General features: G+C 35.2%; 1 protein-coding gene, 1 long non-coding RNA gene, 1 other non-coding gene and 2 pseudogenes across 3 annotated transcripts; 3 read left to right on the top strand and 2 right to left on the bottom strand.

Annotated features, from left to right (window-relative positions):
- Nucleotides 1-10,299: 10,299 nt before the first annotated feature.
- LOC132612500 (small nucleolar RNA snoR97) lies at nucleotides 10,300-10,412 on the bottom strand. The gene has a single exon (XR_009571854.1). It is a non-coding gene; the product is annotated as a small nucleolar RNA snoR97 (small nucleolar RNA).
- A 2,071-nt stretch (nucleotides 10,413-12,483) lies between these two features.
- Nucleotides 12,484-14,585, top strand: LOC132609269 (AAA-ATPase ASD, mitochondrial-like; annotated as a pseudogene).
- A 20,377-nt stretch (nucleotides 14,586-34,962) lies between these two features.
- Nucleotides 34,963-36,857, top strand: LOC132611362 (AAA-ATPase At3g28580-like). Its single transcript, XM_060325796.1, has one exon. The coding sequence runs from the start codon at nucleotides 35,293-35,295 to the stop codon at nucleotides 36,526-36,528; it is 1,236 nt and encodes a 411-aa protein (XP_060181779.1). The 5' UTR covers nucleotides 34,963-35,292; the 3' UTR covers nucleotides 36,529-36,857.
- Nucleotides 36,858-51,154: 14,297 nt separating this feature from the next.
- On the bottom strand, nucleotides 51,155-54,274 carry LOC132609268 (uncharacterized). The gene is made up of 2 exons (XR_009570770.1): nucleotides 53,300-54,274; nucleotides 51,155-51,590 (listed from the first exon to the last, which is right to left on the bottom strand). It is a non-coding gene; the product is annotated as an uncharacterized LOC132609268 (long non-coding RNA).
- Nucleotides 54,275-69,370: 15,096 nt separating this feature from the next.
- The window catches only part of LOC132611361 (AAA-ATPase At3g28580-like), a 13,006-nt pseudogene continuing 10,287 nt past the window's right edge, over nucleotides 69,371-72,089 (top strand).

The following is a 72,089-nucleotide window of genomic DNA, read 5'->3' as shown; positions in this document are numbered from 1 at the left end:
GAGTGAGCGAAATTTCAACATATGCTCTTCTTTGTTCTAAAATAGGTGATATCTGGGCATCTTTCTTCATTTGATGCGACGCACTTGAGATTAGAAACTATTGTTAGTTCAATATTCAATAAGTAAATATGAGTACGGTTAAAGGTTGTTGAACTCATGTAATTATCTTAGTCTATTCCTCTCTACCGAAAGTTCTCATGATATTACTTAAAATATTTAGTCACTATATTTTATGGTTTTCTTTGCTCGAGGACGAGCAAATATTTAAGTGTGGGGGTATTTGATAAGACAAAAATCCATATATAAATTAAGCTGTTATTTAATTTTAAAGATTAATATGTCTATATTTTATTTGCAGGAAATATCATAATTTAATAAATAAATCAAGAGAGCAAAATGAAGAAGAAGATCCAAAAAAGGAAAAGCAAAAGAAAGAAAAAGGAAGTGCTCCAAAGATGAAAAAAATTGTGCAAATTTTCCTTAATGTGGGACCCATCAAAATTGAAACTAAGAAAGCTAAAGGAAGGGGAAGACAAACTTTATTCTCAATAAAAGAAAGGGAGCAGCAATGTATACTTACAAATTGGAAAAAAAGGTTCGTGAACACACCAATTTCTTAAATCAACACCCTATTGTTGATTGGCTAAATTGGAAGAAATATATTGCAAAAAGCTTGTGTGCACACGGGAAGATTTTGCTGAAGAAGGAAACTCTATAAATATCAACATTTGAAGCTGCTTAGAGGGACAAAAAAACATAGAGGAAGCAAAATAATACTTTGTTTCTATTCTAGAGCCTTTTCCTTATAGTTTCTTTGGTTATTTAATTTTAGGAAATTATTCTAGTTCCCTCTTTTAATTAAATAGAGGAATTATTCTTCTTGAATATTTCTTCTATTTTCTTATTAATGGATAAGAATATTTCCATAAGTTGTATTAACTCCAATATGGAGTAACTTTCTTTTGTGTTGGAAAAATGACGGATCTTGATATTTCTATATAATAGTAGATAATATTATTCCTCAATTTCACATGTTTGAGCGGAAGATTTCTATTTAACTTTTATATGTTTTATAGTTAGATGTTATTTTATTTGTTCACGTTTATCTAATTTATACTACCAATTAATTTGTTACTAATTCTGTAATCGAGAGAGGCGGAAGAAGTAACATAGTTAATTGTCGTATTGATAGATATTAACATTTATTTAGTGACATCTATCTCTTTTATGTCATAATTAATTTTACACTTATTTGTAATCGAGAGAGGCGGATAGTGTATTGATTAGTTATAGCAAGTAAGGTAATCGAAAGGGACTTACTATAAAGAGCATGTTTCAGTTCAAGCATATATTTCTGGTGCTTTATTATTACTATTTTGATAATTAATTTGTATAACCGAGAGGAGTGCGATTAATTCTTCAACTGAAGTAATAATATATAAATGTAATCGTGAGAGACATTTATACATTTATGAGAAATAGAAATTGAAGATTAAAGAATTTACTTTATAATAGAAATATCAAGTGAAGTTAGGATCCCAACACTTTTTATTACATTTGTGAAAAATTAAAATATTTCTCCATTGCTTTATTTACACATATTTAGTTAATTAACTCAACAATCAACTCTCTTATGATATTCTCAAATAGTAATTAAAATAAGAAACGTCTGTAGAATAGATAAACTAATCTCTGTGGGTTCGACATCTTTCTATACTATAATTTGACAGAGTACGAGTTAAAATATATATACGTCAGACACTCATCAATCGCCCCTCCTCCAGACATTACTAAATAAATATTAGCTCAATTATAGCGAAAACCTCTCCAAACATGACTTACATTTCACTTCCTTCATCGAACTTAGTTTCACATATTCATATGGCTTCAAAATCTTATGGCATGCACTTTAATCTATCTAATACTCTCCTTAATCTCGTAAGGACTTCGTATTCACCTTAAGCTCGCATAAGTCTACTCACAATGCAACAATCCGAAATCTCCGAGATGTAACATAATTACAGATGCATCTCCTTACTATTTTTTGGTGTAACATGGCTATTGCAAATGATATCGAGGTACAACATGGTTATTGCAATAACCCTTGCTTTTGTTTTTATTTCATAAATTCTTGTCTGTCTAAAATTTATCTATTGATTTTGGTCAAAGAACCCGAAATCGTTTGACCAAATCAGGTACGGATCCCTCACCCACACCCACACCCACATCGTGTTGACATGGGTGCGGCACTGAAAGTGAAGAGTCCGAGTAACTTAAGATACAATCACACCCTCAAATTTTCTGCAGTATTAGAAGGGCAATTTACACGATTGCCCTTATTCAGGGGTGGTCTTTAATTTTTGCCCTTCAAATTGGTCGTCTTTAATTTTTGTGCTTCGCTAAAAACCCCTTGGTTCCGGGTTCGAAACCCCGCTCAGTTAAAAATTTAAAAAAAAATCGCAAGGTAAAATTTGGATTCGCAAGACAAACTTTTGCTACCTTCAGATAGAGTTTCAAACTTTAACTTAAGGCAGAGTTTGATTGTAAACTCTACTTAAGGTAGAGTTTTGCCAGGCATAAAGCAAACTCTCCCTTAAGGCAAAACAGGTAGAATTTTACCTTCAGGCATAAGGCAAAACCCTACCTTAAGGTAGAGGTTTGCATTAACACTCTGCCTTAAGCACTACTAGAAAAGTGCGAATTACATGGGAATTTTTCTTCAGAATTAAAAAAAAAAAATCACAGGTAACCTGAATTACATGGGGATTTTCCTTCAGAATAAATAAGAAAATTCACAGGTAACTTAATTTCCTGCAGAATTTCCTACCATAAAAAAATTTGATGGAAAAACGTTCGTGGATAATTTTGTTTTTAGTTTTGATCTACTTAGTATCCATTAAGTCATTTTACTTAGTATTCATTAAGAGCCCGTCTGGATTGACTTATATAAGCTGTTTTCAACTTTTTTTAGTGTTTAGCTGACCAACTTAAAATCATTTTGTGCTTAAAATAAGTCCAAAAAAATTTTTTTTTTTTGGCTAACTCATTCTAATGACTACTATCAAGTGACTATGGTGACTGACTAATGACTAATGACTAACGATGGAAATACAGAAACGACCTCGGAATTGACTCCGGCTGCTAACTTTCACTAAAGGTATCAAGCGCCGTATAGCATTTGCTTCCTATAAAGCCCAAAAAGTAGCTATCAAATCCGATGTGGTACGACATACTAAATGGCTGCAATTTCTCCTAATCTTCCAATCCACTAAATCAAGCTGTAAATTTAATTATTTTCTTTATTTTTTTGTTTGAAAATGATTCAGTAAGTATTGGACCTGATTTTACCTACAATTAACTTTAATTTAATAAATATTTATGACATTATTATCAATAAATAAATAAATGAGTGAAAATCATTTGTATCTCCCAACTTTTAAAAATTCACCTATTTTGTTTTTTAATAATAGTCATTCTCCCCCCTTATCCAATGCATTGTCTATTTTACCTTTAACATTTTCAATCCTCCATCTATAATATCTTTTTTATATGATATAAAATATTTTATTTCTAGCCTACACATTTTACCTATAGTTTAGATAATTTTATATCTATTATAGATGTTTATTTAAGTTCATTAATTAACATTATAAATAAAATAATCCTTTCATAAAGTTGTTACAAAATCTACGCTATTTTTTATGATTGTTATATATGTGTGTGTGCGCGTGCGTGCATGTGTGTGTGTCTTTGGGTGCATGGGTGTGCGTACATTCATGTTGTTTTACTTCTCTCTTATTCTCTATTGTTTTTATGGATAAATGAATTTTAATTGTCTTTAGTAGAATATTTTGTAAACTATAATTTAAAATCTATTGGCAATATAATATTTAGGAATTTATTGTAAAATCTACATCTATTCTTATTAATATTTTTTTTTATATTGCATTGAAATATGTTTATAAATTGTCACTCTTTGTTATTTCACATATCTATATAGATATTAGAGTTTTGATTATTATTATTATTAAAATTAATTTTTCTTTTATGCTCATTTGTTTCATTATGGAACATCATTTATGGTTTGTTGTTGTAGATTTGTTACACAGATTTAAATATATATATATATATATATATATATATATATCATGATTTTAACAAAGTAAAAGAAAAGGGCAAAAGTTGATAATACAAATTAAAATAAGCATAAAGATAATTTAATTGATATATGAGGAGGAAAATGTGCTCAAAGTTGAGGGGAGAATTTAATTTTTAAAGTAAAGTTGAAAGTGTAAATGATTTTCACTCTAAATAAATTAACTAAATATGATGATGTTATTAATAAGTATGTCAAAATTACTGCTTTAAACCTTTTCTTTTCAAGACCATATTAGAGTGAAAGTGTATGTCCAAGAAAATATTAATACCAACCATAATATGCTTAATAGTTCAATCCAAACAAATTTCACGACATTGATTTTCATATGGAATCAACATTTTAACTAAATATGCGTATAAATAATCAATAAATATAAAATAGATAAAGTCAATATCGAAGGACATTGTTTGAATATTGACTTTTCTTATTTGGAGGTTAATTTTAAATTATTTAATTTGCATACAACCCCTAACTTTTGTAATCAGTAGAAATATATATAATTCCTTATATCTCTAATAAATAAATCCCAGATAAATTCACAGCAATAAAATCCCCAAATAATTCCCTAGGTAAATTCCCACAAAATAATTCCCAGCTAAATTCGCAGCAATATCCCCAAGCAATTCCCTAGGTAATAAAAAATTCAGGTAAATCCATAGATAATTCGCAGCAACAAAATCCCCAAGTAATGCCTTAGGTAATAAAATCTCCAGGTAAATCCTCAAGAAATAATCCCCGGGTAAATTCGCAGGAACAAAATTCCCAAGTAATTCCCTAGGTGATAAAATCTCCATGTAAATCCCCAAGAAATAATCCTCAGATAAATTCGCAGCCACGAAATCCGCAAATAATTTTTCAAATAATACAATTCTCAGATAAATCCACAAAAAATAATCCCTAGGTAAACCCACAAGTACCATTACATGGGAATTTTCCTACGAGTTCACAAAGGAAATAGTTTTCTTATATTTTTGGCTGTTTACTTGCAGAATTACCTACGAACATGATAGTTGGGGATTATTTTTCCAACTAAATCCGCAGGTAATAACTTAGCGATAAATGTCGCCAAATTTACTAGTGGAGTTACCTGGGGAAATAACATCCACGGGTAAATATTCTAAAAATTAGGAATTTTTACATTTTTGCATGAAAATCCGCAGGAATTACATGCGGAAAATATTCCCAGATAAAATCCCCATGTAAATTAAGTTTTTCTAGTAGTTAAGTCCTAACTTTTTCCGGATAGGCCTAATTTTGTCACGAAACTTTGCCTTGTGATTTTTTTTTTTACTGAGCCGGGTTCGAAACTCAAATCTCATAGTATTAGGCGAAAGACAAAAATTAAAAACCAGTATTTTGAGGGGCAAAAATTAAAGACCTGCGCCTTTTGAAGGGCAATCCGCACAAAAAACACATATTGGAAGTTAATGACTTCTCTTAGCAAATATGGCCCCACTTGAATTAGGCATTTTAGGCGCTGCATTTGCAGCAATTTTAAAACCATTAGTTTTCTATAAACAACGGCCCCATTGAATTTCACATTTCACTCATCTGTATTGGTTGCTTATTCAAGATCTTACAACTCTTTTCTTGTGTAGAAATTGAAAATGAATTGCTAAAGCATTAGCAAAAGAACCGATATGGTTGATGATGAGAAGAGTTCTACACTTCTATTGGATTTACAAGTTAGCAATACAATGGTAACAGAATCACCTTCATTGTTACACTAATTAGGAAAATACTGAATCCTTATTGATCGGAAATATTACCAAGGGATGGTGATTCATCTTCATCATAGAGATGACAACATTATATGCAGCTCCTGATGTTATCACAAAAGAAAAATCTTTTCCCAAACAATTATTAAATATTTAAAGAAAGGTAGAACATGCACGTGTTGGTAAAACTACTAAGACAACGTAAAAAGGCAAAAAAAAAAAAATAATAAAAAAAAATTCTAATAAAATTAACGCACGGAATAATATTGGTTTTCCTTATAGGCATGCAGAGAATACTTTTCTTTTGGGAAATATAGGTATTAGAAAACCACACATTAAAAGTAATTTTACCAAGAGAAATATATCATGTTTTCAATTATACATGAAAAATTAGTTTTGAAATAACATTTTTCACAATTTTTTAACTGTTAGACACCTAGTATAAGTCTTTGGCTCTCCTGAACTCAGTAAGATTGTAACAATATAATAGAGTTTTACTCCACTTTTTTAGAAAAGTATAACATAACTCCAACTAATTTTTCATAACTGACATGATGATATAAACCAAAAGTCCAAAAGGACACGCGCGAAAAGATAAAAATTAGTAATATAAGAGTATTAATTAATGTGCATTTTGTTTAGAAACATTTGAAAACATATAAAATAAAATAAAAATTGGAATCAGATAAAAGTTGAAGAAAACTAGCTTTTGGTCTATATACAAGAAATAAAAAAATAAAAATAAACTTTTGAACTTTCTTTAATGCGGAGAGCATTTAACTCTTTGGGAATTCATTTTGAGTTGAAAAGGAGCTTACGAAGAGTTTTAAGAAGATTCGAAAAACTGAATCAAAATACTTTAAAGTTAAATTTCAAGTAAGAAAAATTAAAAAAAATTAAAAAAAATGGCCCTGTAAATAGTTTCTCTTATCAGTATCCTTCGACTTTTAATCTTTTAGAATTCTTCGATTTTTAAATGCTCGATCAAGCATTTTTTTCCCTTAAGAAGATAATCTCATATATTAACTAACTGTTAGCACAAGATGTGACCTTTTTCCTGGTAGTTTGATTTGAAGGGTCATTAACATAATAGTCATATACAAATGAAGGCGGTATAGTAAAGTGTGACAGAACAGTATTAGCACTATTAGAACAGTCACATTTGGACAAAATATCAACTACAATATTGACTTATATGAATATATGTTGGATAGAAGGCCCTTCAAAATTGTCGAGTAGTAACCTGCATTTAGTAAGAATGCGTGAGTATTTATCATTTACTTCATTAAGCATAGGTCATAATACTTGGGGCTGGGAGTCAGACTCAATCTGCGAAGAATTTGTTTAAAAGACTTGGTTGGAATTTGCGTCAGTCTCCAATACGTAATCGCAATGACATAATAATAGATGATCTGTTTGAAAATGTTAGGATCCATCCAAATCATTACTGTAGTTGTTACTCGGAAGCAGGGGCGGAGCCACATTGGCTCCAGGGGGTTCATCCGAACCCCCTCGGCAAAAAATTACAGTGTATTTTCAAAGTTAAAATTATTTTGTTATGTATATATAGTAGATGTTGAACCCCCTGACTTCTTCGTGTATTTACCTTTTAGAATTTTTGAACCCCCTTGATGAAAATCCTGGCTCCGCCACTGCTCGGAAGGTCCCATAGCAAACTTTGAATAAATAATCTTAAATCAGATGACAAATTGACAACACAATGTACCAATATTGGTTCAATAGTTCTGATCAAGCTACTTGTATATGAATGACTAGATGCAAGGGTCCAACAATTTTGAGAGTCCGGAATCAAAATAACCCAAAAAAAAGAAGGTAGGAACCAAAATACCCCAGGAAAAAAAAGAGGTACAAAAGTACCTTTAACGCATGAAAATCATGCGTTAAAGGCATGCCTTATTAAATCATGCGTTAAAGGCATGTCTTATTTTATTTTTCTTTCATTCTTTCATTCTTTCTTTCTTTCTTCCTTCCTTCCTTTCTTTCACACTTTTTTTAGCCATAAATTAATCATGCTTCGAGACTTCAAAACTTGAATATTTTATATAGAACCCTATTTATTTTTGTGCGATTAATAAGATAGGCTCAACACATCGAGGATACACAAAACTTCGGATTGTCGTTTTAGTGGTTGAAAAGTACTCGAAGTCCATTTTTGTTTGAAGACTTATTGTCATTAGCTTTAAGTTATTTATGTTTTAGGGTTTCACGTTATTTTTATATTAATGTGTAACTTTATTTTTAGTGATTATAACTTTATTTTTATAATCAATTAACAAAATATCAATTCATGATCAATTATTTATGTGTAATTTTTTTTGCGTTATACCCTTCAACCCCCAACTAATTGGAGTCCGCAACTTAAATAACCCAAAAAGTGGATTTGGGTACCAAAATAACCCATTAAAAAACCTTTTGCGCACTAATTTATTTGTAAGTTGGTGAAATTTTAAATAGTCATAACTTTGCGCTCAGATGTCCATTTGATGCGATTTTTTTTTTATTTTGGGTATTTTTTTTAGATCTATGCGTCTAAACTACCGCAAGGCTGTTCGCCCGCCCCGAATTTTCCAAAAACGTCCGTTGTCCCATTCAATTTCAATTTTCCCCCAAATTCGTGCGCAATTTTCATTTATTTCTTTTTTAAATCTAATGGCGAAAAATATATTTAAATTCTATAATCCTGTGATAATGATGTTTTCAATGTCAATTTCAAGGTTCCAAATTCAATTTAAGAAAACAAGTTAGATAGCATTAGTGAACATACAAAATAATAAAAAGTGTCTACATTGTTACTTTAACCAATTTGGCTTGGTGGTAAAGCCTTTGGCTTTTGACTTTTTTTTATCTCATCCACCGGGGATCAAACCTCGGCGGGAGCGTTGAGAAGATATTATTAGTAAAAAAACGAACTAATTTATTTAACGATTAACATGCGATAATCAAGTAATTAACATGGGAAAAACAATTTCAGAAATAAATATATTAACAATGAAATAATTAACAAATATTAACAATGCCATAATAACAAATAATTAACGGAGATCCATGAAGGTGTCGTATTTGTAAATACTAAATTATTCATTATTCTTGAAATTAACTAAAAAAAAATCTCTAATTGGCACTTACTTAACTAGGATAAGTTATGGAGGATTTAATTAGTTATTTTGAATAATCCATGATATTGTATTGTTGATTATAATTTACTTAACTCATGTAGTTAAAGTAATAACGAACAAAATTTTATATTAACTAACTAATCCTTCGTCAAAAAATTATGTTAACTAACTAATCCTTTTCGGAAATTCTGTTAATGTTAGCTTATCGTTTGTTATTCAGGATTTAGTTTATCGTTCGTTATTCGGGATTTAGTTTATTATTCGTTATTCGGGATTTAGCTTATTGTTCGTTATTCGTTAATGGATTATTTTGGTACTCAAACCCACTTTTGAAGTTATTTAAGTTGCGGACTCCAATTAGTTGGGCGTTGAAGGGTATAACGCCAAAAAAAAATAAAAAAAATTACACAGAAATAATTGATTATGAATTAATATTTTGTTAATTGATTATGGATTATTAATTTATTAATTTTTTATTTATTGTTAATTTATTTATTTGTGAAATTGTCAAAATAAAGTTACGCATTAATATAAAAATAACACGAAACCCTAAAACATAAATAACTTAAAGCTAATGACAACAAGTCTTCAAACAAAAATGGACTTCGAGCACTTTTCAACCACTAAAACGACAATCCGAAGTTTTGTGTATCCTCGATGTGTTGAGCCTACCTTATTAATCGCACAAAAATAAATAGGGTTCTATATAAAATATTCAAGTTTTGGAGTCTCGAAGCATGATTAATCTATGGCTAAAGTATGTAAAAAAGTGTGAAAGAAAGGAAGGAAGGAAGAAAGAAAGATAGAAAGAAAGAAAGAATGAAAGAAAAAAAAAATAAGACATGCCTTGAACGCATGAAAATCATGCGTTAAAGGACCGTCTCCGTTAAGTCCTTTAACGCATGATTTTCATGCGTTAAAGGTACTTTTGTACCTCTTTTTTTTCCTGGGGTATTTTGGTTCATACCTTTTTTTTTTTGGGTTATTTTGATTCCGGACTCCAATTTTGACACTCAGCTTTTTTTCTTTTGATTTTTCACCCGATGTTTAATATCCGTTTTGGGATCCATTTAATCCGTATTCGTGTGAGAAAATCTCACTTTATGAGTTAAAGTGGTCTTTGCTATAGGGAATTTCATACCCAAAACTCAAACCTAAAACTTGTTATTAAGAATGAAGAATACTTGCTACTCCACGCAACCTTTAATGATTTTTGACAGATAGTGCTCTTTCTTTTTTTTAGTAAGTAATACACATTTCAAATGAAATTTTGCATAGCAGGTTAACATTTAGTGCTATGATTTTACTCCATCTCGTTGGATATTCAAGAGAAGAAGCTGATAAACAGCATAACTTTACTGGATACTGCTCTTTCTTCTCCTTATCTTTTAATGTTATTTTAGCATAGGTGAATTTCAAATGCATATAGTCCATTATCTGCTACAAGCAGGCTTCTCATCGTAAAATGATTAGGAATTATTTCATTTATATACAAGTTATACATAAATTAAATATAAAATTAAGAATTTGTTGATTAATACTCTTTACGTTATTGTATTTATTATCATTGTTGTTTGGTCTGAATAAAAGGTTCTATTAATTATAGTGTTCGTTTTATAATCATACACATGTGATCCACATAATTAGTATTAAATATTTAAATTCAATTTATAATTACTAGCTAATTTCTTTTATCACGAATAAAAAACAATTTTTAGCATAAGCTATATCAATCATGAATTTGTCTACCACACCAACGAAATTAAACTATGACAACATTAATGTGAAAGATTATTACCCTTGATGACAACGAAATACTCACAATATAATTAGTTTTGAAGTGTGACAGTACTAACTTATAGACCTTTACTCGATTTGTTTGTGATATTCTCTTATAGAAGCGATGTTAATAGTTTTCTATCATTTTAATTTACTGAGTATCATCGAATGATCATCTTCATGATTTAATTGCATGTTTATCGAAGTCAGAAGAATTATTCTGAATATTTGTGTGTACTTTCCTTTTTGATAACAAGGAAAGTCATAGACTTCTAATTTCCCCAAGTTCTTTTGTTATTCATTTTGGATTTTTATTTGCTAAAAATTAAACCCTTTACGGTTAACTAATTGTTAGACTGATGGGAGTTCTTTCTGTTAGGGTATACATTACCTTGGATTTATTGTTATAATATAAATAGTGTAATTCTTTGAAGTACAAAAATAAAAAAAAATAAAAAAAGTAAGGCATTTAAGAACAAAAATGAATTTTTGCAGAAAAAAATAAAATTGACTATGTATAAAATTTTCATTAAAACAATTCTGTTCATGTGTTAATCTTCTTTGGATTAACTTTTTTACAATTTTTTGATCAATTTTATTAAATTATAGATAAACGTTTCAAAAGATAACTTGATTTGGCTCAAACTCACGACTCCATATTAAATAAGTGAAGCTCCCTCACTCTCTAACTAGGTTCTTCTATCATGCGAGGAATTAAGTTTGAATATATAATCATAAACAAGGCTAAATATATCAAATAAATACATCACACATATAGAGTGTTATATTTAATCCCTCTAGTTCATATTATATGGTGGTTTTAGCCTTTTCATTTAGTTCAAAACAAATAAAATTTTACATAATCAAAAAGATATTAATCGTTCTCTTGCAAATTTACCCTTATATTTAGATAAATAAGTGAGTGTTTATAAATATGTACTATTTTATTAAGTACGATTTAGTGAAAGCAGCTCTTACTATATAGAGGTGGGTGAATTCTTAAGGAATATGGACCGAAGGTAGTATTGCTATATTCTACGTCAAAAGTTCATTATTCTATTATTAAGTGAAATCATTTTAAGTCAATTTTTTTATTTCCAAATATGCATATGTAGTAATAAGGTTTTACAAATTGTTTAATATATTTGCTGAATTTGGTTCTCTTATTAAATTTACATTATTTGTCATATAATTTATTCATACAATTATTCGAGTAAATAGTGAAATTATAGATTTCCAAAAATCTTGAGGTGAAAATATTTGAAAAATTACATACTACTAAAGCATTTTTTTAATTTGGGATATAATTGAGAGCGGGGGGGGGGGGGGGGGTAAAATTACCCCTAATAATGCAATAGACAAAACAAATTTAGCCACAAATAATGGCGTGTGAAAATGAAACCTTCTATCGACATGTCAGATATTAGTACTATGGCTGGACAAAAGTCAGCATTTACGACGACTGACAGGAATTAAAAGATGAAAGAAGATGCTGACACGTGTCTTTTTGTTGAAGCAACAAGCATGGCTTAGGATGAAATACAAATATTACCCTTGGTTGGCGACCTTTTCACATTTCTGTATAATAGAAAGAAGCCATCTCATAATTGGATGGTAGAAAAAGTGGTCCGACCTTTGTTTCTACTCCGCCGTTTCTTTCGGTGCTAAAAAATGAATAATTTGTGGAGGTTAAAAGTTGCAATTCGTGAAGATTTTAGGCTCTGCTAATTGTTTAAGGAGGTTAATACTCCTGCGAATTACAACTTTCAACCTCCACAAATTGTTTTTTTTTTTTTATAGTGTTTTGAATATATGGTCCTTACACCTTTTAAAAATGGAAAGCTCAAACTTGGTATTCTATATAAAGGCCATTATATCTAGTGAATAAACATTCACTTTTATTTATTATACTGCAAGTGAACAAAGAAAGTGAACATGATGATGATGATGGAACAAGTCTGGACTCAATTAGGTCCAGCTATTGCAACAATGGTGTTCGTCTGGACCATGTACCAGAACTATTTCCCTCACGAAATTCGTGGTCATATTAAGAGGTATACTGATAAAATTGTTAGCTATTTCTACCCTTATATGCAAATTATTTTTCACGAGTATGAAACTGATGGATGGTACGAGCGTAGCAAAGCTTATGTTGCAATTGAAAGGTACCTTAGCAAAAACTCGTCGACCCAAGCTAAGCGTCTCAAAGCCAACGTAGTGAAAGATGGCCAATCTGTCGTACTAACTATGGATGATCACGAGGAGGTAACCGATGAATATAAAGGCGAAAAGGTTTGGTGGACTTCTAGCCAACAAGTTGTTCATAGACCAAGGGAGGATGAGAAGAGGTATTTCAAGCTTAAGTTTCACGGGAAGAATAGGGAACTTATAACCAATTCATACTTGAAGTATGTGTTGGATGAAGGGAAGGCGATTTCTGTAAGAGAAAGGCAGAGGAAGTTGTACACAAACGACACGGGAGGTGGTGGCTACAGGAGCAGAATGTGGAGCCAAGTAGTGTTTGAGCATCCATCAACATTTGATACTTTAGCAATGGATCCAAACAAGAAGCAAGAGATTATGGATGATCTCGAAACATTTACCAAGTCGAAGGAATATTATGCAAAGATTGGTAAGGCGTGGAAGCGCGGTTATCTTCTATATGGTCCTCCTGGAACCGGTAAGTCCAGCATGATTGACACAACAAGTCTATTATTGTGATTGAAGACATCGATTGTTCCCTTGACCTTACAGGCCAAAGGGAGAAGAAGAAAGAAGAGAAAAAGGAAGTAAAAGACGAGAAAGATGCCATCAAGGAGGAGGTGAAGAAATTGGGACCGGAAAAGAAGCAAAGCGAGGTAACTTTATCTGGTTTATTGAATTTCATTGATGGGCTATGGTCAGCTATTGTTGGTGAAAGGCTAATTGTTTTCACCACAAACTTTGTGGAAAAGCTTGATCCTGCTCTAATTCGGAGGGGTAGGATGGATAAACACATTGAGTTACCATACTGTTGCTTTGAGTCCTTCAAGGTGCTTGCAAAGAATTATCTAGATGTTGAATCTCATGATCACTTTCCTGAGATTCGTCGTTTATTGGAGGAAACGAATATGACTCCCGCTGATGTTGCTGAGAATCTAATGGGAAAGTCTTCAAATGAAAATGTAGACACTTGCTTGGAGAGATTGATTAAAGCTCTTGAAACTACTAAGGAGGAAGCAAGATTGAAGGCTAAGGAAGAAAAGAGGGCAAAGGTTGAAAAGGAAAAGGGAGAGAAGGAGAAAGAGAAAGAAGCCAAGTATCCTGAACCAGTGGCAGATGAATTGAAAGAAAATGGCAAATTAGAGAGTAATGGTGTCAAGGAAGATGGGGATGCTAGTAAAGTTTGATTGGAGAACGTTTCATTAATTAAGCATCCACATAACTAGACTAGCTAGTTTAAATATTGAGCCAAAGGTCCATTGGAAAGTCTTTCTACCTCCACGAGATAAGGGTAAGGGCTACGTACACTATCCTCTATAGACTTCATCTATTAGAGTTGTTGTTGTTGTTGTATAATTAGACTACCTAGGACCCAACAATGCTGTTGTGTCCAACCAACAGTATCTCGGTGCACTAAACTCCTGTTTTGCGCGGAGTTCGGAAAAGGATCGGACCATAAGAATCTATTATACGTAGTCTTACCCTGCATTTTTGCAAGAAGTTGTTTCCCTCGTTATGTCCAACTATGGCACAAATCAGCTTCCTTTTCTATATGTTTTTAAAGTTCTTCCTCTATTGAATTTATCAACATCTTCAAATTCATCACCAACTAAAGTACCCAACTACCCATTCGTGTTAATTAAGGAGTGTAAAACACTCAAAATAGAAAATAAACAAATCAAATAATGAAGTACTATAACTAGGAAGGGATTGCCTAAAACACTTTGCCGGTAGGTGTCTTGGCCGTTTGGAGCAAAAAATAACAATTTGGAGCAAGGTCTGAATTCTGACATGTAGTTTCTCCTCTACTTTTTATTTCAACATTTTACAACGATAAAACATGACAGATAAAAGATAAATCTTAATAAGCGGAACCTTTTGTGTTGTCTGGTAAGTTCTTTCACAATTAAAAAAGTGAACCCACAACTCCACTTATCAAGCAAATAGAACGCCTCACATAACCTATGTTGTCATGTGAGTCACGAAATAATATTCTCATTATGACCCATTGTCAGAGCATATCCTAACACAAGGTAAGGTTTCCGTTACGTGTATTTAGTTTAAGAGTTTTAGCTTTATTTCCTCACAATTCATTTGTACTACAATTGTTCCTTAAAATATTACTCTCCCGTCCCAAGAAGGGTCAAACTAACTAATGTTTGGTGTGAATTTAGACATAGAATCATTAATTTTTTGAAATAAATTACATGTTTAGAAACTAAATAAAAAATATTACAAGTCACAATAGTTAACAAGTCAAAATATTTAGAAAGTATTTAAAAAAATTATGATCAAAGAAACTGTTCATTGACTGTCCAATAGTAACTACAACAATTTTTTTGGGACGGAGGGAGTAACATAAATCATTTACATAATAGATTGAAAACAAATCTTTTACATAGGCATCTTGCAGACACTTATGCCAAAATATTTCTATTTCATATCTAATTATTGATTATCCTTAACGTAGCTTCATTACATAAATTACTTAGAATGGTTGCATCAATTATGGTCACAATATTTTAACAACATATTTCTCAACTATTCCACCTCTTTTCAAGCATATGTATGCTAAGTATTTTTATTCCATTGTGAAATGCAAGTTTATTTTGATGCCTAAATAATAGTACCTTCACTCATGATACAAATCCAACCAGCTATGAATTTTTATCATTATCATATCAGTTGGTTCGCCATTTATAGACTAAAGTACTAATACACTCGTTCATGAACAGTTATTTCTATACAAAGAGTTATTATCCAACAGACCATTTTTTCATGAAAAGTCACAAGGGCAATTTGCACAATTGCCCTTCATACAGAGTGGTCTTTAATTTTTGCCCCTCAATTCACTGGTCTTTAATTTTTGCCCTTCGCTTACAGAGATGGCCGAAAATATTTAGAGGTTCTGGGTTCGAAACCAGGCAAAGTAAAAAATAATTATAATTTCACAAGGCATAGGTTTTTGTGAACCTATGCCTATTCGGGCGAAGTTACATAGAACCAGACTTTGCTTTATAGGGCAAAGTCTGGTTCTATGTAACTTCGCCGTAAGGCATACCTAAAAGTCTGTCGGAGACAGCAGACTTTGTCTTAAGACATAACTAAAAGTCTGTCGGAGATGGCAGACTTTTAGTTATGCCTTAAGGTAAAATCTGCCGCATAAGGCAGACTTTTGCAAAAATCTTGCCTTGTGAATTTTTTTTTTAATTTTTTTATTTTATTGAGAGTAATTTCAAATCTGAAATCTCAAAATATTTTCGACTACCTTTTTAAGCGAAAGACAATGAGGGGCCAAAAATTAAGTACCACCCAAAAGAAGGAAGTCACAAGACGGCATGGACTGAAATTTGTACTGTAGCCAATGTTGACTGTAAAACTATTTGTAGTTTCATATAATTTCAAGTTTATCCTGCACTCATTTATTTCATCATCTGTCCTCAAACTTTTTGGTAAATACAGTAAAATTTTGGAGCACTTTTAAATGCCTGAAAAACTCATGATCCCTTGCCACGTGCAAGAACCCACATCCACCAAATTGTTTGCCCACTAACTATTGTTATTTGAGGATGTGTATCAATTTGACATGTGGAACTATAGGGCCATAGTTCTGCACCCACTCTAATTCTTTTCCTGATTTTTTTTTCTTTTTTCATTTAAGTTAATATTCTTTCTTCAATTTCATGTTCTTCCAAAAGTATATTTGTAAATTATTTTTCTTTCTAGAAATTTAAGAAGTACATTTATAAAAATAAAATTAAACGCAAAGTGCAATATTTGTTATTTTACTTAATGGCATAAAGAAATAGGAGTACTTTTTTCCTCCATGAATACTCTTGCGATAAACTGCTATAAAGTCCTGAAAATACTAGATTTTGCAATTAGGTAATATTTCAACAAAACATATATCAGTACATAAAATAATAAAAGCAATTTCATCATGAGAATAAGAAACAAACATTAGTTAAAAGTTTAGACAGTATAAATTAGGCCTTACTTTTACAGTTTCCAGATCAAAAGTTGAAGAAATAGAAATAGAATTTGTAAAACAAAAATAGTAGGGAAAAGTCACTAGTTAATGCATGATACAATATAATTTCAGCTATCTTCGTTATTCTTTTAAGGATCTTTTAAGGATAAAACAAAAAAATTGAAGTAATACTTTTATGATCTAATCTTGGATCTGAACCACTTTTGGTTAATATTATGTCAGCTACATCGAATAAATTATTCGTTGCTAAGTTTTAATTTTTTTTAAACGGTCTAATCTGAATATATATTTGAATATTAAAATATTATCAATCTTTCTGTATTACTTAGATTACATTCTTAAAGAAACTTTCTAAGTTAAGTACTTTCTTTGGATCAAACGCTATAAAAAAAAATAACGTTTCATAAATTTAAATAAGAAGATTAATAAGTTAAAATATACATTATATATGGTTAAGATGTATTAATTCAAATACCAAACTTGAAAACAAACCATATTATTAATGATATTTGGACACGGGAGGTTTTTTTTTTTTTACATTAAAGCATCTTTAAGTTTAAAAAGTCTAAATCAGAATATATATTTGAATATTAAAATATTGTATTAAGATCTAAATACTAGATAATTAAGATCATTTATTTTCTCGCATCTAGATATATCAAGCTTGTCTTATTTTAAAAATTAATAAATATAGAATCCAATAAAGTACCAAAATATAATGCTCTATGAATAAAATATTTTAAAAAATTGAACGATAGTTGGTATAGATGACGACTATCATGGGCGGTTGTGGTGCTGATTGAAATGGTGTTGGCTGATGGTGCTGGTTGTAGATAGTAGCTAATGGTGACGGTGGTTTGATATGATAGTGGTAGCATCTAATAATTGAGTGGATGATAGTAAGAACTAACGGTAGTGATTAATGATGGCAATGGTTGGCGATATATAATGGCTGATGGTGTGTTATATCCCATTTTAACCGGGTCAAAGCGGGGTACAACATATTGGTGATTCCTAATTATTTAATATAAGGACACCTAATTATTAACTAAGTAAATGCTAAAAAATTAACTTCAATTAATGGTCTACTTAACTAACGTGATTCTAAGTAAGGATCCTAATTATTCTAAAGGGAAGGGGTTAAGCATCCTTTAATATCCGTTGACTACGGTTAACGAGCCAAACTTAAGTTGATTAATGTAAGATCTAAATATTTATAAAAATAACGTTTAAATACTCTAAGTAATAAGAAAAATAACTTATAATCGACAAGTGTAAAATATTATTACATGAATACTACTCGTCTTAAAATTACGCCAAAGATCAAAACATGAAAGAAAAGAAAAAAAAAATGGGGCAAAATTGAGAAAGTCACTTTTTCAAAGCAAAGCTAAAGGTCGAAACTCTAATAGACTAAATGAAGAATTGAAGACCAATTCGTGTATAGAGAAAATATTATTCAACGTGATTAATTTTTTTAAGAAATAAGGTTTATCAAGATCTGAAATTTATTTTAAAAAATCAACATTGCAGAAAAGATATAAGCTCTAGACAAAAAAATGAACCACTGACGCTAAAAAAAAAAAGATACTTCGTTTGATTGATTTTCTTGAAATCCAACATTGATCATGATAAACAAATGCTACCTCTTCAAGAAAATTGTTTGTTGAAGAAAATTTCGGTCGATACTTGCTTAGCAATCATTATCTCGAGATCTTTCACCATAAGGAAAATCAACTTTTATTAACTCAAAAGAAATGGTCCAGATTCTGAAAAAAAAAAAAAAAAAACAGATTGCAATAAGTTAAAAAAAAAAAGGATTAAATCATGTCTTCTTTTCACAAGATTACCAGTGAAACACAAAAAAAAGTTACTGCACAACAAAATCTGGTTTATTAATCCTTGAAAAACATTATAGGTATTATAAATACTACCAAATAAAAGGAGGGAAAAGGGGGGTTAACTGCTGGTTTAGGCCTAATTCTTCTAACAGAATCAAAATAAAAATTCAGCAAATTACTAACAAACAGCAAGATTGCAAAGAGACAAAGAGGAAAAAATTAAAAAAGTAGAAGTGATGAGAGCGACGAAGATGAATAATCGACACAAGATGTTGAGTTTTTATCTCGCCCCTCTTTCCTTCTGTTCAAATGTACAGCGGAAGGGTAAGACATGCTTGATGGGACGAAATGCAAGTTTCCTTGATCTAACGGGGTGATATCGAGTCTCACTTGAGACTCCTCGCAACTCCGGATGTCATGCAAAAAGAAGAAACCAGAAAAGAGATAATTAGAGCAACGACGTGATTTTATAATAGACAACAAACGTAAATAAAATACAGGATTAAACCATATTATGCAAAACAGAATCTCAAGCCAAAGTACTCCTATTTTTTAGAAAATAAGCTCTTCCTATTCGTTTTTTTTTTTTTTTTAGGCAGAGATGAACAAAATGATTACATGTCCAAACACCGCTTCTCTAAACCATAGAAAATTAAGAAATAAACTTTACGCCGTTTATAATATTTTTTTTTTAAAAAAAAGATTAACACACGAACTAGTCCAAGAACTTATACTCCAAAGTCGTTTTATTTAGTCAAAAGTATTACTGGTTCTAAAACAGAAATAGCAAAGAGGAGAAGAAAACAACTAATTTAAACTACATGCCATTTAAAACTCAATCAGCAAAGAAATGATAAAGCCAAGATCAAGATAAGGAAGAAAATTTTGAAATTGGACTGTCCAAACTGAGATTAACTAGGTGATCTAAGTGGTTCTATTATCTGATTTGAACGCATGAAAAATAACGGGCAATCATATCCAACGCAAAGTGATTATACAAAAATGATGAGCCTTCATAAAACAACTATAGCAAAATGAACTAAGGAACACCTACTGCACATTCTTGTTTAAATTAACCCAAGCTTAGTTGCTATTATCAAAATAAGACTAGATATTCATTTTGAAAGCAAAAATTATTCCTGCTTATACATTACTCAAACAAAAAAAGTATTTGTCGGTTAAATTTTCAACCTATTTGAGCCAAAAACAAAGCACATAAACTGTTACTTGAAGACTTAAGAATAAAGAGACAAAGGAGTGAAGCTTAAAGGTTATGCTTCTCTAAAATATTTCACTACATGGCATACTTCATTCTTAAAAGAAAGAGTAATGAATCATTTGGGTTAAGAACAGAATGGACGCACCTGAGACTTCATTTTACTGTAATCACATCAAAAGTTTGGTTTTTAACTCAACAATGTTTTAAGAAAGCAGAGTTTGGATATAAACTTTTAGAAAGGTAATGCTCTTATTTGGAAAGGAAATAGCGGGAAAAATATCAACTAATCTCCTAAAGCAGATCAATTGGCTAAGCATCTTAAACTACTTGAGCATCATGTTCAACTTTAACAAATTTGGAAAAACAATTGGACAAGCTTTAAGCATGATGAGAAAACCAACTATTTGTGCACTAAATCTAACTGAAGCAAGGAAACACCTAAAACGAGCAAACATAGAAATTATTGTAGCATAATAACTCAAAATTAACACATTGACATCGATAACTAACTAGAGCTCTAACACTCTTTTAAACACAACTAAAATAAAAGGAAAGCAAATAAAAATGCATAAAGGAAGAGACAGCCAAAATAAGTTGTTGTTATACCCCGTATATTTATATGTCGAAATATTTGCAAGCAAGTCGACTCAAATAAAAGACAGGATCATTTTCGGACACGAAATAGAAATCCTTAATTTTCAATTTTAATTAGAACATAAATTGTTTATAAATTTTACTCAGTGTAAAAATATTATTGGAGATTAGGGACTAATTAATTGGGATTAGATTATTAAGCAAGAATTAGTGATTAGTTAAATTAATTAAGATTAATTAATAAAGTGGGCCCCACCCGATTTTTAAATAAATAATAAAAAAAAAGATGACACATAAGGGGGGGGGGGGGGGGCACGTGTAGGGCTTGGGAGACTCACATATATGTATCATCAAATGACTCATTTAATCACCATTCATACCTTAGTTGAATCAAGAACAAAGAAAAAGAAAGAATTGGAAAAAAAAAAAAAAAAACTCTCGGCCATGGATGCTTTGGCCGAGCATTAAGAGAGTGAAGGAGAAAAATTAAGGTTTCAAGGTTTTATACACATTCAAGGATTGCAACGTGAATTGATCCTTGGAGTCAAGTTGATTAAGGTAAGATTTGATCTTTTTTTTTTTATACACGTTTTGGAGGTGATTTAAACTTGTACAAATTGGTAAATGTGTGATGAATGTAAGAAGTAGTATATGTTGATGTTGAAATGTAAATTGAGCCGTGTAGGGGGCTGCTTTAATTAGGCATGGTGAATTGATTTTTAAGGTTGTTGTTATCATAGATCATATAGTAAAAGAATGAAAGAATTAGATAGTTAAGATTAAAGTTGGGTTGTTATGAACATGTTTTTATCCTTGTCAAGTTAAAAGGATTGAAGATATGATTATGTCTATATGTTGTTGTTGGTATTTCTGTGTTAACAGGAGGGTAATTGTAAATTCGGGTTAGGCGAACATATAGGGAAAATGCTGCCCGATTTTCGTTAAATCTTTAACTAATGGAAAACCTTAAACGAGAATGTATAAACTAAAAGAAAAGTTCTATAAAGAAATGGGTTACGGATTTACGAACTGGAAAATATAGTTACTGACGATAACGTTACCTTTATATTAAATAGGCTAAAAGAGCGACAAGGCGAACGGGTTTGCAAATAGTCGCTAACAGGTATGTAAAGCTAACTCTTCTTTCTTTTGGCATGGCCTTTATGAAACAAATAGATGACGTATATATGACTCCAAAGAAGCTCCTATTCTTAGAGCCACTAGGATGGCTAATGTCCTTGCTTCTCAGAATTTACTTTATTATGTCTTGATACGTATCTATGATATTCTTAAGCCAAAAGCGGCTGCCCGAAGGGGCCACCCTAGCTAAGCCGGAAGCAGCTGCACGAAGGGGCCATCATGACTACGCCGGAAGCGGCCGTCCGAACGGACTATTGTGTTATTAGCCGGAAGCGGCTACGAGTAGAATTCTATATTTATGTTGTGTATGCTAGGATTTGTGTAAGGGACCACATGATATGGTTCAAAATGTTGTTCCAGGTTACTCCCGGGTTGCTTTCTAACCTTGCTTACTGTTGCGCTTTTCCTTGTTTTATGATTCAGTACTGCCTTACATATTCAGTACATATTCCGTACTGACCCCCTTTCTTCGGGGGGCTGCGTTTCATGCCCGCAGGTTCAGGGATGCGGTTCGACAGTCCAGCCACCTAGGAGGAGTCAGCATTGAGAGTCAGACAGCTCCACTTGCTTCGGAGACTGGTCCTGTTTTGGTATAATTTTGTGTGTATATATTATGGGCATGACGGGGCCCTGTCCCGTCACTTATGCACGGTCATACTCTTCTAGTAGTCTGCGAACAGCGTGGGTGTCATGGATACTGTTTGGCCTTGCCGGCCATTGTTTTGTTGTACAGAAGTATCGGCAGCCTCGTTGGCTTGCAGTGTGATACGTTACATATATATAAATATGTTTTGAGATGTTTTGGGTCACAGGTCGACTTTGGTATTCTATTTACAGCTTTCGAACTTAGTCAAATAAACCCTATTGAATGCCATGTTTGAGTACGGGTAACATAGGTTGGGTTATCAAGCAGGTTAAGCTCGGTCACTCGTCATGGCCCTAGGTTGGGTCGTGACAAAAGTGGTATCAGAGCAGTTCAGTCCTCGGCATGTTTTCAGACGGTGTCTAGTAGAGTCTTGTTTATCGGTGTGTTGTGCACCACATCTATAAATAGGAGGCTACGAGACATTAATAGGGTGTCATTCCTTCTTTCGTGTTGGAGATCGTGCGAATAGAGCTGTGTCATAAGTGAAGTCTTTAATCTAATAATCTTGTATGATTTCAGCGATGACTAGGAAGAGTAAAGCGACAGCAGCCCAGAAGGGCAAATCAGTTGAGGATGAGGCAGTTAGCCAAGCCCCCAGGTCTACCAGAGCTCAGACTTATGTTGGGATACACATTCAGTCCCAGAGTTCTCCTACTTCCCCACCTCCGGAGGAGCTCAGAGGGGCACCTGATCTAGCCCCAGCCCCAGCCCCAGCACCAGCACCAGTACCTCCAGTCCCTCAGCCGAATGCTCAGGGTCAGGAGATAATAGAGATGAGAGATGCTATACGTTTATTGACTCAGATACTTGCTACCCAGGCTGGACGACAAGATAGGGGTCATGAGTATCCAGATAGGGCTGCTAGTGCCAGGGCCCGAGATTTTCTTACATTAGATCCCCCAGAATTTAAGGGCACGGACTCTAATGCTGATCCTCAGGAGTTCATAGATAGTATGCAGCGTACCTTAAATGTGATGAAGGCGTCAGCTACAGAATCTGTTGAGTTAGTTGCTTATAGATTGCAGGGTATTGGAATTGGTTTCAGTCATGGAGATTATCGAGGGGTAGGGATGCTCTTCCGCCGACTTGGCAAGAATTCTCAGATGACTTCTTGCGCCATTATATGCCACCCGAGTTGAGGCGGGCAAGGGTTGATAGGTTCCTTAACCTGCAGCAGGGTAGCATGTCTGTTAGAGAGTATGGTGTGGAGTTTGATTCTTTGGCCAGATATGCCCCTTCTATTGCGCAGGAAATGGAAGATAAAGTTCACCGACACGTGATGGGATTAGAGCCAGAGTTGCAGGAGGCTTATATGGCAGTAGCGATGCAGCAAGGTATGGATATAGCTCGTATTCGGGCTTATGCTCAAGGGTCAGAGGATCGTAGGCGCCAGCGAGAGGCTATCTCAGAGCAGAGTAGTAGTCAGCCCAAGAGGGCCAGGTCAGAGGGTCAGTATAGGGGTTCCACTAGCGAGAGCAGACCCCAGTATAGTGCACCTCTGCAGTTTCGAGGATCTCAGCGGGGTAGGGAGACTTTCCTTAGGCAGGGACATAGTTCTTCTTATGCATCGGGTTCTCAGCAGCAGGTGGGGTCAGGGCAGGAGGTGATGCTCCCTCCTCGATGTGCGACTTGCGGGAAACGTCATGTAGGACGATGTCGTCAGGGTGTATGCTATACTTGTGGTGATCCAGGGCACTATGCTAGAGATTGCCCACAAAGAGTGGGTAATATTGTTCTTGAGAATTCGGTAGCGGCGTCGTCATTCTCAGTGAGAGCCCCAGATATAGGACTCCAGACTTCTTCCGGCTGAGGTAGGGGCAGAGGTAGAGCATCTAGCTCCAGTACTGGGCCGCATCGTATCTACGCTCTAGGTGGGAGATCGGATCTAGAGACACCGCAGGATGCACCATCAGGTATACCCTTCTTCAGATAAATTATTGATGGACTTAAGCTATATACGAACTGTCCCTTATCACTATGACATGATGTATAACAACATAAGTTAGAATACAAGCATAGGGGTTAATGGGGTAAATCGAGACAAAAGACTTAGTGAAACACTTAGTTGAAACCTTAAGGGGGGAAGTGCCCATAGCATAGCAAGACCATAACTATATCCGAACTAGGGTAAACGAATAGAAGACTACCTTTGATATGTAACCTTTTAGTTATTATAACATGATACCGGCGGTATCACATCCCATATTTTCTTGCATTGGAAAGCGTGCGAGTTAAATGACAGTACTAACGAAGACGTGGTTATCCCCCAAGCTTATAGGTTAGTAGAGTAATGGTACGTATGCGTTGGGAATGTTAGAAGTTAAAAAAAAAAAGTTTCGTCAAGGGTTGAAATTTATTTGAATAAGACTAAGCGCACAAGGAAGAAAGTAAGATTTCAACGGAAGAGCTCGCAATACAACTGACAACGGACTGCGAAGTACGAAGAGAGTAAAGGCAATGACATGAAATTATTACCTCGGGAAGCAACAGAAAGAGGAGATATTATAGGAATGACTATGTATAGATCTGGGATGCGTTATAATAAATTATAGCGAATCGACAAACGGAGAAGATATGTGAAGGGAATAATCAAATAAGAGAACACTTCAGAAAGTACTAGGGGTTCAGGACCAGTTTAACATTCGAGGGCGAATGTTCTAAAGGGGAGAAGAATGTTATACCTCGTATATTTATATGTCGAAATATTTGCAAGCAAGTCGACTCAAATTAAAGACAGGATCATTTTCGGACACGAAATAGAAATCCTTAATTTTCAATTTTAATTAGAACATAAATTGTTTATAAATTTTACTCAGTGTAAAAATATTATTGGAGATTAGGGACTAATTAATTGGGATTAGATTATTAAGCAAGAATTAGTGATTAGTTAAATTAATTAAGATTAATTAATAAAGTGGGCCCCACCCGATTTTTAAATTAAAAAAAAAAAGAGAAAAGATGACACATAAGGGGGGGCACGTGTAGGGCTTGGGAGACTCACATATATGTATCATCAAATGACTCATTTAATCACCATTCATACCTTAGTTGAATCAAGAACAAAGAGAAAGAAAGAATTGGAAAATATAGTAAAAAAAAAGCTCTCGGCCATGGATGCTTTGGCCGAGCATTGAGAGAGTGAAGGAGAAAAATTAAGGTTTCAAGGTGTTATACACATTCAAGGATGGAAACGTGAATTGATCCTTGGAGTCAAGTTGATTAAGGTAAGATTTGATCTTTTTTTATACACGTTTTGGAGGTGATTTAAACTTGTATAAATTGGTAAATGTGTGATGAATGTAAGAAGTAGTATATGTTGATGTTGAAATGTAAATTGAGTCGTGTAGGGGGCTGCTTTAATTAGGCATGGTGAATTGATTTTTAAGGTTGTTGTTATCATAGATTATATAGTAAAAGAATGAAAGAATTAGATAGTTAAGATTAAAGTTGGGTTGTTATGAATATGTTGTTATCCTTGTCAAGTTGAAAGGATTGAAGATATGATTATGTCTATATGTTGTTGTTGGTATTTCTGTGTTAACAGGAGGGTAATTGGAAATTCGGGTTAGGCGAACATATAGGGGAAATGCTGCCCGATTTTCGTTAAATGTTTAACTAATGGAAAACCTTAAACGAGAATGTATAAGCTAAAGGAAAAGTTCTATAAAGAAATGGGCTACGGATTTACGAACTGGAAAATATAGTTACTGACGATAACGTTACCTTTATATTAAATAGGCTAAAAGAGCGACAAGGCGAACGGGTTTGCAAATAGTCGCTAACAGGTATGTAAAGCTAACCTTTCTTTCTTTTGGCATGGCCTTTATGAAACAAACAGATGACGTATATATGACTCCAAAGAAGCTCCTATTCTTAGAGCCACTAGGATGGCTAATGTCCTTGCTTCTCAGAATTTACTTTATTATGTCTTGATACGTATCTATGATATTCTTAAGTCGGAAGCGGCTGCCCGAAGGGGCCACCCTAGCTAAGCCGGAAGCGGCTGCCCGAAGGGGCCATCATGACTATGCCGGAAGCGGCCGTCCGAACGGACTATTGTGTTATTAGCCGGAAGCGGCTACGAGTATAATTCTATATTTATGTTGTGTATGCTAGGATTTGTGTAAGGGACCACATGATATGGTTCAAAATGCTGTTTCAGGTTACTCCCGGGTTGCTTTCTAACCTTGCTTACTGTTGCACTTTTCCTTGTTTTATGATTCAGTAATGCCTTACATATTCAGTACATATTCCGTACTGACCCCCTTTCTTCGGGGGGCTACGTTTCATGCCCGCAGGTTCAGGGATGCGGTTCGACAGTCCAGCCACCTATGAGGAGTCAGCATTAAGAGTCAGATAGCTCCACTTGCTTCGGAGACTGTTCCTGTTTTGGTATAATTTTGTGTGTATATATTATGGGCATGACGGGGCCCTGTCCCGTCACTTATGCACGGTCATACTCTTCTAGTAGTCTGCGAACAGCGTGGGTGTCATGGATACTGTTTGGCCTTGCCGGCCATTGTTTTGTTGTACAGAAGTATCGGCAGCCTCGTTGGCTTGCAGTGTGATAGGTTACGTATATATAAATATGTTTTGAGATGTTTTGGGTCACAGGTCGACTTTGGTATTCTATTTATAGCTTTCGAACTTAGTCAAATAAACCCTATTGAATGCCATGTTTGAGTACAGGTAACATAGGTTGGGTTATCAGGCAGGTTAAGCTCGGTCACTCGTCATGGCCCTAGGTTGGGTCGTGACAGTTGTAAGTTTAACTGTTTAGTATTTCACTTTTATAAAAATGATCAGCCATTTCCAGCAAACAAAGGACAACAAACAGTTAATTTAAACACATTAGTTTCTTAAGCAAAAACATTCCCAGAAACTCATAATAAGGGAAAAAGACTCTGGAAGATCACATTAAAGCTGTAAATGGTTCATACTTCGCAAGTTCGAAGAAAAGAGAAATAAGCTCAATAAAGGCGCAAAAGATATATGCATTCACATAAAATCAAAACAAAGCTACGACTAACTCATATTCCCATTGAAATTAGACAACTAAACCTTAACTAACATTCTAGAATCTACATAAAACAAACTAAAAAAAAAATATTAAACACAAAGAACGAAACTGAAGTAAAAAGAGAAGGAGAATTACTGACCCTTTTCGGGTGCAGCGAACTAGAGCTTTTAGGTCCCGGATCCACGCTCAAAAGAAACTGACAAGCCGAAACACTTTAAGGGTAACTAGAATCTCAAACAGAAAGGTAAAATATAGTGGTTTGGAGTGATATATGGCTGTTTCTTGTTGTTGTTTTTTCAGGGTGAGATCGTGGCTGTTCAACCCTCCCCAAAATGGTCTCAAACGCTGGTATTTATAGAATAGGATTCGGGTTCTAGGACGTTTTGGGCGGGATTTTTAAGCTTAATTCTTGGGTTTCAAAATGGCCTCTTTGGTAGATCTGAGGCAACATGGAAGAGAAAATCGAGGGGACAGAGGTCTTGATGCCAAATATGGTGAAAACGCATCAAGTAAAAATGTAAACCTTTTACCTTGCCTTGTTCTATACTGGAAAAGAGGAAAGAAATTTGAATCGCTTTGTCAGCCATCTCTGAATTGTTTTGTTTTTACCCTCACAAAGGTTTTCTTGGAATGGATATATGATCTCTACTTTTGGGATATGAAGGTCAAACATTTGTTAAATGGAGAAAAATGCCAAAAGTTTTTTGTTGCCATGGCAGATAAAGGAGGAAGGTGGCCGGTGAGAGGCAAAGAAAGAAACCCTAAGATTTTTAGGGACTCAAGGGTATTTTGGGATTTTTAAGTGGATTAAGTGAGGGCAAAATGGGTATCTTACAATAATGAGGAATTTCGGATTTTTAATTTAAATTAAATGACCAATTAAAATCTTACATGTGGAGGGAAGGTGCTGGGCGTGTGCAAGGTTGTGAGAGGCGAGTGGTCAGCATGTGTTGGTTGTATGCTTCTGACCGTGTGGCGTTGATGTGGCGCTTGCGTGGCATCCACATGGAAAAGCTGTGTGGAATGGGCTGTGTGGATTTGGCTCTCCTTTGGGCTATTATTGACCAAATTAGGATCATATTTTATATGAATTGGGCTAGTATGAAGCCTATTTATCTTGGACTTAATATGCCTTCTTCCTTATAGTTATTTGGGCTCCTAAATTAAGATGAAAGACACTTCTTTAGTTAATTATATATTAGCGTGTGGTAAAGTATTACCTAATATAAAAATATATTTATTAGTACTCAAATAAAATTATACGATACCGTAATAGCCGCGCGATAATATTTTTTAAAGTTTAAAAGTAAGTAAATGCTATCGTCTAAATATATAAAATAAATGCGATGCGTAAGATGTTAAAAGTGATGCAATATAATGAAAATAATAATCATAATAATAATTATAATAATAATAATAATAATAATAATAATAGTAATAGTAATAACATTAATAAAAATGATAATAGCTAATGACTATAGTAGGATAATGAAAAACGACGATATTAATAGAAAGCTAATAATTGTAGTAAAGTATAAATAACTATTCTTAAGTTGTCAAAAATATTAGAAGCGCAAATAAATATTTTGGAAGAAAGGCGGGACAAAATTGGGTGTCAACATGGTGATTGATGTTAGTGTTGGTGGCTTGTTATGGTAATGGGGGTTGATAGCGATAATTGTAAATAGTGATAAATGGTGGTGATGATTGTAAATAGTGATAAATGCGATAATTGTAAATAGTGATAAATGGTGGTGATGATTGACTGTGATAATTGGATCCAACGGTGGTTGTAGCAGAGGACAATGGTGCATTGTTGTGGGTGGTGGGCAGTAATAGTTGATAATAGTGGGGATAACAGTTGGCGGTGAAATTGAATGAAGTAGTGATATATTGTAATCTTTGTAGAAATTCTTTAATAGACATCTTAATGATATCAAAATTTTGTTATAGGTTTAATCATTCAGGATCTATTCATACACATTAACTAGTTGTAAAATTAAAAAAAAAAAAAAAAAACAGTTAGATTATTATATGAGTGGCAAAAAAGGGAGTTCCAAAAGTTACGAACAACCTCAAAATGAATCACCTATATAAGCAAAGACAAATAAAATCAAGAAATCAACTATTTGTAGCTACCTAATTAGATTGGATTACCAGGGTTCCAACTTTTTCTTCAAGGTTATACGGTAATATATATATATATATATATAAGTCCAGCTTACAAAAAAAAAAAAACAAGGAAAAAAATAAAAGATAAATAGAAACTTATAGACAGAACTACATGATATGAAGACATTAAGAAGTGAGGAAGTACCTGGTATAACCTTAACACTAGGAGACAATTCAAAAAAGAAGAATTTATTGTCAAAAATAAAAAGTGAGAAAATAGAGGATATAGTAAAACAGACGCATTCTCATTTGTAATATCATCATAGAGTGTAATATAAACTCTATAATGATCATAGATTATCTAGTTCTCTCCAGCTCTTATTTTCTTCATGCTTGTAATTAGTAGAGTTTAGTTAGCTCATTAGGATTGGTAAGGTAAGTCTTAGCCCCCCTTACTTGTAAAATAACAAAAAAAAGTAAAACAGACATTGGAAAAGTTTATATAACAATAAACATTATAATAATGTACATAACTGGGAGAGTAATACAGAAACATAATTATAAAAACTTACATGACTTAAAGACGGAGAGAGGTTTCCCTTTCGGGGAACCCCAAAAACTACTTCTCACACTGGGAGGATTATTGAAAAACTAATACTATTTTACAATAGAAGTTTCTATTACAAAGGTTAAAGAGAGAAGGGAAAGGGTGTGAGGCATTTGATGAAAGAAAAGGGGAATACGAATTTCTTGGTGTTTGGTGCTTGTATGTGTTGTTGATGATGCTTCTCCTCTTCATCAATGGTCTCTATTTATAGGCGTCTGGCAGACTTCAACTTCGAATTTCAAAATATTAAAGAATCTTTTGAGTTTAGCCAGGTGCTCTTTGGGCCCCATCGTAACGTGAAATTTTCGTAACTCTTTATATTATTGTCCTTTGCTGGTCCTGTAGCTGCTTTATCTATATTGTCCTTTATTCGTCTTTATTGCTTTTTCAACGAATCTACTTTTTTCGTTTGTCTTGGCTATCATAATTACTTCTTCGATTAATCTCTTTATGTGTCTACATTGTGTAAAGCAACAGAATCAAAACTCATCCTCGAGTCGACGTCGTTTGGATCTTGTGAATCTTGAAATGCACTATTCTGAAAATCTACCATATTTCTTTCAAGGTCTGAACAATGTAGTGGAGACATTTATGCACTTGGAGATAGTTCTGGACTGAGATTTTTAATGATGTGCTTGTCTTGATCTTCCTTTTCTTGAAAAAACTTTTCTAATGTCTGTTTTACTATATCCTCTATTTTCTCACTTTTTTTCTTTTTTGACACTAAATTCTTCTTTTCTGAATTGTCTCATAGTGTTAAGGTTTTTGGGAGTCTTCGCCTTGTCTGGAGTGATGAACAACCTTCATCTTCACTTTTTGGCAAAGTGACAGCCATTAACGAATTTGATAAGTCTTTACCGGCTACCGTTTGAACCGGACTAGTTGTATCTTTATCCGATACAATGAATTTTACTGCATTCATTGGGGAATGCACACCTATCTCATCCATTTTGTCTTGAGATGGAAAACTCCGTGATTGAACCAATTGACCGCTTGGAGTCTATGTTCTAGCATTCTCACTTGCTCCAAGAGTCTTGCTTTTTCTTGGATCCATGTCTCATTTTTCTGGTTTAATCATTTGAATGCCTTAGTCATGGAAGAACAATGGTCACAAAAAATCACTTTGTCTGTGTCTTTCTGGATATTGTATTGAGGAACTTTGTCTAGATTTTGTCTAAGTGCTGGAGAAATGTAATAATTTGGACCAAATATCCCTCTTGGATAGTCTAAAGTTTCAGTAAGATCATTAAATCCTTTAAACAAAGGTTTCTCGATGTCTTTAATTGAATCTATAATGTCTGGCCAAGTTTGAAAGATACCGTTTGTTTTGCCGTGTATTACAACATAAAATTTATACTTTTTGTCTCGATTCTTGTCTGTAAAATATTGGCAAAGAGCATTTAAAGTTGCTACAAAATGTTTTGTGTCTTTTTTATTGTATGATATCCATAGATTGCCTACTAGACATGTCTGTGGTCTATCTATTACACATTCAGGATTTATTATATCTAATCTACATACAACCTTGTTATTTTTCCAACGTTTTAAAGATTTTTCTCCTATTATTTCTATTTCATCTAATAGTTTTACTATATTCTCTAGATCTCTTTGATTTTTTATCACTCCTATCCTTTCTATATATATATATATATATATATATATATATATATATATATTCCATCATAGTAACATAATAATGGTAGATTCCGTAGAATAGTACAACGACATTGTATGCACAGGCGACTGATTTTAGTCTAGAAATACGAAATTTTAGCTATGTGTCACCTTTTAATTACGACGCTTTAATCATGTTTGAGCTTAAATACTTATTACGTGTGTTTTCTTGTGTAAGACTTGTTTCCGATCAAACGAGCATGTTTGGAATTTAAATTGAGGTTATAGGATTTCGAAGTATGAGTAGAAGTTCAACGGACAAATCAGGATCGACTTCAAGGTTCGAGGACCGAATATGCATGATAAAAATTAAAGAGAAAGAGGAAGCCATTAAGTTGTGCAAAATAAGGAATCTGACTTGAATAGAAGCAAGGACCTGGAAAGGAAATGTTAGGCAAAAGGCACTATGAGCATACAAAGTTAATGAAGGCAAATGAAGACCAGAAGTAATAATTAGTGGATGCATTAAATTGTGCTGAATGATTGGGAAATTATTGGCTAATGATTGGAGGAATTAAATGAGCTAAGAAACTAAAGGAATGAATTAAGGACTCAAAAGAATTGGATGGAAAACTCACCTGGCAGCCTACGTGTCAGAAGCAGACGAGGAAAAAAATGACAACAAAACGAGATGCAGCTGCCGATGGAAAAAATTATGCAGAAGGCAAAGGCGCTGGAAATTTTGCGAGCCGCGGCGCGCCAGGCCTTTGTCGGGCAGATATTTTATTTTCCGATTTTTAAAGGGCAATCTTGTCCGGGCACTTTTGGGATATCCTATAAATATATTAAAAACGCGTTTTTGAAGGGACTTTTGACCTAAGAGGCATTAGAGGAGCGTAGAAGAGGATTTGACGGCAGAATTCATTACTTTCTATCACGATTCGATTCAATACGAGAGTTTGGATCAATCGTCGGTTGTAATGCATGTTTTTTAATTCTATTTCTTCTATGTTCTTTTATACTATTATGGAGTAGTTTGTTATAGGGTTTTGACATACATGATGTATTGATTGACGTGCTTAGATTTAATTCTTGTTTTATTGCTTGAATTTGTTAATTGGATTTTGAATTAAATTGCAGAGTTATCTACTATTTTATTTAATCGAAAGAGGAATAGTTTGGTGAATATCTTTGCATTATTTTGTTTCGTTTTAATTGGTGATTCTTCTAAGTAATTGAAAGAGCTTCTTGAATTATTGGTTGAACCAAGAGAAGAAAATATTTGAGGGATGTTTTCCTTTAGACGAAACCCTTAATGTTTTCTTGCATATGTTCACTGACTTTTCATCGGGTCTTGAACTCATGGATATTAGTTTTATTTGATTATTGAGATATTTTTTTGATGCTTTAATCGGAAGAGAAAATGTTATGAATTATCTTAACATAAATCTGATTTAGCTCATGATTAAATTTATTGAGTAATCGGAAGAGATTCTTGAATAATTTAGCTTGGGTTATAAGCTGATGATATTCGTGAGAAGTCGTCTGAAAATCTTTTTCTATCCACAATGTTTGAACATTCTCAAGGCTTGCATTAGTTTAATTTGTGAAATCTGTATAAATAATCCGAAGATGTTTATTAGATTCTAGGGTAAACTAATTACTTGTTGACTTCGAGAGACTCAATAAAATTTAGAATAGAATGATAAAACGAATCGAAGCTAATTGCTAAAATCTTGCATTTGTCTTGTGTACTACCCTTACTTCTCATATTAATAGTAACCTTTGTTTTCGTTGTCAATTGTCTTTAATAACGTTGTAGTCGATAATCATGGTTTATAACCACAACAAACTCAAGTTTTTATTTCCTGAATAATACTGAGCAAGGTTTCATTTGAGTAATTATTTGTACCAATCCCTGTGAAGACGATCTTAAATTATACTATCTTTGACTAGCAAAGCGCTTAATTTATACTGTATTTTACGCTTGTTAGCGACTCCGCCGGTGTAGTTTAGAATGACCAATATAAAGTAAGTCTAAGATATTCTATGTTTAGCGTTTTATATTCACAGCAGTTTCTTCTGTTGTGAACGTGACACTCACTGCAATACGTACCCCAATTTTGTCTCTTTACTCTGCTAAGCACGCAGACACCTTTTGTCGTGATCAAGATTGGTGAGGGCAATGTCGTTTTACATATGTAAAATATTAAACCATGACAATTATGGATATTGGTACCATCCAAGTGTTGGCTTAATTAGTAAGGGTCAAATTTGTTATAAGGCTTTTTTTTATTTTTTATTTTTTTTCTTTTTTTTGCCTTTCCGCAAAAAGGATCGGTTCACTAGTAAGGATCAAGGTTTAGTATTTTCTTTTTTCTTAAGAAGATGAAATCTCATGTATTAACTAACTGTTAGCACAAGATGTGACCTTTTCCTCGTAGTTTGATTTGAAGGGTCATTAACATAATAGTCATACACAAATAAAGGCGGTGTAGTAAAGTGTGACAGAACAATATTAGCACTATTAGAACAATCATATTTGTACAAAATATCAACTACAATATTGACTTATATGAATATATGTTGGATAGGCGGTCCTTCAAGATCGTCGAGTAGTAACCTGCATTTAGTAAGAATATGTGAGTATTTATCATTTACTTCATTAAGAATAGATCATAATACTTGGGGCTGGGAGTAAGATTCAATCTGCAAAGAATTTGTTTCAAACACTCGGTTGGAATTTGCTTCACTCTCCCATACGTAATCACAATGACATAATAATAGATGATGATCTCTTTGAAAATGTTAGGAACCATCCAAATCATTACAGTAGTTGTTACTCGGAGGCTCCCAAAGCAAACTTTCCATAAATAATCTTAAATCAGATGACAAAGTGACAACATAATGCACCTGTATTGGCTCAGTAGTTCTGATCAAGCTACTTGTATATGAATGAAGTCATCTGATCAGGACAAGAAATTAATTTAGTTAATTGGACGGTAGAACAAGTGGTCCCACGTTGGTATCTAATCCGCAGTTTCTTTTGAATATATGGTCATTGCACCTTTTAAAAATGAAAAACTCAAACTTGGTATTCTATATAAAGGGCATTATATCTAGTGAACAAGCATTCACACACTTCTAGTGTGTTTTTTTTTTTTTTAATTATTATACTGCAAATGAAAAAAGAAAGAGAACATGATGATGATGATGGAACAAGTCTGGACTCAATTAAGTCCAGCTATTGCACCAATGGTGTTCGTCTGAACCATGTACCAGAACTATTTCCCTCATGAAATTCGTGGTCATATTACGAGGTATACTGATAAAATTGTTAGTTGTTTCTACCCTTATATGCAAATTATTTTTCATGAGTATTAAACTGATGGATGGTACGAGCGTAGCAAAGCTTATGTTGCAATTGAAAGGTACCTTAGCAAAAACTCACCGACCCAAGCTAAGCGTCTCAAAGCCAACGTAGTGAAAGATGGCCAATCTGTCGTACTAACTATGGATGATCACGAGGAGGTAACCGATGAATATAAAGGCGAAAAGGTTCGGTGGACTTCTAGCCAACAAGTTGTTCATAGACCAAGGGAGGATGAGAAGAGGTATTTCAAGCTTAAGTTTCACAGGAAGAATAGGGAACTTATAACCAATTCATACTTGAAGTACGTGTTGGATGAAGGGAAGGCGATTTCTGTAAGAGAAAGTCAGAGGAAGTTGTACACAAACGACACGGGAGGTGGTGGGTACAAAAGTAGAATATGGAGCCAAGTAGTGTTTGAGCATCCATCAACATTTGATACTTTAGCAATGGATCCAAACAAGAAGCAAGAGATTATGGATGATCTCGAAACATTTAGCAAGTCGAAGGAATATTATGCAAAGGTTGGTAAGGCTTGGAAGCACGGTTATCTTCTATATGGTCCTCCTGGAACCGGTAAGTCCATCATGATTGCTGCTATGGCTAATTTCTTACAATGTGATGTCTATGATCTTGAATTGATAGCGGTTAAGGACAACACCGAGCTAAGAAAGTTATTGATAGACACAACAAGTAAGTCTATTATTGTGATTGAAGACATCGATTGTTCCCTTGACCTTACCGGCCAAAGGGAGAAGAAGAAAGAAGAGAAAGAGGAAGTAAAAGACGAGAAAGATACCATCAAGGAGGAGGTGAAGAAATTAGGACCGGAAAAGAAGCAAAGCGAGGTAACTTTATCTGGTCTATTGAATTTTATTGATGGGCTATGGTCAACTATTGGTGGTGAAAGGCTAATTGTTTTCACCACAAACTTTGTGGAAAAGCTTGATCCTGCTCTAATTCGGAGGGGTAGGATGGATAAACACATTGAGTTACCATACTGTTGCTTTGAGTCCTTCAAGGTGCTTGCAAAGAATTATCTAGATGTTGAATCTCATGATCACTTTCCTGAGATTCGTCGTTTATTGGAGGAAACGAATATGACTCCTGCTGATGTTTCTGAGAATCTAATGCCAAAGTCTTCAAAGGAAAATGTAGAACCTTGCTTGGAGAGAATGATTAAAGTTCTTGAAATTGCTAAGGAGGAAGCAAGGTTGAAGGCTGAGGAAGAAGAGAGGGAAAAGATTGAAAAGGAAAGGGAAGAGAAAGAGAAAGAGAAAGAAGCCAAGAATCCTAAACCATTGGCTGATGAATTCAAAGAAAATGGCAAATTAGAGAGTAATGGTGTCAAGGAAGATGGGGATGCCAGTAAAGTTTGATTGGAGAACGTTTCATTAATTAAGCATCCACATAACTAGACTAGCTACTTTAAATATTGAGCCAAGGGTCCATCGGAAAGTCTTTCTACCTCCACAAGGTAAGTGTAACGTCTATGTACACACTACCCTCCCTAGACTTCATCCATTAGAGTTGTCGTATAATTAGACTAGCTAGGACCCAATAATGTTGAATATTGTTTTGTTGAGATCATGTTGTTGACTTCGTTATTGAACTTATACATGGAAGGCAGTTGCAAAACCTGACTTAGCGACTTACTAGTAGTACCTACATTTTGTAATTTTGTGATATCAATTTTCCCTACATCATTTCAAGTTAACATATTGATCGACTTTATTGTTTGATCTAGATATGCAGAATATATTGAAACTGAGTCTATTATGCTGTTGTGTCCAACTAAGAGTAGCTTGGTGCACTAAGCTCCTGCTTTGCGTGGGGTCAAGAAAAGGGTCGAACCCCAAAGATCTATTGTACGTAGCCTAACCAAAAACTGTTTCCCTTGTTTTGTCCAACTAATGGCACAAATCAGTTTTCCTTTTCTATATGTTTTTAATGTTCTTCCTCTATTGGATTTATCAACATCTTCAAATTCACCAACTAAAGTACCCATTCGTGTTAATTAAGGAGTGTAAAACACTCAAAATAGAAAACAAACAAACCAAATAATCAAGTACTATAACTAGGAAGGGGTTGCCTAAAACACTTTGCCGGTAGGTGTCTTGGCCATTTGGAACAAAAAATAACAATTCGGAGCAAGGTCTGAATTTTGATATGTAGTTTCTCCTCTACTTTTTATTTCCTCATTTTACAGCGATAAAGCATGGAAACAGATAAAAGATAAATCTTAATAAGTGGAAATTTTTGTGTTGCCTGGTAAGTTCTGTCACAATTAAAAAGTGAACCCGCAACTCCACTTATCAAGCAAATAGAACGCCTCACATAACCTATGTTGTCATGTGAGTCACGAAATAATATTCTCATTATGACCCATTGTCAGAGTGTATACTAAACTCAAGGTAGGTTCCCGTTACGTGTGTTTAGTTTAAGAGTTTTAGTTTTATTTCATCACAATTTATTTGTACTACATTTGTTCCTTGAAATATTACTCCCTCCATCCCAAAAATATTGTCTTGATTCGAATTACGAGGGTCAAATTAACTGACATTTGGTGTGAATTTAGACACATAATCATTAATTTTTTGAAATAAGATTACATATTTATAAACTACATAACAAATACTTCAAGTCACAATAGTTAACAATTCAAAATATTTAAAAAGTATATGAAAAATTATGATCAAAAAAATTATTCTTTGACTGTCTAATAGTAACTACGACAATTTTTTTTGGGACGGAGGGAGTAACATAAATCATATACATAATAGATTGAAAAAAATCTTTTACATAGGCATGTCGCAGACACATATGCCTAAAATTTCTATTTCATATCCAATTATTGGTTATCCTTAACGTTGCCTCATTACATAAATAACTTAGAATGGTTGCATCTATTATGGTCATAATATTTTAACAACATATTTCTCAACTATTCCGCCTCTTTTCAAGCATATGTATGCTAAATATTTTTATGCCATTGTGAAATGCAAGTTTATTTTGATGCCTAAATAATAGGACCTTCACTCATGTTACAAATTCAACCTGCTATGAATTTTATCATTATCATATCAGTTGGTTCGCTATTTATGGACCAATGTACTAATGCACTCGTTCATGAACAGTTATTTCTGTACAAAGAGTTATTATCCAATAGACCATCTTTTCAGGTCAAGTGGTTATTTGACCTTTTACAGAAGGTCTTTTTGCTTTGTGGAACTCTACGAATTTTCTGTAAGTTTATGACCCTTGTGGGACCTAAGTATTCAAAAGAAATTGCCAAGTTGGCATTTGTGATTCCCTTGCAAAATAGAAGGGCCTTATTGCAATTAAAAGATTGTTAAAAGCAATATTGAAAAAAATGAGCACATATTTGGAACCAGCTGGTTCTTTTCCCTCCATCTGATCAAGCTTCTCAAACAAGATGGTGTGAAAAATAGCGCCTTGCAAAAGATTCTTGTTTTGAGTTTGATAGATTTTTGGGTAAGTATTGTTGTCTTTCAGATTTTGTTTTGTGATTATATCAAGCTTCTCAAACTCTCATGGTGTGAAAAAAATAGATACCTTGCAAAAGATTCTTGTTTTGAATTGATAGATTTCTGGGTAAGTGATGTATTCTTTGAAGTTTATTTTTGTGTTTATTTTGTGGGTGAAATTGAAAAATGGAGGAATCATAAAAGTAGAAGATACACTAGAAAAGATATTTGATAGTTGATGTAGGAGATTTGTGTATTAAAACATAGGAGATATTAGTAGAAGCAGAGGAGATTTGTGTATTTAAGTAGTAGATAAACAAGATAAGAGTTTTGATTATTGAAGCGGGAGATTTGTGTAATAACGTAGAAGATCTGAGGTCAAAACACAAGAGATTTAGGTGTTGAAGTTGAAGATGAACAAGAAAAGAGATCTAATGACTTAAGCAAGAGATTTATATTAACACGTAGATCTTTTTTATAAGATGCAAAATATTGTCATTAATTTTTATTTTTTTTTTGTTTTGCAAGTGATTATCTATAAGTAACAATGGCAAATCTGATTATTTACATTGAGTTTGAACTCAAGGAGGAAAAATATTTTAGGGTGATTAATTGTTGTCAAGGAATATGTTATAATGAGTTGGTAGAAGTAATATGTCAACGATGCAAGATAACATGTGATCCGAGCAACATTAATTTGAGTTACAAGCCAATGGTTTTGCATAAAACTTGGCAAGAGACACCATATGTTCCATTAGAGGATGATTTTCACTTAATATCCTATTTTATGATTGTTGATGAACGAGGTGCTAGACCCACATTAAAAGTGTGTTTACTTGAGGATAGGAAGAGAATAGAAAAGACAAGTGCAGTAAGTTGTAAAAGTGGTGAAATACAGGTTCTTGTGGGAAGTAATGGGTGTAACGTGATCCAAGAGCATTATAGTCCTATTTTTGTGGAAGAACAACCAGTTGATAAGTTTGCTGAACTTCACTTTGAGCAGAATGTGATTCAAGAGCATTATAGTCCAACTTACAATCTTAATCTCTTTGAGGATTCTATCTCTTTTGTTATGGGCTATCACTCGTAATAACTATCAACTTATAATCTTAATCTCTTATGCACATAAATAATCTCTTGTGGCATGATTATGAGCCTGTTTGGATGGGCTTATGCCTATAAGCTGAAAACAGCTTATAAGCTAAAAAAATAAGTTAGGCTACCCCAACTTATTTTTTTTAGCTTATAAGTTGTTTGCAGCTTATAAGCTGCTTTAGATAAGCTAAGTCAAATGGGCCCAATTATTTTTTTTGTGAGCTTATTTTAAGCACAAAATGACTTTAAGCTGGCCAGTCAAACACTCAAAAAAACTGAAAACAGCTTATAAGCAACTTATAAGCCAATCCAAACGGGCTCTATATATCTCTTAAGACCATGGCTTATATCTCTCGCGTTATATTTAGTGATCGCATTTTACAAACTTTATTATTTCTTAATTCAAGCTCAACTTATATTATAACACTTTTTAATCTCTCGTGAAATATAAGCGGGATTAAGTTATTGGGCTATCACTCGTAATAATTATCAACTTACAATCTTAATCTCTTATGACATACAATAATCTCTTGTGGCATGATTATATATCTCTTAAGATAGGCTTAGATCTCTCGCGTTATATTTAGTGATCGCATTTTGTAAACTTTATTATTTCTTAATTCAAGCTCAACTTATATTATAACACTTCTTAATCTCTCGTGAAATAATAAGCGGGATTATGTTATTGGGCTATCGCTCATAATAACTATCAACTTACAATCTTAATCTCTAATGCACATACAATAATCTCTTGTGGCATATAAATCTCTTAAGACCATGGCATATATCTCTCGCGTTATATTTAGTGATCGCATTTTATAAACTTTATTATTTCTTAATTCAAGCTCAACTTATATTATAACACTTCTTATTCTCTCGTGAAATAAGATGCGGGATTATGTTATTGGGCTATCACTAGTAATAACTATGAACTTACAATCTTAATCTCTTATGCACATACAATAATCTCTTATGGCATGATTATACATCTCTTAAGACCATGCTTTACATCTCTCGCGTTATATTTAGTGATCACATTTTATAAACTTTATTATTTCTTAATTCAAGCTCAACTTATATTATGACACTTCTTAATCTCTCATGAAATAATAAGGGGGATTATGTTATTGGGCTATCACTCATAATAACTATCAACTTACAATCTTAATCTCTTATGCACATACAAGAATTCTCTTGTGGCATGATTATATATATCTTAAGACCATGGTATATATCTCTCGTATTATATTTAGTGATCGCATTTTATAAGCTTTATTATTTCTTAATTCAAGCTCAACTTATATATAACACTTCTTAATCTCTCGTGAAATAATAAGCGGGATTATGTTATTGGGCTATTACTAGTAATAACTATCAATTTACAATCTTAATCTCTTGTGCACATACAATAATCTCATGTGGCATGACTATATATCTCTTAGGACCATGACTTATATCTCTCGCGTTATATTTAGTGATCACATTTTATAAACTTTATTATTTCTTAATTCAAGGTCAACTTATATTATAGCACTTCTTAATCTCCCGTGAAATAATAAGCGGGATTATTTTATTGTGTTATCACTCGTAATCACTATCAACTTACAATCTTAATCTCTTATGCACATACAATAATCTCTTGTGGCATGATTATAGATCTCTTAAGATTATGGCTTATATCTTTCGCATTTTATTCCTTAATTCAAGCTCAACTTATCATCGCTGGGGAAATAGCAAAAGTGCAGCAAACTGAACGTATGCAGAAATAACTAGAAATATTGATATCCCAAATCCGAACAATATGATCCAAAGATGCGTACAAAAGTACTGCTGTAAACACCCAATAACTTCTCAAGAGAACTGCTGCTTAACCTGCAAGATATTATGACTTAAAACAAGAGATTCTGGAACAAAGCATAAGAAATCACCGATCAACATTTATGTCAAGGAATTGATCTAGGCAGGCTTATGCAAAAAAGGACAAACTACTTCGTTGGGTTCTGTCCTTTCAAGGGAATTTCTCAAAATTTCTATAGCAAATCCCATTCTACACCTAACTGTCGCTCTACCGGGGAAATAATCGGTTTCGCCTTGAACCGTTTTAAAAATGACTTTTGACTTCATATGTGTAGGGGGTGGATTGCCATGCAAGTTTGCCTGTATATTTAAGCACACCTCAGTAAAGACTTTTAACTACTGGTGTACAAACTGTATAGTAGATACAATTGTAAATACTTCAACTAGTTATACAAGAGATGTTAAAATACAACATAAGAGATAAACTTTAAACACAAGAGATAATAAAACAAAACATAAGAGATCACCTATTTAAACAAAATGACCACTAACTGAATTATTAGTCTTCCTGCATATTTGATCACACATCAGTAAAGACTCCTAACTAGTTATGGTACAAATTATAGACTAGATACAGTAGCAAGACCTTCAACTAGTTATACAAGAGGTTTCAGAATAAAACCTAAGATATTTAACTTTAAATACAAGAGATCGTCAGACAAACATAAGAGATCGCTTACTACAACACAATGCTCATTAACTGAATTATTAATTTACTTGCATATTTAATCACACATCAGTAGACAAGTAGCCATGATACAAATTATAGAGACTGAATACATTAGCAAGAACTTCAAGTAGTTACACGAGATATTTGAACAATACGGAAGAGATATTAACTTTAAACACAAGAGATGATATAACAAAACATAAGAGATGATCGATTTAAACATAAAGTTAATTGAATTATAAACTTAAAGATATTGTAAACAAAAGATTATTAACTTTAAAAATTGTAAGAGATTGTTAACTTCAAAGAATTGTAAACAGAAGATTATTAACGAGAAAAATTGCAACAAATTATTAACTAAATTAGAAGTTAGAAAATACATGTTTTTTTTTTAAGATTATTAAAGACGCCTTTTTTTTTACACTGGAACTAATTCATAAAAGACAATCATAATAGTCACATATCAATTCCTCATAAAAGCAAACAACAACACCTATGAAAATACCAAGGCTCTTGAACCCACAAAGTATTGACTAACTCATTGAAAAATTATGGAAATGACAATTTTCCTCCATTATCACGGGAGATCCAAACAACAAAATAGAATTACCTCGTTTTCCCCAACTTCGACATTCTCCGTGCCGAGCAAAAGATTCATCGTCACTGTCTTCCTGGGCAGCAGATTCATCCTTCTCAGACTCATTCCCATCAATTTCTTCTATTGTTTTCTCGTCATCAATTGCCTGCTCTTCGTAGCTCTCCTCCTCATTTGTTTCATTGAAAACTTCTTCTAATTCAGCGTCATTTCCATGGAATTCCAACCCAATAGATTTAGATGAAGGAGCTTTTTTGGCCATCTCTGAAAGATCAAATGCAATGAAAAAGTGAAAAGAGCAACACTTGGAGAGTAGAAGCTATGAGAACAATTTACATCCAATAGAAAGAACAATTTGTAGCCCAATAAAATTGAAGAAAATCAATGGAGATTGAAGAACTTTAGTTTTAAATCAATGGAGACTGTAGCTCAATTTGCAGCTAATTGAAAATCAATGAAGAATGTAGTTTTTGATGTTAAGAGTTAAAAAACTTTGCTTCTACGGTTTTGCAGAGATACACATTTCTATTGTTTTAATGTTAATACACATTGTTATTGTTTCGCAGAGATAACCCTTTTTAAGTTCAGTTTTACATAAGCACAACCTTTTTTGCCATGTAGGAAAACTTATAGAAAAATAAAAAAGAATGAAATTGCTAAAACTAAGAGGGTCATTTACCCAATTTGAAATTGTAAGTGATCATTCTATCCCATTTCCTCCATCTTTTCATTAAAAGTTGGCATGGACTGAAATTTGTACTATAGCCAGTGTTGACTGTAAAACCATTTATAGTTCCATATAATTTCAAGTTTACCCCTGCACCCAAGTATAGGGAGTCTGCAACTTAAATGACCTAAAAAGTATCCAAAGGTACCAAAATACCCAGTAAAAAAAAAGTGACCGAAGTACCCTCTGCACACTAAATTAGTGCGCAATAGGACTAAACTATAAATTTGAAGTTAAGTCATATTGCGCACTAAATATGGGTTTAATAAAACCCCTACCAGCTTCATTTTTCTAAGTTACTCCTCTTCACCTCCTTCATTTTCATTCTTTCAATATACTTTAGCACACCCCTCGAGAATGAGTTACTGAACATCCCAGCCTTACGGGCCTTCTTCTCAACTTGCCTTGTATAGCTCTCATGCCTAATCCCCTCAACAATACGGACATGCTCCACTATCTCTTGAAATGAAGCCCCAGTGGCTACAACCTGAAGAGCCGTTAACCGCAGTCCGGTGTTCAATCCCTTTACGAATTGCCGTATCCTCTCCCCTTCAGTGGGCAGCAACTGAAGAGCATAACGAGAAAGGGAGTGGAAACGGGACTCATACGCAGTAATAGACGAGTTCCCCTGACCAATATTAGCGAACTTATCCATCCTTCGATCCCTCAAAGTATGCGGAACGTACTTGTCCAGAAACACAGAGTATAACTGAACCCAAGTCAAACCAGGAGACCCAGCCGGCCTACACTCCACATAAGCCCTCCACCAAAGCTTGGCATCACCCAAGAACTGGATGGTCACAAACTCTACCCCGTGCTTATCCACGACCCCCATCTTATGGAGCCTCTCATGACAGTCGATGATGAACTCATATGCGTCCTCCGACTCAGTACCATAAAACACAGGAGGCTTCATTTTTGTGAACCTCCAAAATAGATCATGCTCTTCACCAGTCATTACTGGCCCCGCAACTAGCCTCGGGAAGGCCTCAAAACCCGAAACCTCATCCAAGCGAGGTGCCACCGCTGCTGCATGCTGAACCCCCAGAGCCTGTGCTCTGTCTGGTTCTGAGGCCGCTACCCCTGCGCCCCTACCTGCTGGACTCGCTGGTATAGCTCCGGCATGTGCTAACCTATGCAACCAATTCAGCACCTGTACCATCGCGTTTGTATACCCTGAGCAGCTGCAGCTCCTGGTAGAACTGGAACTGCTACTTGTTGGGATGGTGCGGCTGCATCTCTCGCTGCCTCATTAGGAACCACCGGAGGCACGGGGTCAACCACTGGGACGCCGCCCCCAGCTAGGGCCGCCTCTCTACCAGCTCCTCTGCCTCTACCTCCACTTCTAGCTGATGTTGTGCGTGTTCTCGCCATCTGTAAAAGAATGAAGGATAGTAAGATATCAATTTGAATCAGCACATACCAATTGAAATCAAGTAGCACGAAAGAAAGAAAAGGGAGTTTTCCTAGTGTCCGGCAGCCTCTCAAAGATAAGTACATACGTCTCTGTACCGATCTACAAGACTCTGCTAGACATGTCCTTGCACGATGAGATCGACGAACCTAAAGCTCTGATACCAACTTTGTCACGACCCAACCCGCCATGACTAGTACCCATCTAAATCCTAGTGGGCGAACCAACATACAAGACACCTATCCATTCAAACCGGTTTTATATTAACCAAGCTAAACAATTATTGCTCATTTAGCAACAAAAAAATAAGGTAAATCATGCCATAAATGCTGAAATAAGTGCGGAAGTTCTAACTATTACAATCCCCAAAATACGAAAGTCATCGTACAGGACTCTAAGCTAAAACATGTCTAAGAATATGAAGTCTAATAATTAAGTAATCTATAATGTCCAGAGTACGAAAAGGCATCATAGCAGGAAGATCTTCGGGCGACCTGGCATGGAAAGAAGCTCACCCAAAATCTGTCAACCAATATCCTCCACACTAGATGTGAGGACGAACAACAGTCTCTATATCAAAATCTACACTCAAAGAATGCAACAAGGTAGTATCAGTACAAACGCTATATACCGGTAGATATCATAGGCCGACTAAGATTAGTATCATGCATATCTCGTAAAATCAATAGAATAAAACAAGCCAGTCAACAAACATGAATATCAAGAAATCACAGCAAGTCAACCAAGAATAATCACAATCAAATCACCAAGATGTCAAGCATCACAATCACGTAAGTCACAAAGGAAATAAATTTACCACCATAACCTCACTCACTGTACATACATGCTAGCTGATGTCTTAGCTTAGTAGCCATGACCTGTAGGGGACCCATAGTATCCATGTACCACCCGTTCCGGAATACCCTTCGGACCCGAGCACAAAACTCCGCCCCGGAATGAACCTCGGTCGCGGGACATATCAAACTACCCCTCGTGTCCGAAACGATCCTCGGACCATGAGCCCATAATCTAGGTCACATGAGTGTCTTTCCACACCTCTTACAGAACAGTGTTTCTTACTTTTCCAATATCCATAATCAACTCATCATTTCATGTCATAATACCCTTGAGAAGATTATATTAGCTTCTCATCACAACACGTCCACTGTAGATTTAATCACATAGGAAATAATGGCACGGAGCCTACACAATCAATGATTCACATTCACGTAGGAATTTAGCCACACAATACCATGCAAGCAAACTAGACATGCTTTCTGCTAAGGAGATCACCAAATATACAATCAACTAACCAAAGTCTTACTTAAGTAAACCGTAACCTACCTCAAAGTAGAGCTGGAACACGCAGGTTACTCTACTACAGCCTTTCCTTTCCTCAAAGCCTCAATATGTTCACTGTCTAAAAATAGAAGGTTCAATGAGTCACATTGCTCAATTTACAAACATCAAAGCAAGAATACCTTTCCTTTTCCCCATTCTAAGGGTGAATGAATTTCTAGGTGATAAACAACCTATCAAGGCCCCTAGCATTCATTTACCATCAAATTGTTCAACATTCTATCAAACGTTCCCATTACAACCAGTTTTCTATGGAAAAGACACTATTTTTATAGAACCCTAAGTCTCAAATCACTTAGTTACTATTCTAGATGTTCAATTTATGACAAATAGCAACTAATCGGTCCATTTAAATGATAAATACGCGATAATAACCCCAACCCATCAAGTTTAGAAGGTTTATTAACATTCTAGGGTTTCTATTTCAATTTCACTATTAAAGACCCATAAAGATGATTACCATAATTAAGGGGAAGGGAATGATGGAATGAAAAACAATGGAACTTACCTCTCAAGGTTATCTTACCCTAGCTTGAAAATTCTCTCTAGGTGCTTGTTGGGAAGTGTGTTTGTGTTTTGTGAAGAAGGAAAATAAAACTGAGTATATAAATTTGGGTTACTGCTTTACGTCTACCGCTGCAGCGGTCCCGCTAGAGCGGTCCCAAAGGAAATCCGCTCACCGTTATGACGATCGACTCACTGCTATGGCGATCAACTCACTGCTATCGCGGTACCGCCATAGCGGTCAATCGTCCGTACAACGGTCACCCGACAAATGGCAAGCCACTAGAAGCGGTCCACCCACCGCCACAGCAGTACCGCCGCAGCGGTACTTCCACCGCTGTAGCGGTCTATTTTGGGCAGTGAGCTCGACTTTGTCCAGCTTTATCCCCCTTTCACCCCACATTTCATCCTAGGCCTCAAAAACACAACACAAAGCATGCATACATATAAAAAGACACCCTATGAATCTACCCACGGCCTCAGAATTCCCAACAGAGTCCTAATTTCCTATAACGACCGGAAGGGTTGTTACAACAATGCTTCATTATTTATCCGCTTTTTATGACACACTATCTTGATTTGACAACACAATGCTCCATTAGTTGTTCACTTTTTGTGACACTAACTTGTATTGCGCAACATTTAAATGCGCAATATATGAGCCATGGATGACACACTATGCTTGATTTGACAACACAATGCTCCATTATTTGTTCGCTTTTTACGACACACTATGCTTGATTTGACAACACAATGCTCTATTATTTGTCCGCTTTTTATGACACACTATGCTTAATTTGACAACACAATGCTCCATTAGTTGTCCGCTTTTTATGACACTAACTTGTATTGCGCAACATTTAAATGCGCAATATATCAGCCATAGATGACACACTATGCTTGATTTGACAACACAATGCTCCATTATTTGATTGCTTTTTATGACACACTATTCTTGATGTGACAACACAATGCTGTATTATTTCAGGAATCTTATCCTATTGCACAACATTTTCATTCGCACAAGTATTGCATAGTGTCTTCATGCGCAATAGGGTTCCCACATTTTTGCTCTCAAATTTTGCCTATTTAATATGTCACGACCCATTTTGCTTAGGTCGTGTAGGCAGTTACCTTCCTACCTCAGTAAACGAACCCTTAACCCAACAATGAATAAATACACGAAAGAATGAATTTAAAACAGTAGAATAAAACAAATATGTAAGTCTCACGATATATCTATATATAAGTAGTAGAAAGTGCGGAAGACAATAAACACCCCCAAGGTCTAGTCTGAATAATACAAGAGCCTCTAAGGAGAATAATACAATCTGGAATACTAATACAGATTGTCACCGGTACCACCCTGGGGGACCCGTGGAGTCCAGTTACTAACAATGATTCTGGGATATTATCGGAATCGGCCATGCAACAACGATGCCGGAATAGATCATCGGACATCGGCCATCTCACAATCACTGAAGTAAAAGAGTCTGTCAAATATCAGTTTCACGTGATCAACGATTCTGGAATTGAACCTCGAACATCGACCTTCTCACAATCACTCAAGTAAAAGAGTTTATCAAATATCAGTTTTATACAATTAACGATTCCAGAATTGATCTTCGGACATCGGCTTTTTCACAATCACTCAAGTAAAAGAGTTTATCAAAATATCAGTTTACTCACTCAACGATACCGGATCATCACCGGCTATCGGCCGTGCATCATGAATATGAGAGAATGTGTGCAATGCGTATGTCAATCAATCAAGTTCAATATCACAAATACCACAATGGGGTACGCCAACAATGTATCCCATCACAATACCAACAGTGGGTACGCAAACAATATATCCAAGTACAAATACCAACAACGGGTATGTCAATTCTATTCCAGTCAAGACGATAAAACAGAATTCAATATCTATTGACTACTCACGGAATCAAGCCAGCACAATAGAACAATTAAAGCACACATAATGGGGTAGCTAGTCCCAACACACAGCAGGGCCCAACCTAAGGCAATATCCAACCCGACTTCATACCCGAAAGTTCACATGTTGTCTCCGACATTATAATCTAAATATGTGCTTCGCTATACAAAGTCCCATGAATGGTAAGCCATAACCTACTTGGATTGTCGAACTGCAACACCAACAACTCACTCCTTTGCCTTACCCTTCCGCTGAACCTCAAAACCCAAGTAGTCTAAGCATAATCGAATTCTATATTAGAGATCATGAAGAATGATACTACTATTGTTATTATTTCAATTAAGTCAATTCTAACCCTAGAAATTAGGGGAAACGAGCCCACAATGGCAAAACAGAAAATTCGGGGACAAAATACTAAACTAAGTACTAGGTAATCATAACCCAACTACTAATTGTTGATTTAACCCAAGGATTAGCCTAATTTTTTATTTCAAGAAAATCTCCCAAATTGGGTATAAACCCTAAGTCTCCAAATTGGAAATTCAATGCTAAAATTTGAAGATATATACTTAATAAGCTTAGACTAGTCAATATCTAACATAAACATCACTAATTTATCATTAATAATCCTAGGGACAACGTTCTTCCAAAACTCTCTTTGAAATCCCATCACCATGGGTTTATTAAAGGAAAAAGAGGAATCTAACATGATAATGGATTAAAGGAAGAATGAAGAAATAGGCAAGATTTGCCTCCAAGATTCTCCTCCAAATATCCCTTAGAACGGTTTCTTCATGCTCAAATATCGAAATGGGACATAATGAGGGTCTAAGGGCTTTTAACACTTTATTTATGTCACAAACTGCTCGTCACCTGCTTTAACAATACTGGGACCGCCCCAGCGGTGCCGCTTCAGTGGTCGAGGCCAAAACCCTCTTCACAGCTTAAGCGGCAGGGCTACCGCTCCAGTGGTGCTGGTGCCACCAAAGCGGGCATCAGACACCAGAAACTTAGCCCAAGTTTCATCTTTCGATCCGATTTTTCGACTAATTCCCGAGGCCATCTGCTCACATACCAAACACATAGTCCTACATAAAAATGCATTACGAACGCGCCTATGGCCTCAGAATTTCCAGCGGAGGTATCGTTGACCGAGTCAACCCCCGATGCCTTAATTTCAATTTCCCAACCCAAGTCCGGAAATGCATCCGAGTGCATTGGGAACCAAACCAAATACAAACACAAGTTCTAAACAACCATCCGGACCTCTCGGAATCGACGAAATTCCGACAAAGGTTCGCTTGCTCAAAAGTCAACTTTGGTTCAACCATTTTTCACTTTAAGCCTATATTTTCACAAAAGTTGCCCGAATCCAGTCTAGACACCTCGGGAAGCATGTCAACGGTCCTCTCGGGTCAAAAGTGAGGTAATCAATGCTCGGGAACGGGCGAAAATGCCAAAAGGACTATAATGACTAAACGGGTCGTCACATAATATGAATGTTGGATGAGGTAAAAACTCGTCCATTTCATAAGTTTAAATCTTTTAAGTTCTTGAAAAAAACCAAACTTCAGAGAAAAAATGACTTCTCCATTTTCAACTGTTAATGTTTCTTTATATTGGGATAGAGATATACTTAATGACAATAATACCATTCGTTATAGTATCAAACCAAAAGCCCATGTAAAGTTTCCAATAACCTTGAATTATGAAACGTTAGTCACTTACTGATAACATCCAAATCCACTCCTCAAAGAGAAAGTGTACACAGTCGTATGCAATATAATTTACCCAACTATGAGTCGGGGTCGATCCCACAGGGAACAATATAATAGGCGATTTAAACAAGTAAGGAATAATCACCAACTAAGCTAAGCCAAACACTTTTTCAATATTTGATCTTTGGTTTAACAACTAACAAATATAAAACTAACTAGAAAGAGGGCAAAATGATCAATGGCCACAAGTATGGATACAAAGGAAATTACGCTCAAGTAACGATCCAATGTATTTCACGATTTTACAAGTACGAGCGAGCTTATATTAATAGATAATAGTTTCTAAAATCTCATTAAAAGTCTTCCAACCAAATCAATGAATTTCACTCTAAGCTTTTCCAAGCCTTATATTGTGATATCAAGCACAACCAATTGAATCTCAAGTAACCTTCCTATTCGTAGCTCAAGTTATTAGATGAGGTTTAAAGCCCAAATTATTGTTAATTAATCTTTCTCAACCTCAATTTTCCTCTTCCGAGCTCAAATCGAAGTAAATAGGCAGGTCTTAGGATTAGTTAATCTCTTAAGAGACATTAAAGAACAACATTAACTCAATTCATTAGCAATAAAAATCATACAATACATAAGCAAAACCAGAATTTCATCCAATACTTTAATCATAGAATATTTTCATAAACAAGATTCAAGTAAAGAAAATAAATATACACACTTAGATATTCATTACAAAGCAAGGAATCAAAGAAATGAAGTAAAGTTTTAAGAAAGTGCTCAACCAAATCTTCAACCCCAAAGTGTGGTGTAAGAACCCTAGTCTCCAAAACTTGTGTTGAATGGCCAGAGATGATGATTTTTTCCTTCAAGTGTTGCTTTTATAGCTCCCCAATATTTCCACATCAAAATATGACCAAAACAGTCCCATATTTTCAAATTTTGAAAACTGTCCAGATTTGGCAAAACTGCCCAGTTTTAGCCATTTTTGTGATTTTCTTCACTTTGACCTCTTTTTGACTTGTTTTTTCACTTGATTTCTTCATGATCACTTCTCAATCATATAAACCTATAAAATTGAAATAAACAACATTAAATGCACTATTTTCTCAATCAAAACATAACAACAATCTAAGATTAAAGAAGAAATAAGTTGGTAAAATACCAACTTATCAAACCCTAAAACTTAAACTATTGTTCGTCCTCAAGCAAATCAAATCATACAATTTCTTTCAAAGGACTCCATTCAAAAGTGCACCAATATCATATCAAGTCAAGAAGTCTACTTTAAGCACAAACACATGATTTTGATTGGTACCACCAATTAATTCAAAACATAAGAATCACAAACTTCTTCTCAAAAACTTTATTTTCATTTCAAGTGCTCAATCACCAAGTTAATCAAAGTAGCAATCAAGTCATGACACTAAAGCTTCAAAATTTGCCTCATAATCACAAAACAACTTTCTTTTGTTCATTCCTCTCAATTGGAAAATGAAACAAATTCACACCTTAAATTCTCATGTGGCCTCACAATCAAGAGGGAATCCCAAACTCACAAAATGCAATTCAAAATACAAATGGGATACCAAATGGAAAGAATTGACTTTCTTCTCTCACAAAGATGTTCAAATGCACAAGTAGTACCATAAGTTTGCCCTTCATGTATTTCTCCACTAATGTAGACACACTTGGTTCAAAATCAATTAGGACTTAAAGGGTTATAATGTAGGTTTTTGGTTAAGGTAGGGGCATAATTTGAATATAGTGACTCAAAAACCTCCTTAAGCACTATAATTTTCAACAATCAAAGCACACTTCCTTTAAAACTTTTCCACAATTTCTTCATTTTTCATTTCACCAACTAGTCTTCCCTTTATTCACAACTCCTTATTTTTCTTCCTTTTTCATCTTTCCTACTTTTTTTTTTTTTTTTGCTTTTTCAAAAACCAAGGAAGGTTCCACTAATTTTTTTTTTCTATTTTTGGTTTTTACCCTTTCACCTTTGAGCAACTTCCACATCACAACTTTTCTAACCGTCACCCCCAAACTTAGGCTTTTAGTCTATGTTTACACTTTCAAAGCACTTAGGGAGGTGGGATGCCAAAAGATAGATCAATAAAAAACAAAATGTTAAAGCTTGTAACATGGTTGCCAAATAAAAGGTTAAAGGCTCAAAAGGGGTTGACTGGGAAAAATATGCAAGGATAGGAAATTTAAGGCAAAAACGATCCAAAGAAGACCTAACATCATTTTTTAAACCAAGTGTAACCTAGAATTTCACCTTGAAACTTATTCCAGGCAAGTTCTAGACCACAAAAAATGCAAACGAACTCACAAATAAACCTCATCACATGAAAACTCAAGTAGAATATGTATCCAAGAACCAATTGAAACAAATGAACTCAAAAAGTCATCCATAGCCTAAAGAAACTAATTAGTGAAAGTAAGAGCCAAAAATTGAGTCTAAAAGTCACAACAAGAATCATGACTTCAATCAATTTTCGTTTTCAAAAAAAAAAAAAATCAAGAATTCATATGCCATGGTTTAAATAAGTTGATACCAAACAAGCCAAAAATTAGCCAAGGGGCAAAAATCACATCCCACACCATTCCTACAACTAAACTATGAAAGCTAGTAATAAAAAAAAATTTAAAAAATCTTACTAATATAAATGTCATTAAAAAAATATCAAAATAAAATTAATCTACCAAATTATCATCAATCATGATATATCACACACCATCACAAAAATATCCATCAAAAGGAAGTCTCACCCCCAACTTAAGATGTTGCATTGTCCTCAATGTAACTATATAATTAAAGCAAAGTAAAAGTCTCCCTGAAAAGATGGCATCATGGAGCAAGGCGAGCAGTTTGTGTAGTCGGCAATGGCTAGCTATGGCATATCCTCATTGTTCAGCTCTTCCATGAATTGCTTCAGATAAACTCTAAACATAGACCTCATATCGCTCGGTTACTCAAACTTCATCGACAAATGAAGTAATCACATGAAAAGGCAAGTTAGCTCGCTTCACGCCAAAAGAATGCCTATGTCAATCTTGACGAGTTTTAGCTTGAACGATCTGACTAAGAAGTCCACGACCTATTTGACTACCAAAAACTTACTTACAATTGGCCTCTGACAGTGCTCGGTTACTCAGACTTCACCGGCGAACTAATTTTTCTCTCAGACAATTTGTTGAGCAGGTTGTGCGCATCAGTTTCACCAAGCTTTTTGTCACAATAAAGAGGTTCAATTACCCTCCCAAAAACATGGAAATTATAGTTCAATCAACCACAATTAAATATCAATCAACCAACAGCTCTAGGATTGCACAATTTGTGTCCCAAACTTCACATCAAATGAACCATAGAATGAAAAGAAAAGAAAAAAAAAATCTGCCAACAATTGAAATTGGGGGGAGATAGAGAGGAGAGGAGAGAGAACTAGATAAACTTCACCTGATTGCCTGAGAATGATGGCTTTAGAAGAAGGAAAGAAGATTTTTTTTTCTTGAGCAGCAACTGCTGCATTTTGTGAGATGTGTGTGTTGTTTTATCTGTGTGTTTTTGGGCGTGAGTGTGTGTCCGTGTGAGTTGTGTGCTGTGTGTTAGCATCAAGGCTAGGGGTCTCTTTTTATTTTGTTTGTTTTTACTGAGCAAGTCTAAGGTACTTAAAAAGGGAAAATGGGTGAAACTCCTCTTTTAAACAGGTCTGTTGTAGTGACTTACCTGAAGCAGTTTTGTGCAACTTTTGCATAATGCAGTCACTCCAACACTTCAAATCTAGACCATATCAATTCCAAAAATTGTGAAACTTAGTAGATTGGTAAAAAATAATATAATAAACTACTCTAAAAAATAAAATTTCAGAAATGACTTAAAATTTTGAAAAGAAAATATTGGTGGCCTCTCATAAAGTGCCACATTTAACGTCGAGGCACGACGTGTGTCAACCTTACCGTTTTTTCTTCCACTTGAAGGATATGAATTGTCGCCCCAACTTTGAATCATGATTACGATGATGCTCGTGGGGTAGTGGTAAGAAAGCAAAGAGGCCAACTTTCAGGTATCGCATTTTGCACTTTTTGGCCTTCAAGTGAGGGATGTCATTTTGTCATTTTGGCATGACAAATTCCAAAATGAAAACGTCTTGTTCTTCATCTCCAAAATCCTCCATAGGCTCAGTTAGTTCAACTTTCATGTCATCAACCAAGCACAATGTTGAAAAATAGTTAGAATGTGGCCCAATGCGCCCAAATTCCAAATTTGCCTCATCTTTGACATCCTCACCCAAAAATGAACTAGAGTCTTCCAAAACTATTGCATGAACTTTTTTATGCAACTTTAGTATCATTTCTTTAATCTAGGTATCTTGCATTATTTTTTGGTTGGTCGGTTGGCAATTCACCATTAGCACTTGAAAATCAATTTTGACCTCTTCTTCAATTTAAGCCATTTCAAAATTACATTCCATGGCTCTTTGATATTGAGCATCGCATGCCTCAATCTTTTCATTTAATTCAGCCTCCAATTTCCGAATAGCAATTTCAAGTAGCTCCACTTCTTGACTGTGCTGAACATGCATTTTTAGAAATTCTTCCATCATCCATGAAATGCCTTCACAGTGATCCCCACAGGCTCCAAGTTGTTGAGCTTGAGTCATAAGCCAATCTTGGCTCACAATTTCTATTTCTTCATGGTGAGAGTCATTCAAAGCTTGTAAAAATGCATCCTTGGAGAAATTCATGTTTTGGCCACTTTTTTGTCTACTTTCAACACCCTCAAGTTGGTGAGCATTATGAGTCTCAACCAATAATTTCATTTGATCCTCCAAGGTGTGAATAGCTTCGTCATTGCAACTAATTACTTGACTCAAGTCATTAAGTGCTTCCCTCAAGTCCTCGAGTCTATGTTCAACTTTTCCTCTTGTTAATTAATATTTCCCAACCTCAATTTTCCTCTTCCGAGCTCAAATCAAAGTAAATAGGCCGTCTTAGGATTAGCTAATCCCTTAAGAAAAATTAAAGAACAAGATTAACTAAAACAACATTAACTCACTTTATTAGCAATAAAAATCATTCAATACATAAGCAAAACGAGAGTTTCATCCAACACTTTAATCATAGAATATTTTCATAAACAAGATTCAAGTGAAGAAAATAAATATACACACTTAGATATGCATTACAAAGTAAGGAATCAAAGAAATGGAGTAAAGGTTCAAGAAAGTGCTTAACCAAATCTTCAACCCCAAAGTGTGGTGTAGGAACCCTAGTCTCCAAAACTTGTGTTGAATGGCCAAAGATGATGAAATTGTCCTTCAAGTGTTGCTTTTATTGCCCCCCAATATTTCTACATCAAAATATGATCAAAACAGCCCCATATTTTCATATTTTGAAAACTGTCCAGTTTTTGCAGTTTTAACCATTTTTGTCATTTTCTTCACTACGACCTCTTTTTGACTTGTTTTTCACTTGATTTCTTCACGATCACTTATCAATCATATAAACCTATAAAATTGAAGTAAACGACATTAAATGCACTATTTTCTCAATCAAAACATAACAACAATCTAAGTTAAAGAAGAAATAAGTTGGCAAAATACCAACTTATCACTTACCTACATAAAAAAATGAAAACTGATCCCATGCAGTATGGATTATCTATAATAGGCAGATATCCACACATCGTTGCACAAGGTTTAGCGCTTTATAGTGTGTGCAATATTAATAATGATGACTCTTTGAGGGAATATTTGAGGGAGCCTAAAGAATATAGGGATTTAGTCGTCATTTATGTTCTTGAAATGTATATAAAAAAGATATCTGAAGAAGTCCCTCAAGTCCAGCCTACTCATGATAACACTTATGAGAACTGTTGTTCTTATGGAGACATTTTGAGTGGTCAAGTGCCGCTGGAAACTCTAAGCCAGCAATTTAATCAAACTTACACTGAAAATTAGTAAATATCTATTTTTAAATTATTATTTTGTGTAGTAGCACGTGTTTATTTTATTTATTAGTAAATATCCATTTTTAGTATCTTTGTAAGGGTTATACACTTGATATGAGTAATATTGGGCAAAACTCTCAGTTCGGTGGAGTTGAAAATTATTCACAAAACTCGCCAATGGTACCAAATGTTGATTTTAAGCAATCCACTCAATTCGGTGGAGATGATCTTTCTCCAAACCATGTCAATATAGATCAATATCGGTAGGTTCATCACCTTGATATTAAATAATCCATTTATATTTGATGTTGGTATTTAAAATATGTTATTTTCATGTAAGAAGAGGCCTTTCTTAGATGGTGATGATTGTCCAAATTATTGTGAGACATCAAGTGATAGCAAACCGAATAATGCAGAAGTAACCGATGATGATGATGGAGACAAAGAGGTCAATGTTTAATTTGGTAGGCAGCAAGCAAATTTAATAGCATTGATGCAAAGTCCGCTGCCGGAAAACCTAACTCCCGAAAGCCTAATGCAGTGGCATTCTGACAATATTCCATATTTAGACAATCTTCAAGGTCGTGTTGATGCCTTTGTCTTCACCAGAGAAGATGATCAAAGTCATCAAAAAAATGTGGAAAGAACCGGCTGATCTTATAAAAGATGATTGCTACCTTGAAAAGGGGATAGTGTTCGAATAAAAAAAGGTATTACAAAAGGCAGTCAAAATTTATTGTTACATGGAAATAAGGAAGTATAGGGTTGATGATTCAACCAGAAAAATATGGAGAATAGTTCGTAGACAACAGTATCAAGGCTGTCAATGGATGCGTCCGGGAATTGTTAAGCCCGATGATAAGTGGGTTATCACAAAATTCCACAAACGTCACACTTGTGATATGAGAGAGAATCGAGCAGATCATTTTAATTTAGATATAAATATAATTGCTCAAGTGCTACTTAAAGACGTTGCCGAAACCCTAAGGTAACCTATTCGACCTAGTTCATTACAATTCTTACATCAATTAAATAGTCATTGCTAAGTGTTGTTTATTTAAACTTGTGCAGGATCCCCATCAAAGATTGCATTAGAAATGTTAAGATAGTATATCATAAAACAATAAGCAAGAGAAAGGGATATCTTGGGTGTAGGCGTGCGTTTGAGATCATTTATGAAAATTGGGAGGGCTCTTTCTTGATGTTGCCGAGGTATATGGTAGCTCTACAAAAATTCAATGCTAGAACTATTGTAGAGTGGAGGCTTCTACCCGGTAATATTTTTAACTATGTGTTTTGGACATTCATGTTACACCTCGGAAAATCTCATATCGTCGTATGATAGATAGACTAACGCAGGGTGAGACGAACACGATGTTTCTATAAGTAAGAAAGGTTATTTAAGGATTTTAATTAAGATTTCAAAGACGTTAGAAGTAAGAGGAGAAAGTTCCTTAAGAAAGGCAAAGTATACGTTGTGTTTTGGGAAAAGTTCCGTAAAGTACCGAGCTAATGTTGACTTAATAACGTCTTGTAGAAGGGTTATAACACTCCTTAGATTGCTAATGAAGTGTTAAACAAGTGTTAAGAAGGTTCCATAAGGATTGGAGATCAAACGAAACGACGGAAACAATTTCGGAAAAGTGGAGTTATACGACCACTTATACGGTCTGTATAACATTATACGGTCCGTATAAGGGTCCGTATAACACCCAACGGGAATGTTGTCTCTCTGATGGTGAAGTACGGTCACTTATACGGACCGTATAATGTTATACGGACCGTATAAGTGTTCGTGGAAGTCCGGACGGGCTGAGTTAATTTCAAGTATAAAATGATGTTCCCACTTCATTATTTTCATTTTCCACACTTCTCCACTTCTCTCCAAGTCTCTAGAACATTCCATAAATTTCATTTTCAAGAATACAACGGAGATCAAAGGTTCATATCATAAATTCAAGTGAATCAAGTGCAAAGAAGCTTTTTGAGGTTGCTAGAGTCAAGAAATCCCTTGGAAGTTGAAGCTAGAGTTTTCTCCAGTGGAGTATTTCTACCCAAAACCCATTCCTACTCAATCAAAGGTAAGTTTTATGATCATTTCATGTTATTTGGACTATGGAGAGGTTGGAAGACTTGGATTATAGAAGCAAATAGAAAATGGGTTACAAACATGAAAATAGTGACATTGTTGAATAGTAGCTTAATATGAATCATGATTCTTGAGATGTTGTGATAATAATTATGTTATAAATGATATTAGGAACATGGGAGAAACACTATATGAGGATTAATGAAATGTTGTATTATAACCATGGTTATAGATTCCCTTGAAATGGGAGTAGGAGAATCGAATAATGTATGGTTGATGAATATTGTTGATATAATATTATGAATATTGTTAGTGACATTTGGGAGTTGATATATGATATGGAGAAAGTTGTATAAACAAAGGAGATCCTGCCCAATTTTCTTTAGCTTTAGCTTAAGCATGCTTATGTTACCGATTATCTAATATTAGTACAAACTCCCTTGAAGGTAGAAACGTGAATATTGAAGAGAAACGTTCAAGTGATAGCGTAGCTAAACGAAAAGGTATGTAAGGCTAGTCCATTCTTTCTAAGACATGACTCCTATGGCATGAATCCTCCCCTTTTTTCATGACTTTCTTACAGCCCGGAAAGTATGAGTCTATGATTATAAAGAGCTTCACATGGGATAAAGAAATGAGATATGTTATAAGTATGATAGTGATGATGATGAGTTAAGTCTAAAGATTTTAAAGCTAATGGTCGTAATTATGATTCATTGATGTTGGTTGTTGTATACACTCACCTTATATGCTAATTCCTTCAAGGTGAGGCAGAATGCTAATGAACGCTCCATAATGGAATCGGGGGTTCACGACCTTACGTCACTCCGATACAGTTATAGCCTGTCTTTGAGTTTTTATGCATGATTCATGATAAGTATATGATGATGATATCACATCACTCCTATATGGCCGGGCAAACACCGCTAAGGCAGGCAGCGTATACACCATGTCTAGACGGCATGGCCAGACACCACTAGTGGGCGGCATGAGATGTTTACCTCGGATGCGGGAGGCCTCGACGCGGGCTAATGATGATCACACCGTACCTATATGGTCGGGCATCTTATATATATATGCATACATGATATGATGATGTTATGAAGTAAGTCAGCATGCATTATTTCTATCTTAAGTGACAGTCAGTTACAGGTCGTTCTTCACTTGATGTCTCCTTATTTCATTGATATATTATTATTGTTTATGCCTTACATAATCAGTACAATGCTCGTACTGACGTCCTTTGCTTTGGACGATGTGTTCATGCCCACAGGTAGACAGAGAGGTGATCCAGATTCATAGGAGCTATCAGCAGATTTACAGGAGCACTCCATTACTCCGGAGGTGCTATTTTGAGATATTGTTTTGTGTACATATTTGGGCACGACGGGGTCTTATTCCGACTTTATGTCTAGTACTCTAGTAGAGGCTCGTAGATACGTATGTGTGGGTAGCATGGTCTCATGAGTCCATCGCTGTACATTTGTATATCATTTTTGTAGCCATGAGAGATTATATATATATATAGACATATGTTGCCCTTGAGATCATGTATGTTAAGGTTGGGTATGATGACTAGCAGGATGAGTGGTGCTCAGTAATCAGCTCCGGGTACCCGTCATGACCCCCTAGTCGGGTCGTTACAATTCAAACCGTGTATTTATAGTTTTGCTCACTATCGGCCAGTCATATCCATAGATAGAAAGCATGTATATAGTGTATACGACATCAAGCTACGGATTGCAGTAGGAATAGATGCCAATGGGTCGATATTCCTTCTTGCTTTCGCAATTGCCGCTTACGAGAGCAATGAGACATGGGGGATGTTTTTGACACATTTGAGGCAACATATTATTAATGATCGTATGGGCATATGCATGCTATCTGATCAACATCAAGGCATATTGCATAATATGTCTATTGAAGGGGTGGCAGCCTCCCTTTGCTTACCATCGCTATTGTTTAAGGCACATTAAGGCAAATTTTCAAACGAAGTTTGGAAACGGTACACTCAACAAATTGATGTGGGCGGCCGGGATAGAGCATCAACAAAAAAATGTCTTGTGAGGATGGAGACGATCAATGCGGTAAGTCCAGAAGCATATACTTGGTTGAAGAAAATTGAAGTTGAAAAATGGACATTACGTGCTGATGAAGACAGGAAATGAGGAATGCTTACAACAAACAGCTCGGAGTCATTAAATGGTTTGCTAAAATTTGTTGGGGGACTACCTGTTACTGCAATGGTAAGAATGACTTTCATGCAAGTTGTGGAGCGGTTTGTGACAAGAAAACATGAAGCCAGAGCCATATTAGCAGAGGGTAGGCGATGGATGCCAAAACCTTCAAAAGGAAAAAATGTGAGCTGCACAAGATAACTGAGTATAGACTGACTGAACGTGTGTATGAAGTCAGAATAGGTTATTAGGAGGATAGGGGAGGAAACTAACATACCGTTTATAAGGGCACGAGAACTTGTAGCTGTGGTAAGTGGCAAACATACAACATATCGTGTTCTCATGCCGTCAAGTGTTTCGAGGCAATGGGAAAAATGGTATCAAGTTATGTGGCATCGGAATACAGCGTCAAAAGTTACGCTAAAGCATATGCTGGCCACTTCTACCCGCTTGGTGATCAAGCTTATTGGCCAAATGAGTCATTTTCAATGGTTGCTAACAAGAAGTATATCCGTAAAATTTGGGTTAACGCACGAACTCAGATTCACAATCAAATGGATGTCAATGATAGGACATACTCTCGTAGGTGCTCTACCTGTAAGAAGCTTGGCCATGATAAGCATTTGTGTAGCCTACGAGACCGTAGTGGCGCAAGCACGTCTCGTATTAGAAAAGCCTCCCCTACTTGATGTATTGTTTTAAATATTTTGTTATTATAAATAATGATGTATTATTTGGTTATTGCAATGAATTATTTTGAACCTCTAGTATTGGATGAATTATTTTTTAATATAATAATTTTATTTGTACATTCGGAAAAAAAAAAGTAATGCCTTGACTAAAAAATAAAACACTTAAAACAAAACCTTATAAAATAAAAGACTTAAACCTAAAGATAACAAGATTCAAACAAACAAAACTTATTTCGTGACACTTTACAATCCCTAAAACGACGATCCAAACATGCAGATAAACTTGATATAATGAGCTGACATTATTATCCGCAAAAAAAGATATCAAGTTCTATATAAAATATTAATATTTCGGAGTTTTGAAACACGACTAATCTTTGGTCAAAGTATGAAAAAAAGTGAATTTGAAAGCTTTAAAATTGTGTGAAAAAAATATAACACCTATTGCGCACTAATTTAGTGCGCAAAGTGCACTTCGATCACTTTTTTTTACTGAGGTATTTTGGTATCTTTAGTCACTTTTTGATCATTTAAGTTGCGGACTCTATAGGGCCCCTGCCCCTGCTTTTGCCGTTTATTTCATCATCAGTCCTCAAACTTTTTGGTAAATATAGTAAAAACTAAGACCACTTTTAAATGCCTGTAAAACTCATGATCCCTTACCACGTGCAAGAACCCACATCCACCAAATTGGTTGCCCACTAACTATTGTTATCTGGGGATGTCTATCAATTGGACATGTGGAACTGTAGGGCCATAGTTCTGCACTCACTTTAATTCTTTTCCTGAATTTTGTTTTCTTTTTCATTTAAGTTAATATTCTTTCTTCAGTTTCATGTACTTCCAAAAGTATATTTGTAAATTATTTTTCTTTCTAGAAATTTAAGAAGTATTTTCATTTATAAAAATAAAAATTAAACGCAAAGTGCAATATTTGTTAATGTACTTAATGGCATAAAGAAATACTTTACTCTGCCATGAATACACTTGCGATAAACTTTTGCTATGGAGTGCTGAAAATACCTGGATTTTGCAATTAGGTAATATTTCAACAAAACATATTCAGTACATAAAATAATAAAATCAATTTCATCATGAGAATAAAGAAACAAACATTAGTTAAAAGTTTAGATAGTATAAATTACGCCTTACTTTTACAGTTTCCGGATCAAAAGTTGAAGAAGTAGAAATAGAATTTGTAAAACAAAAATTGTTGGGAAAAGTCACTACTTAATGCATGATACAATATAATTTCAGCTATCTTCGTTATTATTTTAAGGATAAAAAAATGAAGTAATACTTTTATGATCTAATCTTGGATCTGAACCACTTTTGATTAATATTATGTCTGCCACATCGAATAAATTATTCGTTGTCAAGTTTTAATTTTTTTTAAACGGTCTAATCTGAATACATATTTGAATATTAAAATATTTTCAATCTTTCTGACAGTATTACTTAGATTTCACTCTTAAAGAAACTTTCTAAGTTAAGTACTTTATTTGCATCAAACACTATAAAAAAAAAAAAACGTTTCATAAATTTAAATTAGAAGATTAATAAGTTACAATATACGTTATTTATGGTTACGTTGCATTAATTCAAATACCAAACTTGAAAACAAACCACATTGTTTATGATATTTGGACACGGGAGGTTTTTTTTTTTTTTTTTTACATCAAAGCATCTTTAAGATTAAAACTTCTAAATCAGAATATATATTTAAATATTAAAATATTACATTAAGATCTAAATACTAGATAATGAAGATCATTTATTTTCTCGCATCTGAATATATAAAACTTGTCTTATTTTAAAAATTAATAAATATAGAATTCAATAAAATACCAACATATAATGCTCTATGAATAAAATATTTTAAAAAATTGTACGATAGTTGGTACAGATGACGACTAGCATGGGTGGTTGTGGTGCTGATTGAAATGGTGTTGGCCGATGGTGCTGGTTGTAGATAATAGCTAATGGTCATAGTGACAGCGTCTAATAATTGAGTGGATGATAGTAAGAACTAACGGTAGTGATTAATGATGGCAACGGTTGACGATATATAATGGCTGCTGGTGATTGATGGTAGTGTTGGTAGCTTGTTGTGGTAGCAGGGGTTGATAGCAACAATTGTAAATAGTGATTAATGGTGGCGATTAAGGTTGTACAAAGGAAACCGACAAACCGCACCAAACCGATAATCTGAACCAAATAGAGAAAAAAACCCGACTAGTGGTTTGGTTTTTAAAAGAAAAACCCGACCATTATTGGTTTGGTTTGGTTTTAACTAAAAAAAAAAAAGTCAAACCGAATCGAACCAACCCGACATTACATTTTTTAAATTTCAAAAATATTTTATACATAAAAATATTTATTTACAATGTAATTTATAAATATTTCTTAAACTTTCTCATAGTTTTTTGTATTTTAACATATTATTTCACTTGGAATTAGAATTTTGAATGTTTCAATAAGTTTTATAGCCCATAGCTAGATAGTAGTACTCAAATAAAACTCAACACAAATCAAATCAATACTGATGCTAACAAAAGAAATTTAATTCTAACATTAGGAATGACAATAATGTTGTATATCTATTCTTTAGTTTTATATTGGTTTAGAAAGTGAAAATACATAACTTAATTTTATTTTTTTCTTTAATATTTAGCCATGCAATTAATACTTATTAGCCCTTATTTTAGCATGCCTTAGTACTTTTAGATTATGATCATTTTCTATATGCTTTATAATTTAAACGTACTTATTATAGCATGACTTAGTACTTTTAAATTATGATCATTTTATTTTATGCAATTTCATTACTTTTTTTGTTGAATATTTTGGTACAGTGTCATCTCTCATCTCACATTTTGTGTTATTTTCTTAAAAAATATTTTAATTAGATAGTCGTATCTTACTATGACTAAAAAAATATTTGAAGTACAAGTTATATGTTTAGTATGAAAACTTTACTGGATTTTCGAAAACCCCGAGTAACCCGAAAAAATCGAGAAAACCCGAGGTTGAAAAACCTGACTTTTATTGGTTTGATTTGGTTTATAGATTTAAAAACCCGATGCAATTGGTTTGGTTTGGTCTTTAAAAAATTCGAACAAACTCGGTCCATGTACACCCCTAGTGGTGATGGTTGACTGTGATAATTGGATCCAACGGTGGTTGTAGCTGAGGACAATGGTGCATTGTTGTGGGTGGTGGGTAGTAGTAGTTGATAATAGTGGGGATAACAGTTAGCGGTGAAAGTCAATGAAGTAGTGATATATTGTAATCTTTGTAGAAATTCTTTAATAGGCATCGTAATGATATTAAAATTTCGTTATAGATTTAATCATTCAGGATCTATTCATACACATTAACTGGTTGTAAAAATAAAAATAAAAACACAGTTAGATTATTATATGAGTGGCAAAAAAGGGAGTTCCAAAAGTTACGAACAACCTCAAGATGAATCACCTATATAAGCAAAGACAATAAAATCAAAGAAATCAACTATTTGTAGCTACCTAATTAGATTGGATTACCGGGGTTAACTTTTTCTTCAAGATTATACTGTGATATATATATATTCCGTCATAGTAACAAAATAATGGTAGATTCCGTAGAATAGTACAAGGGCAATTCGTAGGAATGCCCTTATTTTGGGGTGGTCTTTAATTTTTGCCCATTAAATTGGTGGTCTTTAATTTTTGTCTTTCACGAGAACCCTTTGATTTCGGGTTCGAACCCCCGCTTAGTTAAAAAAAAATTTAAAAAAATTGTAAGGTAGAGTTTGGATTCGCAATGCAAATTTCTACCAGACAGAATTTTACTACTTTCAGGCAGAGTTTGAAACTCTACCTTAATTTGCAGTCAAAGGGAGAGTTTGCAGTCAAATTCTACCTGATCAGGCAGAGTTTGAGTCAAACTCTACCTAATCAGGAAGAGTTTTGCCTTCAGGCATGCCAAAACTCTACCTTAAGGCAAAGTTTTGCCTTATACCTGAAGGCAAAACTCTGTCTTAAGGCTTAACTTTGCTACAAAACTCCGACTTGCAAAATTATCTTTTTTTTTTTTTTACTCAGCCGGGGTTCGAACTCAAAATCTCATGATATTAGGCGAAAGGGACAAAAATTAAAGACCACCAATTTGCGGGGCAAAAATTAGAGACCAGTGCATTTGAAGGGCACCCCGCACAAAAAAATGATAGTACAATGACATTGGGCCCGTGCATAGCACCGGCAACTTCCCACCAGTATAGTTTAGATTGACCAATACAAAGTAAGGGTGGGCAAGGTACGGTAGGGTACGGTATTTGAATTTTCGGTACAGTAATTTTGATTTTCGGTTTCTAAAAATACTATACCATTATCGTACCAAATTAATTCGGTATTTTAAAGTTCGATTTCTCTATTTTACGGTACGGTAAATCGGTACCATAGTTTGTCTGACTTCGACTTATATATACTCATATCGTGGAGAATTATGACTTCCGCTACTTAAGAAACGTCTCAATTATTATGTACTAAATACCTTATACATGTAAAATATTAAAAAGAAAGTACAAGCAATCCCCTTCGTAAATCAATTACACAAAAAAGACATTTAAATCAAGACAGAGTAGTCAAAGTTTTAACTTTTAAACAATTAGTTTTCTAATAATACTAGTTTATATATTTGTTAATATTATAATACTAACAAATATATAATAATTATATATTTTAGTATGGTATTCAGTATTTAATATTTTCTTTATGAATATCGAATACCAAACTTTTTAAAAATACATATCAAATATCGTATCAAATATCATAATATCAAAATCAAAATATTAAAATTTTAATTTCCATATGATAATAGTATCTATCCTATCATGCCCACCCTTAATAGAAAGTAAGTCTAAGATATTTTATGTTTTCATGATAGCGTTTTATAGTCAAGCAGTTTCCAAGAAACTGCTGTGAACGTGACACTCACTGCAACACGGACCACAATTTTGTTTCTTTACTCTGCTAAGCACGCAGACAACTTTTGTCGTGATCAACAGGGCAGCTTGGACAGGAAAATAGTTTTATAGTTTATGATGACATTTAAGAAAAAAAGAAGGGGGCGGGGGGTAGCAATGTCGTTTTATATATGTAAAATATTAAACCATGACGATTATGGAGATTGGTACCATCCAAGTGTTGGCTTAATTAGTAAGGGTCAAATTTGTTAAAAGGCTTGTTTTTTTTGACTTTTTTTCCCCCAAAAGGCTAGGTTCACTAGTAAGGATGAAGGGGTTTTTTTTTTTTTCCTTAAGGAGATGTAATCTCATATATTAACTAACTGTTAGCATAAGATGTGACCTTTTTCCTCGTAATTTGATTTAAAGGGCCATTAACATAATAGTCATACACAAATGAAGGCGGTGTAGTAAAGTATGACAGAATAGTATTAGCACTATTAGAACAACCATATTTGGACAAAATATCAACTACAATATTGACTTATATATGAGTATATGTTGGATAGGTGACCCTTCAATATCGTCTAGCAGTAAAAATGTGTGAGTATTTATCATTTACTTCAGCATAGATCATAATGCTTGGGCCTGGGAGTCAGATTCAATCTGCAAAGAATTTGTTTCAAAGACTTGGTTGGAATTGGCTTCACTTTCCCATACGTAATCACAATGACGTAATAATAGATGATGATCTCTTTGAAAATGTTAGGGGTCGTTTGGTAGGTAGTTAAAATTATCCGGAAATTATAATTCCGGAACTAATTATCCCATCTATTGGGATTATTTTATACCATCTAAAAGATGGTATAAAATAATCCCAGTATAAGTGGGATAAGAAGGGATATCTCATCTCTTGGGATGAGATGCATTTTATACCTTATTTGGTACAAGGTATAAATTTATGAATAAATTTATATCTTCTACCAAATAGATATAAAAATTAGTGCTGGAATATCTCAGCATATATCATGCACCAAACGACCCCTTAGGATCCATCCAAATCATTACTGTAGTTCTTACTCGGAAGCTCCCAAAGCAAACTTTGAATAAATAATCTTAAATCAGATGACAAAGTGACAACATAGTGTACCTATCTTGGTTCAATAGTTCTGTCACGGGCCGCCTCCTTTATAGTGTCTGTGGTACACTAATGGCCCGTGCGGCGCTCGTAGTCCAGGCGGACTACGAGCCAGCCTAATGATAGTCCCAGGACTCATGGCATGATCTTATGTCCATGGCTTTGGAGGCTTAGCTTCAACGGTGCTGCTGAGACGATGTCAAGGCTTTGGCCTTGCCTTGCTAGAATGCCCCTGTGGCAGGTTTCATATGTCCTGTCTTTGCCTGCACTCACACTTGGGGTTGGCTATGGACATGACAGTCCCTCGCCAGGAGCTGAGCGTCGCGGGTGCGCGCACAGTCCAATCCTCTGGCTTGATACTGGTTGGGTGCCTGTACGCCCGAGCGGTGCGACGCCTGAGTAGGGCAACTCTTGAATCCTTGGCCTATGTCATGGGTGTTCTTTGTAGTATGCCTATGATGCGGCTTTGCTAAATGTAGCCCTCGCGACATACTTCCATCTTGCACGGTGCAGCGTCGCCCTACGACTGCACGTCTAGGCCAACGGACCCTTGCTCGCTAGGCTGAACCTGAGCCAAGCTCACAAGTCAACACACGAGGCTCTTAGGATGGATGCCTCGAGTGTTCAATTGGCACGGAGGGATTTCTTATTCTCAAGGATAGCCCGCAGGGCATAGTCGGTCCATACGTCAAGCCTCCGGCCCTCGTTGGGCGCCCAACGCTGGCCTGTGGCCGAGCGCCGCCCATAGAGTTGCGTGACTCGTATGGGTACCTAGGATCCAATGGGGATGCCTAGGCAGGCCCTTGAGGTTGTTCCCCCAAGGATGCTCACTTAGTACGGCTTGATGGTGGCACGTACGGGGGAGGCTGGCTGAGCTGAGACACCCCTGCCCTCCTTATATATGCTTTAAAAAGAAAAGCCCAAGGTTTAGCACTGGACATGATTCTGCCCGAGAATCACACTTGGTCTTTCTTGATGATTCGAACTCCAAATGAAGCGCCGCCTGTTCCTAACTCTTTCTCTTGACTTCCTTCACTCCTCCATGAAGTTTCATCTCATTCCCATGCTCGTGGAACGCGATATGGCCTTAGGAGCTTTGACACTGACAATGCTCCTTGGCTAAGTCAAGCCCTTAGGTAAATGATGTTCAAATGCCGCCAAACTTGGTAAGCATATTCAATAACATCCTAGGAAGAGTGTGTTCACCCGCAATCCCAAGATTCCATCTGTGGCTCGGAAATGCTCGGGACTGACACTCAGGCTCGCACGGGGTCGCTCGAGCGTCGACGACCCGTGGGCTTATCTCAGATCCTTGCTACACTCCCTTGCTGCTCCTAGGATATGCAATGGAGCATATCTATGATGATTGTGGACTCTCGTCCTTCGGCACCCATGTTGGTGCACGTCGCCCGCACGGCTGACACTGCCTGCGGGGCTGACACTGCCTGTGGGCTGGCACTGCCTGTGCGACTGACACTGCCTGTGGGCTGGCACTGGCTGTGCGGTTGGCACTGCCAGCGCGGCTGACACTCGTTTGGCCCGCTCGGGGCATGCAGGGTTACGGGCGCCAAGGCACAATGAAGGCAGCCCGTAACATTCTGCGGGGCTGACACTGCCTGTGGGCTGGCACTGCCTGTGCGACTGACACTGCCTGTGGGCTGGCACTGCCTGTGCGGCTGTGCGGTTGGCACTGCCAGCGCGGCTGACACTCGTTTGGCCCGCTCGGGGCATGCAGGGTTACGGGCGCCAAGGCACAATGAAGGCAGCCCGTAACAGTTCTGATGAAGCTACTTGTATATGAATGAAGTCATCTGATCAGGACAAGAAATTAATTTAGTTTATTGGACGGTAGAAAAAGTGGTCCCACCTTGGTATCTACTCCGCAGTTTCTTTTGAAAATATGGTCACTACACCTTTTAAAAATGAAAAATGAAAAACTTGGTTTTCTATATAAAGGCCATTATATCTAGTGAACAAACATTCACACATTCGTAGTGTTTTTTTTTTTTTTTCAATTATACTGCAAGTGAAAAAAGAAAGAGAACATAATGATGATGATGGAACAAGTCTGGACTCAATTAGGTCCAGCTATTGCAACAATGGTGTTCGTCTGGACCATGTACCAGAACTATTTCCCTCACGAAATTCGTGGTCATATTAAGAGGTATACTGATAAAATTGTTAGCTATTTCTACCCTTATATGCAAATTAGTTTTCATGAGTATGAAACTGATGGATGGTACGAGCGTAGCAAAGCTTATGTTGCAATTGAAAGGTTGTTTACCCCGAATTTGGATAATCAATTGAATTTTTGAATGAGATATAGAATATGTAGTTGTGCCTTGGTCTATTTGATAGAGGAAAGAAATATATGAGTATGCAATGAAGAAGCAACTAATAATCAGCGGTTTACTATAGATTTTGTATCTAGTAATGCATGAAGATTGTTTGATTGAACAGATTTGAGTAATGAGCGCAATAATCCGGACCAATATCTGGTGTGGAGATAGAAAGAATTTGTATATATTTTGCTATTACAAGTGTTATGAAGTTCAAGAAGCCAACCCTTTAAAAGTAGGGCAATGACTCCTATTTATAGCATTGCCCCATGGGCTTCATACAACAAGTGTGTCTAAACAATAAAGAAAAAATTCTGAAGTGGAGTAGGTTGGATTAGGTTGATCGTACGGTCTGACACTCGTACTATTGGCAGTTGAATATGGCAGCACGTTACCGACTCGTGGCGATCGTATAACGGATCATACGGACCACCGGCCACGATCAAAACGGACCAACGGCCACGATGGAACGGACCAACGGCCACGACGGAGTCGGCCATGGCAAAGCCGGACCAAGCAATGTTCCTCCCTTTCCCCGGTTCATGCACTCCTCCGATCCAGAAAGAAAGTCTTCGCACATGTGTTTGTTTCTTTCTTCCCTCGGTCACCAGTATTACCGGCTTAGCAGATACCCAATTTTTACCGTATACAGATAGTCCCCACACTTTCCGGACCGAAGTTTTATCGGAGTAACGGGAAGTGGATGAATCAAGGAACCGGTGGCTCCATTCGTCCGTTATTATCTTTTCATTTTGGCGGGAACAGTTGCGTCACGTCCCTCTGCCATCGGCCACGTGTCATATCTCGGATGGTCAGCTCTGACAACCGCCGTAACGCACGTCGTTTCAAGTCAATTCTCATTAATTATGGGACACGTGGCCTTCCCCGGTTGGCTGGGCTCTTGTAACCGCCCGATCCCATGCCTATAAAACCTCCCTTACCTCTTCACTTCAACATTTTTACATCTTTACCTCTTCACCTCTCTATTTCAAGTTTTTTGCCTCTTACCCATTTCATCTCTTTACTCATAATCATCTGAAAACTCACATTTCTTGTTGATCTGCTGTTTGCACTACGTGAAAAAGAAACGATACTGCCAATTTCTTCACTTGTCGTTCTTGCGTGTTGCTGCTTCCTCCTTTCGTTCTTTGCCATTTTCGAATTCTTCTACTGTAACCTTCACTTTTAAACTTTTTTTTTGCATTCTCCCAAACTCTATTTTCCCATATCTTCAAATGGCTTCCAGTACTGAAACCGCTTCCCATGATGTCCCCTCAGTTTCTTCTCAAGAAATCGAGCCAACTTCTCCGGCCAAGGGGGAGGTTACCTTCGAACCCACCGCATCGGACATCATACCGGCCAAACCGAACTTCAACAAAGATTTCGAGGTTGAAAAGCCTTCTCCGGTATCCGATAGAAGGTTTGATGTGAGACGATATCCCTCATCCATTACCGAGGGAAAACTTAACTTAGTCCGGGCTGATTGTGGGTGGGACACCCGTTTAGTTCAAGTTTTTTCCCCCGGGCCAAGCGAATCAGTTACCGACCATCAGGAAGGTTTCTTATACGTTTATACTTACCCTTTCACTCTCAAGCTCGACCCCCCGGTAGATCCGGTCATCTTAGACATGTGCCGGACCTATAACGTAACCTTGGCACAGATTGGCCCGATCGTTTGGAGGGTGTGGCTTGCCTCCGGCTGTTGGCCAATAATGGCGGGAAGGAGCTCACGCTGGCCCACTTGATACGCTTATATTCCCCGAGGTTGTTCCGGGGTGGCATAATAAAACTCGCTAAGCGTAGCCGAAATCCATTTTTCTCAAAAATGGACGAAGAGAGAGACAGGGGCTGGTTGGAGCGATATGTCCGGGTGCCGACTTCGGACATTGTCCCGGACGACTACATGCCTTTTCCGGAAAGGTGGAACAACAAGCGTAAGTCTGAATTCTTTTAATAAGGTGGAACAGGTTTGTAATAAATTCATTGTCCGCTTCCTATAAGGTCGGTTGAATTTATCGATATTTCAGGTGATGCCTCGCCCGAAGAAACCCCTTTGCAAAGGACGAGGAGGTCCGAGAGGGCTCCTGCCGAGGCTGGTCAGAGGACTAAGCCGGTCCCCGAGGCGGAAGTCCCTAGGGATGTGGGTCCGCTGCCGGACCATGAGACTGCCGCAACTACGGAGATCCCTGCTTTTGCTGAAGCTGCTGAAGTCCATCCGGGTTCCCCAAT

This window comes from Lycium barbarum, chromosome 9, assembly GCF_019175385.1.
Source record: "Lycium barbarum isolate Lr01 chromosome 9, ASM1917538v2, whole genome shotgun sequence".
Taxonomy (NCBI): domain Eukaryota; kingdom Viridiplantae; phylum Streptophyta; class Magnoliopsida; order Solanales; family Solanaceae; genus Lycium; species Lycium barbarum.
This window is presented reverse-complemented; position numbering and strand designations above follow the sequence as displayed.

Excerpts from the sequence above, each read along its gene's own strand:
- LOC132611362 (XM_060325796.1), top strand. The coding sequence starts at position 35,293 with ATGGATGATCACGAGGAGGTAACCGATGAATATAAAGGCGAAAAGGTT.